This window comes from Diabrotica undecimpunctata, chromosome 1 (genome assembly GCF_040954645.1).
Source record: "Diabrotica undecimpunctata isolate CICGRU chromosome 1, icDiaUnde3, whole genome shotgun sequence".
Taxonomy (NCBI): domain Eukaryota; kingdom Metazoa; phylum Arthropoda; class Insecta; order Coleoptera; family Chrysomelidae; genus Diabrotica; species Diabrotica undecimpunctata.
The window spans coordinates 191,757,102-191,824,942 of NC_092803.1; the positions used below are offsets into that span (position 1 = coordinate 191,757,102).

At 34.7% G+C, this 67,841-nt stretch overlaps 3 protein-coding genes across 4 annotated transcripts; all 3 read right to left on the reverse strand.

Moving 5' to 3' along the window:
• Positions 1-3,109: 3,109 nt before the first annotated feature.
• LOC140441853 (cGMP-dependent protein kinase, isozyme 1-like) lies at positions 3,110-32,721 on the reverse strand. 2 transcript variants are annotated; one of them, XM_072532808.1, is made up of 8 exons: positions 32,516-32,721; positions 29,111-29,452; positions 24,245-24,399; positions 17,656-17,952; positions 16,887-17,108; positions 11,665-11,904; positions 7,812-8,063; positions 3,110-3,349 (listed from the first exon to the last, which is right to left on the reverse strand). In XM_072532808.1, the coding sequence occupies exons 1-8, from the start codon at positions 32,653-32,655 to the stop codon at positions 3,156-3,158; spliced, it is 1,842 nt and encodes a 613-aa protein (XP_072388909.1). In that variant the 5' UTR covers positions 32,656-32,721; the 3' UTR covers positions 3,110-3,155. The 2 variants fall into 2 exon arrangements, with proteins under 2 accessions (XP_072388909.1, XP_072388915.1); XM_072532814.1 differs by lacking the exon at positions 16,887-17,108.
• Positions 32,722-38,693: 5,972 nt separating this feature from the next.
• On the reverse strand, positions 38,694-60,783 carry LOC140432793 (cGMP-dependent protein kinase 1-like). The gene is made up of 7 exons (XM_072520905.1): positions 59,566-60,783; positions 54,325-54,440; positions 49,660-50,159; positions 48,969-49,517; positions 46,046-46,282; positions 43,315-43,553; positions 38,694-39,123 (listed from the first exon to the last, which is right to left on the reverse strand). The coding sequence occupies exons 1-7, from the start codon at positions 60,490-60,492 to the stop codon at positions 38,902-38,904; spliced, it is 2,790 nt and encodes a 929-aa protein (XP_072377006.1). The 5' UTR covers positions 60,493-60,783; the 3' UTR covers positions 38,694-38,901.
• Positions 60,784-62,928: 2,145 nt separating this feature from the next.
• LOC140441867 (uncharacterized) lies at positions 62,929-67,615 on the reverse strand. The gene is made up of 2 exons (XM_072532826.1): positions 67,346-67,615; positions 62,929-63,126 (listed from the first exon to the last, which is right to left on the reverse strand). The coding sequence occupies exons 1-2, from the start codon at positions 67,596-67,598 to the stop codon at positions 62,969-62,971; spliced, it is 411 nt and encodes a 136-aa protein (XP_072388927.1). The 5' UTR covers positions 67,599-67,615; the 3' UTR covers positions 62,929-62,968.
• Between the last annotated feature and the right edge of the window lie 226 nt (positions 67,616-67,841).

Here is a 67,841-nt window from a genome sequence, read left to right on the forward strand (position 1 = left end):
GAACCAATCTGGTCCTGGTAAATTGTTTCTGAATCTGTTTTTTTTTGCTCTGTTAAGAAACTGCTGAACCATATACCGAATGTCAATACTGTGTAGAGGATATCCCCAGCCCGCGCACTCTAGTAGACAGTCAACCAGCTTTTTTTTCTTCCAGTTCAGAAAGAACTGGTGGCGCTCCAATCTTGAGATCTTTTTTCGAATTTTTTCTTATAAGGTGGTATAAGGTACTCCATAATTCTCAGAGGCCTTTCTTATAGACATACTCCCACTATCAACATCTTTCACTGTAAACAAAAAAAATATGTTAAAATCTAACACCAATTTGAAGAGGAGCTAGGTGATCACCAAACCACCGCCACACTCTGTGCTGCCCATAACGTTCATATCCATAAGAATTAGGTAGGTACCATCTATAAAATAACTAGGGAATTGTTGGTCGGTTTTACCCCACAAATTTCAGATTTTACAGAAAAAAATATATCAAAATTAACCCAAAAAGAAAAATCGCATAATTGGCCATGACTAATACTCTCTAAGAATTCCACAACAAAATAACACTTACCAGAAATGTTATATAGTAATCACTTTTTCTGTAGACGGAAATCTTTCCAAGTTTTGTAAAAAACTGCAGCTGTCTACACTGCAGCCACGCGACACTTTCAACCTGTTCCTTTGAGCTCACTATGTGGCGACTCATGGTACAATGAATACACAAGGTATGATATTGCGCATGACATTTGACAGCTGGCCCAGGAGTGTGACGTAGTTAAGATCGCCTGAACCACCTCGAACCCATTATTACAGCTTAACGTACACATTAATTTTGAAATTATGGTTAAAAAGTGATCTAATTTTTTTTGAAATGTTTTGTTTTGGTTATAATTGAATAAAAAATATATTTTCAGTAGCGTAAAACCTTTACTTCTCCTAGAGATTTATAAATATTCATTTTTGTTTTCATACATATACTAATAATATAAGTACTCTTTTTGTATGCAAATCCCTTGAAATTTAAAAATTTTCTGCAGAGGAAATACTGTGAATAGGTAAATAGTAGTAGATTTGCTTATTCTGATTCACTGTCACTCACTTCCAAGCAGTTTTACTAAAATAAAAACAAAATAGAGTACAATAGAGAAAAATCTGTTTTAGAATTCAATATGGTATTTTAGATGAGTTATAATGAAATTTAGTAAAATAAAAAATATACACATTACTATAACCTGCCGATTATTATATGAAAAATTTATTTATCAAACAATATAATAATATGAAAATAAGACACAAATTAGTTCAAACGCAAAACACAATAAATATCGACTTCAGACGACTTTACACCGGCAAGACAGAAAGCTTGTATAAAAACAAAAGTTCAACAATAATATCGGTTATCAATGGTGACTATTGCAAATTGCAAGTTATGAGATAATAAATATAATTTAAAGTATCTCAATACTAACTGAGTCATCTATTTTATAATAGAAAAATAATTTAGATATATGCTTATATATGTGTCTTTATACAAATGGTATTTAGTTACTATTTATTTATACTGTATAGTATTTTTTTGTAAAACTGAAAGTTTTTATTTGCCATTGTATATCTGGTTTTGTACCTTTTTCAAAGTACGCTGTGCAATTGCTTGTTGCAATAGTGACAATGAAGATAAAATCTTTAGGTTTCATACATTTCCTAAAGATAGCGTGACCAGAAAACTGTGGATTATATCTTGTTGTAGATAGGATAATTTTAATTGTAATACTGCAAGAATTTGTTATACACATTTTAAAACTGAAGATTACCAAAGAAATCTACAACAGGAACTTTTAAATTACGTTTCTAAAAAGGGTCTAAAACTCAAACCTGAGGCAGTACCTAGTCTTTATTTGCCTAAATCAACATCGGCTACCCTTTTAACCAACCAAAAGAAACGCGTACAAGGAGGCGAACACAGAGAGTCCAAAAAGTATGTTGAGCAGCTTCTTACTACTTCTAGGTCAACGATGTAAGTCTAAATCTTTATTTTTATTAATTATTAGTCATGAAACCTTAAATGGTTTTTTCATATCGATTTGTTAAGTAAGAAACTAGCTTCAGCCTGCTATGCAATTTGCAATAAGAACTGTTTCGGAGGAAATCAATTTAGCATCTTCCAAAATAACATATTTTTCTTTGTTAAATCATGTTATCATTATTAAAATATACAATGTTAACATTATTTTAAAAAATACCAAGATAATTTTATGTGTGAATATTACAAAAATGTCATTTTAAATGTTGTGCAATATTGTGTGCCCTCACTACACTCATATTCGATGGCCAGCTAGCTCATTCGATATAAATAAAGTTGACTTTGTCATTATTTATTATGATTTTGTGTTTAGTTCAGTAGGTATATATACGTACAAATTTTGTGTACCTCCATTACCACTTTTCTGTATCTTTTTAAACATCTAAAATATCGAACTCTGGAGTATAAGTTAATTAACCTGTACCTACGTGTAATAAAAGATAATTAAAACTTGTCTTATAAAGGATATATAATGTTTTATAAAGGATAAATATTATAATAACATAATTTTATCATCTCTTTATAATTACTATAATTAAATTAGCCAAATTATATAAAAAAACTTAAAATTAAAAGTCTTTCCTATACAACTACATTCAAATGTTGCGGGAATAAGCGATCTTGACTACGTCATGCGTGAAAGCGAACCGATTTTGGAACATTATGTATCATACCTTGTGTATTCATTGTACCATGATGGCGACTGGCATATCCTCGGACAGATACGAACGCTTGTTTGGCGGTAAATTCACATATACTAATAATCCTGAAAATATTAGGCAAAAAACTCTTAGCGATCGGTTTAACTCCATGTGATTGGTTTTACCCCGTTCGACGGTACTTAATAAATTAAAAGATTACATTCTTAACTACACTCCCCTTTCAGACCAAGTATTATTTATGCAAGGGAAACTTAAACACAATACCCTAAATATTATACAAGTCTACGCCCCAAAAGCGGATAAGGACGAATATGCAATTATATTACAACTTATATGGAACAATCTTTAGTTATCTAAAGAAAGAAAACTCATTGAATAGTTTTGTCTATTTTTTATTAATTATAAATATTAATGCTAATAATTTATTGAAATTCTTCATCCCAACCAGATAACTCATCTTCGGGAATATTTTTATCAGGTGTAAACATATCTGGATTTCTATTTTTTTTTGCTCTTGCCATAAAAGGAGACACCATTTCGAGATTTTGAAGCTTGCTCCAGTTAAATCCGTTAAACCATCTATGAGATTTTATCTTGGCTATTCCTTCATCCATACCTTAAATAATAAATACATATTGATGATAATAATGGATATGATGAGTTTATTTATGTATGAGAATTAAGTAAGTTCTCAAAGAGATAGCTGAACAAGCAAACGAATCTAACTTACTGGAATCTTCACTGTGAGTGATCTAATGGATCGATGTTTCAAACTTTGACCGGAAATCAAAAAGGCTAATGTAGAAGTTTAAAATTAAAATTATTATTATACATAAGCAAGGGCAGAGGGACAAGTCACTATTATGCCCAAAAACAAAGAAATTTCATTATTAACCTACTAGTAAATTACAAAATTACAAAAAAAAATAACAAAATTAAAATTTTTGGTTTCAAAGAAAAACAATATTTTAACTATAATATAAAATAGTCAAGTCTGTTTTTGAACGAGTTGGTACAGAGAGCAGACAAAATGTTATCATTAAGGTTATTCCGGCACTCAAAAACTCTATTTGGTAGAAAGTTCTGTCTTGATCTTGTAGAAAAGTTTTCTTTTTTAGTTTAAACTGATTACTTCTGATTTATAGTAAATATGTCATCGAGATTTCCAAAATTGAATTTTAATATTTCCAAAATTGAATTTTAATATTTTAAATGTTGTAATTGTCTCCGCGTTGTCGGCGAAGTTCAAAAGAAGTTAGGTTAGCCATACTAAGTCTTTTTAGATGGGGAGCCAGGGAGGGTTTTTACTGTCTGGGTTATGCGGACGATTTGGTAATTGTAGTCCGAGGACGCTTTACCAAAATACTTTCGGAGAGACTTCAAGTCGATCTGAGGATGGTGGACAGCTGGTGTGAAGAAGAAGGCCTGAAGGTTAACCCTAAAAAAACATCTGTTGTTCCCTTCACCAGAAAAAGAGCACTGCAAGGCTTACAGCCACTAGTGCTCAAGGGAGTAGAAATCCCATTCACAAGTCAGGCCAAGTACTTAGGTGTAATATTCGACCAGAGGCTGACATGGAATGCACACATTCAGAAAGTCACACAGAAGGTCACTATGGCCCTGAACACATGTAGACGAATGTGTGGTAAGAATTGGGGGTTAAATCCTAAAATGAACCTCTGGTTATACATAAGGGTTATAAGGCCCATGATAACTTATGGTTCAGTGGCGTGGTGGAACAAAACGCAACAGTCCGGGGCGATTCGATTGCTCAGTAGCACACAAAGGCTTGCATGCTTGAGTGTTACAGGAGCCATGAGAACAGCCCCAACGGACGCGCTAGAAGTTCTGCTAAACCTACCACCTCTGCATATATACATACAGAGTGAAGCCAGATCAACAGTACATCGGTTGATCCAAGGCCAAGCTCCAATAAGTATGATGCAGGGAGCTGATAACTTAAGGCTATACCAGGACATAAAGGCAGACCCCGTTCTAGGAATGCCTGTAGATCGAATGGTTACGAGGTATAGTTTTAACAAAAATTTTCAAATTACAATACCAAAAAGAGAGGACTGGGAAACTGGTCCGCCGCTAACAGCAAACTCAATATGGTATACGGACGGCTCCAAAACGGAAACAGGTACGGGGGCTGGAATATATGGCATAAAACCAAGGACGGAAGTCCGGGTATGTCTAGGAACATACGCGACCGTATTTCAAGCCGAATTAGCTACTATACACAGGTGCGCTATGGAACTAATCGGCCGAAATGTAGATAACGACTCCATCGTTATCTATTCGGATAGTCAAGCGGCTCTAAAGGCTCTCAGTTCGGTACAGGTCGATTCATGGCTAGTATGGAACTGTTTGGATGTCCTCTCTCAGGTGGGAAGTCAAAACAGGTTGACACTTGCCTGGGTGCCGGGACATAAGGGTCATCGTGGCAACGAGAAGGCCGATGAATTGGCCCGAGAAGGCGCATCTACGCCACTGGTTGGTCCGGAACCCTTCTTTGGAATCGCAAATACGATAAAAAGGGCAGCCATACACAAATGGGTGCAACAGAAGTCTCTTGAGTGGTGGAGCAACTCACCAGGGCAGAGGCAGGCCAAAAGGTTCATCAAAGGACATTCGGCTAAATTTACAGCAGACTTACTTTCGCACAGACGCAGGACTGTCAGAATGATAGTGGGTCTGTTCACTGGGCACTGTAGACTCAATAAACACTTGAGTCTCATAGGCCTGACAGAAGAGGACACCTGTCGTTTCTGTCTGGAAGAAGAGGAAACCGCTCTACACGTTCTGTGCCATTGCGAAGGTCTCGAACGAATGCGGTTTCTAGAACTCGGAGAGGAAAAACCGGAAGCACCAGGCTACATGAAAAGGCCACTATCAAGGCTGTTGAGTCTCATTAAGAGGACCAAGCTGGATGAAGTGCTTTAAAATAAGGGGGAAACACAATAGATCTGCAAAGGTCGCAGTGTATCAGGCTCTATTGGCCGCCCCATTTTCTACATTCTACATTCTCTACTAAGTCTTTCTGCATAAGAAGGTCTTCTCGGCCCAAAAGAAATTCGAGGGGCTTTTCTTTGAACGTTTTTCAATAAAGTTTTGTCTCGTACCAAATCAGGATACCACGTTGGTCCAGCGTATTCAAATATGGGTCTTACGTAAAAAGTGAGTTTACAGAATATGTAATTGCATTGAAACTCTCGAAAAACACCGAATAAGATACAGTCTGGAGTTCGTACGTTTACAAACAGAGGTAATATATGGTCGGACCAAGTTAGGCTGCTGTTTACGATAACACCAAGGTCGTTATACGAAAACACAGAATCTAATGGCTGCCAGTTAAGAAAGTACGATACAACTGTGTTATTTTTCCCAATTCGAAGCACTATACATTTTTTCGCATTTAAGGATAGTAACTACTGGGAGCACCGTTAAAATAGAGTCCAAGTCCTTTTGGAGGGTTAGCTGGTTTGTAATTGGATTGGCATATATTTTTGTGTAATCAGCGTAGAGTGATATTTTACTTAAAACATAATAAGGAACATCGCTGGTATAAACCGTAAAAAGCAGAGGTTGAAAGACAGAACCCTAAGACACTCCACTTTCCAGTAACCTGTCCTGTGAGAAAGATTCACCAATTCTAACTTTGTAATGTCGATCTGTCAGGAAATCATCTATCCAACGAAGTAAAGTACCGCGAACTCCGAAATGTTCTAACTTATGTAGAAGGTACACGGTCAAAGGCTTTAGAGAAATGTAGATAAACAAGGTCGACCGGCTGCGAACTGTTGAGGGATGGCGTCCAGTCGTTAACACAATGTAGGGGATTGGTTAGAGTCGAGCGACCAGAGACAAGAGACAAATCCATGTTGTTATGTTGGAATAACATGTTCCTGGAGAAGTAATTTGGTCATCTCCTCGGAAATAATGGCTTTCATGACTTTGACAACTACTGGCAGCAAGCTAATGGGACGATGATTGTTGGGGTTGAGTTTGTTGCCTTTTTTAAAAATAGGGGTGACGGATGCTAATTTCCTACTAGGGGGTAAGTACTTCTGGATGAAAAAAGTTTGCATAATTAACGTTAAGGGTATTGAAAGCGTGTCTGCGCATGGAAGAGCAGTACGGCAAGAGATGAAACCTTGGTGTTCGATGTTATTCATCATTGGTTAAATCGTCTCTGTAACTTGTGGTGAGAAACTGTACGACCTCATTAAATAATAATATAATTAATTGAGTTTCAGATCAAACCTAAACAAAATAAAATAAATTTAAAGTCCAATATTTAATTTAATATTGGGCGAGGTGATAAAAGAGGATAGAAAAAAAATTATTTCAAGAAAGAAACAAGGCATTTAAATATGAATGTTTTGCAGAGGACACAATTGTAATTGGACAAGTTTGTGGGGTCGCTATCCTGGTCTCCCGGCCCTCATCTTGGAAAAATAAGGGGAAACTGTTTTCGCGTAACAAATCTCGTAACAGCAACAGCAATCCTACAAAGAATTTCACATAAAGAAATTATTTGTAATAAATTAAATTGTTTATACCTTTATTTTTATTAGGCACTGTTAACTGTAAAATGGAAAATTAAAACATTAATGGCCGCTGGTAAAACTCTACGAAACCGCAAGAGATACTGGTGGGGGTTGGACTCAACAAGGTTGGTTGAATGCTTTCTCTTCTCTCTTCTTCTACGTAACGCTTCAGTACAAGAGCAGTCAACAGAGGCGCCAAAAAATAGCGTCTCTTAGGGCAGCATACTTGCGCCGTTTCTACGCAACATATACACTAACGACCATCCCATAAACCAACAAACAAAACAATTTATTTACTTTGATAATACAGTTGTGGCAGTCCAGGGAAGAATCTTTTATGAGGCCGAGGAGGAAATATTAACAAATGCTCTCGAGGATTAAGCCCTATAATTACATGACAACTATTTGAAACCAAATCCAAAAAATGTTTGTTTTCCATCTCAGAAACAAATATATCCGAAGGACATTGGATGTGAAACGCGTGGCCAGTATATCAAAAAAGGTATGAAACGTTCATTGGCTTACCTAATCTATTTTGTGGATTACGGCGACAAAGTTTAAGAACTAAATCTTTGGCTGCCGCTGGTACAAAATTTGGAAAATTAATTTTTTCGATGCCGTCTAAAATTTTTTTGAAGATTGAGCTCTCTCTTGAACCAGCGAATGGTGTTTTTCCACAGAGCATTTCGAAAGTAAAAATTCCAATTGTCCATATGTCTACTGCTCTATCATATGATTTTTTAGATGCCACTTCTGGAGCTACATATTCAATGGTTCCTAAAAGAAGGATTAGAGATTTTTATATAAATTTTAACAGATTTATTTTCTAATATACTTATATACTATTTTTCAAAGTAAAAACGTTGCACGTCACGATTTCTATAAAGTGACGTCACTTGTATTTAAAATTTCCAGAACATCAACCTTAGAGTTCAAACCCATCAAATCATCAGCACCATCAAATTTCCCTAACACAGCTGATAATACGACACCCATAAGGAAGTGCTCGATTTTTCATCGTACTCCACTGATACGGACATATTTCAAATTTCGATGACAGTTCAGTGTTTGGCAAACTTGTTTATAGTGTTGCCTCTTTTTTGGAGGCTTTTATGCTATGGACCAGCAATCCGTACATGGAAAAAGAAAGATACGAATCGAATACTATTGCTTCGGAATAGACATGGAACACGGATTAGACCCAAGCTACGAACTAAGGACATTCTCTTAGGCACAAGGACCGTGTTACGCTGGTTCAGGCCCAGAATTGTAACACATGCCATAAAACAGCTTCAAAAATATAAGATGGACGTAACAACGATTCAGGAAATAAGATGGACAGGATCGGCAAGCCTGCAAATGGAAAATTCCCTGGTTTTCTGGTCAGGAGAAGAAGAAAGGCACGAATTTGGATGTGGGTTTGTAGTTAACGGAAAACTCAAGTCTGTCATAACTGATTTCAAACCAATCAACAAGCGCATGTGCTCTCTAAAACTCAAGGGAAAATGGTTTAATCTAACCCTCCTCTCAATCCACGCACCAACGTAAGAAGCAAATGAAGATGACAAGGAGGAATTTTATGAAATTTTAGAACAACAGTACACAACGGCATCCAGAGGCGACGTCAAAATCATACTGGGAAACTTCAATACCAAACTAGGTAAAGAGGACCATCTTAGAGCGGTGATCGACACACATAGCTTACATGATAACACTAATGATAATGGATGAAGACTGGCAGAATTCGCTGTAGCCAACAATATGGTAGTAAAAACTACACAATTCCAAAGAAAAGATATACATAAGTAACCTGGGTGTCAAATGACGGAATCACACGAAACCAGGTAGACCATGTGCTTATCGATGGAAGACATTCTAGCAATATCATCAGCGCACACAGTCTGAGGGGAGCAAAAAGTGACTCTGACCACTTCCTGGTCAGAACAAAAATGAGAACAAGGCTAAAGACGAGACAGCCAATGTAACGCCAACAAGGAAACAGATGGGACATTTCAAGGCTCGATTTGCCTGATAATGAATGCCAATATCAGGCACCCAAAGTGCCGCAGCGGAAACTATAGGAAAAGAAAGGAATAACAAGAAGAAAAACCAGTGGTTTGACCAGGAGTGCGAACAAAGCTTGCATCAGAAAGCAATCAAGAGGCTAGAGTTACTAACACGCGAAATAGATGAGAACAGGGAAGACTGCAACAGAGTAAGGACTCAAACGAGAAGACTTTTGAGAAGAAAAAAGAAACAGTACCTAGAAGCGTGAATACAGCAACTGGAGAAGGAACATAGAATCGGTCAGTCTAGACAGTTTTATAAGGACCTAAAAAAAGTGAAGGGCAACACGACCAACAGTCCAAGATTTATAAAACACGATGCAGGACAATTGCTCACAGACGACGGACGAGGAGATAAGCCGCCAATGGAGAAAGTATTTTGAGCAACTCCTAAATACAGCGCAACAAAGACAGTACCAGTCAGCTGAACCTGAAATACCAGGGTCTACACTAGCTGAAGTAAAGTCCGCATTTTCGTCTGCGTATATATATATATATATATATATATATATATATGTTGAAATGATATTGTTTAAAAAAATTAATTTATAAGTTATATACTAGATAATTTTAGATATAACAAGTATTTGGTTATTTTAAGAAGTTATATACTAGAGAATTTATAAAAATTATTTATGTGAGGGCATTTTTAAGAAATTAGCATATAATAATTGTAAAAAGTTGTAATTATAATGTGGTAGATATATTTAAGTGAGCCATGTGACTAGGCAACCAACTATACATGTGAATGATAGACAGATATACATACTCTCCAAGTGACATTTTAAATAATTAGGAATATAAAGTGGGGTTGTAATAATAATGTTAGTTTAAAATGTTTAATTTATATATAGTTACTAATTTAAATGTTTATTCTGATCTGAAAAGCCTAAATGTCAACAAAATTATCAATAGAACATTAACGAATTCTCCAGAATGCAGAATTTGACCTTTGTTTATGTTGGAACATTCTGGAATAATGATTATGTCGGTGGATCGAACAGATACTTTTTTCGAGAACATCCATATAGAAGAAATAGAACTAAATCGAACATGATCTCTTACCAGATGGTTCTAGAACATCCAAAAAGATATAAATACCCGTGATTTGGATTCAAGATGACAGTTTTAGTTTTAGTAAGTCAGTCAGAAAGTTATAGTCAGAAAGTTTAGTAAGAAATATGAAAGTTGGTTGGAGTCAGTCAGTTACAAATAGTCCAATTGTTTAATATAGTGAATTAAATGAAGATTAAAAATTATGCATATATTTTAATGCACATTTATAATTATACACAAATAATTATTGAAGATTATAAAAGTATATTAGAAGAATATTGGATGGATATTGGAAGGAATTAAGATTATATTATGATTGGAGATTAGTATAAATCAACTTATAATAATTGGATATTGGTATATTGAAAAGAAGAATAAATATAAATGCTGTTTGCTGGTTTGCTTGGTGGTTTATAAATGCTGGTGAAGAAAAATATATCTTAAATTGGTAGAAGCTGATAATTGGAAAAAGTAATTTCACAAAAACAAGGATAACCGAAGTACGAAGACATTCAGTGGTGATTAGAATCTATATAGTGGAAAACAGTTCATTTAGGCATTCAGTGAAAGAAAGGTACGAAATTTTGTTAATATAATTTAGTTAGTGTCATACCAGTTTCAATTTTGAAGATAGTTTGTTTAAATTTTACATTGTCTATAAAATTTAATTAGTTTTATAAGAATATCAATTTAAAGATAGTTTATTTTAAATTTACATTGGCTAGGTTATATATATATATATATATATATATATATATATATATGTGTGTGTGTTTCATAATAGTTATAATAAAGATAATTTAAAAAATGTACTTACAAACTAATTCTTTGAGAACCGCGATAAAAACCCTATATTATTAAAAATACTTATTGCTCATCATTCAAACAAACAACACATCATAACAATATATATATATATATATATATATATATATATATATATATATATATATATATATACTACATTTTAAAAATCCAATTGAATAGTATTGTATTCTTAAACAGTTGATATTTTAAAATGTCCTCACTTATTAACTATTCTGATGTTTTGGCAACGCTGTGGGGATCTGACGTCGTAAATCTGAAATGGCGTGCACTCATTTTTATATGAAAAAGTGAAACTAAGTAATTTTTCGTTATATTTTAGAAGCTTCTCCTCAATATTCGTGAGTCGCCAACATAACAGTATTGTCGGTGGAGATATGTCTCGAAATAGAAATGTCTGAAATATAAAAACTTATCTGTAGATAACTTACCAGCAAAAGTAAAAGTCTTTTCAAATCTGGGTAATTTTTTGGCATATCCAAAATCTGTCAGTTTAAAATATCCGTTAGACGTTAATAACACGTTTTCTGGCTTCAGATCCCTAAATATAATTTCGTTCGAATGCAAGTATTCGATAGCTTCTAAAACACAGCCGACTATAAATTTGGCTTCTTTTTCTTTGAATCTTTTATCAGGGATTTCTTTATAAAGAATGTGCCATAGATCTCCAGCTAAAACAGAGCAGAATTAGATATATGGAGAATGCAAAAGTGGTACAGTAAACATGGTCTAATTTGCCCAGTGGGTTCAACTTTGCCCACTGTAAAGGTATAAATATATATATATATATATATATATATATATATATATATATATATATTTGTAAAAAAGGCAACATAGCAAAGTACCACATACGTTTACGCGCGCAGTAAAAAACATGCAGAAATTAAGGCCAGTGTGATCTAACCTGCCTGACTGAAGTGTAACGCTGGTACTGGTAAATAGTTTATAATAATTAGTAAGGTAATAAATTTGAACTTAAAAACGTTTTTTGTAGTTTTTTTAGGTTAAAAGCTAAGCACTACTGGGTATACAATAGTAGGAATATTGACTAAATTTTTGTTTGTACGTCTTAGGTATTTAGTATTGTCTTAACTGAATTTGTGTTGGAAAAGAATCACATTTTTTTTTCTTTATAAAACTAAATCCAAGTGGGCAATGCTGTCCTGACATTTGTCTCTAATTTTTGTTTTGTGTTTTTATATAAAATGTTTTTTAGAGGCATTTAAAAGGAAACTGAAGAAAGCTTTTGAGTTTTTAACACCATAAAGTTTTAATTTTTACGTAAAACAGCATGTCAGTATTTACTTAATTATTTTTTTCTTTCAAGGACTAATCAAAATGCCAAGAAAAAGCAAAAAAAAAATTCGGAGCAAGGCAGTGTGTAAACTACTCTGAAACCATGCTTGAACGAGCAGTGAGAGAGGGTTTAAGTTCCCGTCAGGCAGAGAAACGTTTTAAGGTGCCACGCAGAACCATACTGAACAAAATTAAACGAACGGATATTTACTCCATTGGCCATCTCCTTGCACTCACTAAAATAGAAGAACGTCATTTAGTGGATGTTATTATAGCAAGTGCAGAATATGGTGCTCTTTTAACAAGCCCAGACATTAGAATACTTGTCAAACAATATATAGATGTCAGAGGAACTCAAGTTGTTTATTTCTCTCACAACAACCTTCCTAGTTGTGACTGGATCAAGGCTTTTTTGTCACAGCATAAGCACATTTTAACTCATAGACACTGCCAAAACGTTAAACGATCAGGGGCAGCCCACACCGAAGAAATCATAGAGGGATATTTTAGTAATTTAAAAATAACACTTGAAAACATCGAACCTTAAAATATCCTAAATTATGATGAAACAAATTTGTCAGATGACCCTGGTACCCAAAAATGTGTATTTCGACGAGGGACAAAATACCCGGAAAGATACATGAATGCCACTAAAAGCGCAGGGTCTCTAATGTTCGCAGCTACCGCAACAGGAGAACGCCTTCCACTGTATGTCATTTATAAAGCTGAAAGATTATATGATAGATGAATAATGGGTGGCTCCCCTCATACATTGTATAACAGAACAAAATCTGGATGGTTTGATGTACTAACTTTCCAAGACTGATTTTTTAAAGTTGTTTTACCGTGGTCAACACGGGATAACAGCACCAAGGTTTTGATTGGGGACAACTTGTCCTCACATCTGAATATTGAGATAATAGAGGCTTGTCAAAGGGCAAATATAAGGTTTGTATTTCTGCCACCTAGTTCTACAGGGCTTACACAACCACATGATGTGGATTTTTTCGGCCTTTAAAAAGACCTGAAAAAACATCCTTACTGATTTAAAAACTAGTCAACCTAACTTAAATTCAGTTGAAAAAACCATCTTTCCTCAATTGCTAATAAAACTAATCGATGCGATAGAACCAAACTTTCAAAAAAATTTTCAAAGTTCATTTCGCGCAACTGGAATTAACCCACATAAAGTGCTAAAAAAGATGCCGAAGGAGAGATTTGCGAAAAGAGTAAGTTCTGAAATTGATAATGCATTATTAAATTTTTTATAACAAAAAAACAAAGGAGGTACCATTAAAAAAGGAAAAAAAAAGTTGCTTAATACTGAACCCGGTGAATCAGTTCAATTTAAAGAATTTAATTAGACTCAAGAGGGAAGTGGGAACGAGGATTTAGAAGGAGAAATATAGCTGGAGATGAATGACGACGAAAATTTAGCAGAAAAAAATGAAGATAGAGATGAATGACAGTGAAGATGATAAGGGTGAGAAGGCAAATGAATCACATGAAAGAGGGCAGGATGAAGTGGTTGAAAATATAGAATCTGATAGCAACATCGAATGGAAAGTATTTCCATCGTAGATGGAAATAATCTAAAAATTGGTACTTTTGTGGTGGTCCAATTTCCTAGAAAAAAAACCGTTAAACATTTCATCGGGATTATAATAGAAATTTTGAAGACATTAGAAAAATATTAAAGGAACCGTTCAAAACTAGAGGAGGATATTTTTCTTTTAAAGAAAATTTAAGTTGTTTTCAGTTATAACTTTTCTTATGTTTTTTTTTATAAAAGTGTACTAATTTTTCTTGTATTTTTGTAATAAAAGTTTTTTTTATAAAAAACTCAGAAAAATAGAGCTTTTTTGTTCTAGTTTTTATTCAAAAATAAAATTCAAAACGTATTATCAAAGTAGTCATATTATGTTTCAAAGATTGTGATAAAAAATGATAAGTGAATTTTCTGTTAATATCTCGCGAGTTCTCAAAATAATTTTTGTATTTATTTATATGTGCTAAGAAAAGAAATATTGAAATAAAACTGAAATATGCTGGGCAAAGTAGGCCATGTATACGGTAAATAATATTGTTTTCCTAATCATCATACATACCGAACATACCGGTAACACACCGAACAGTATAAATAATTTATTGGGCACTAATTTTTCAGCGAATAATAGTGTGATTCATTTTAAATCTATAGTAATAGTTTATAAAATTTAATTTGAATGGATGAATTAATTTAATTGAATAGCTTAATGTGAAACAATGACAAGCCACACCTGAGTTCAAAAAGAGTTAGTGCTATGATCGGTTAAAGTAATAGTATAACAAGCCACTAAAAATTTATTTGCAAATATTGCACGAGAGCAATATTTTTAACGAATTCTGGAACCTCGGTTCATGGGAGTTACAAAATAGCTACTTATTCGGATGTATAGATATTGTTAAGAAGAAAAGGTCCTACCGAAAGAAGAAAAAACATCAAGAATCGCATAGAAAGAGCAATGCAGTCTACTCCATTAATGTTAATGGTGAAACTACACGTGTCTGTAAAACAGAATTTTTAAATATCCACGGACTTCAAGCTTCTAAGGGCAGAGTAAATAACATTGTTCACAAGAAGATAGAAGAAAATCTAGTGCCAGAAAGAGACAACAGAGGAAAGCATACAAACCGTGTGAACAAAATATCCGATTCTGAAATACTAAGTGTTAAAAACCACATACATTCGATTCCAAAGTATCAAAGTCACTACAGTCGACACAAGAACATGAATAAAGTTTATCTGGATCATAACATGAGTATAGCCAGTCTCTATTTGGATCGATATGTCCCTTGGTGTACAGAAATGGGAATTGAACCAGTGAAGGAGCATACTTACCGTAAAATATTTTGTACCGAGTATAATATTGGATTCAAGCTGCCAAAATCAGATACTTGCAAGACATGCGACGAAATTAATATCCAAATAGAGTCAGCAAAATCAGAAAAAAATGATTATAGCGAATTAACAACAAGACTTAACTTGCACAAGTGTAAGGCTCAGGCAATGCAACAACTACTGAAGAGCGAAACAGCCCAGTCACAAATTGATAACAGGACATGTATTATATCGTTTGACTTGCAGCAAGCGTTACCGATTCCCAAATTAACCACTGGTCCTGCATTTTATTGCAGGAAAATCTGGATGTATAATCTAGGAATCCATGATTGTACGGAAGACGCTGGTCATATGTTTGTCTGGACGGAAAACATTGCAAAAAGAGGAAGTGATAAAATTGCATCAATACTCATAAAATTTCTAAGCTCAAAGATAGGTGAAGTAGAGCATCTCGTTTTCTTCACGGATAATTGTCTCGGGCAAAACAAAAACTGGCTTTTAATGTCTTTATGGTTCCAGCTAGTGAAGGAACAAAAGTTTAAGTCTATTACACACCATTTTTTAGTCAGCGGACACACTCACCTTCCCTCCGACAGGGATTTTGCTCTTATAGAAAAACGACATAGAAAGTATGCTCCGCTTGTGTACTCTCCTGAGGAATGGCAAAAAATTATAAAAGAATCTAATAAAAAGAAGCCCTTCAACTTAACTGTTATGAAGCAGGAAGATTTCCTCAATGTACAACCACTCTTAGAGAACATTAAAAAGAGTACTCGCACTGATGACCAGCAATCTTTGGATTTTTCCAATGTTTTTTCCTTTTTGTTCAGGAGTGATAACAGACAAGCATTTTACGTTAAACATTCTGTGAATGGTACCTACAACCCCGTTAGTGTTGTCAAGAAGGGACGTCCTAATGTGCTTACTGTATCTGCTTTAAAACAGAAGTATATTGAGCCCATTCGGATTGCAAAAAAGAAACTCGAAAATGTAAGATCATTATTACCCTACATACCTTCAGTGTATCATCCATTCTACAAGAGTTTACAAGAGGATGTCAGCCCTGATGTTGCTGATGAGGTCGCCGAGTTGGTTGATTAAATAAGATGTTGGGTACTTATCATTAATGTAATAATGTAACAAGCCACATTTTTTTTTAAATAAAGACTGCTTTTATCTCAACTTTGGAGTAATTTTATTAATATTGTTATAAATATAGTTCCATAGGGCAACATGCACCCACATATCTAAATTAAAACAACAAAAGTTGTTACTGGATTTTATAATATTATTTTTAACATTCAAAGTCAAATATCTCACTTTTGCCTTTTTGAGGCTTGTCATTGTTTCACATTAAGCTCTTCAATTGTATTCTTTCCGTACACTCTGTATCTTATCGATTATTATATAAAATATCTCGTAAGTTTTGCGCCAACCTCCAATAATCTACCCTAATTTGCAACATATATTTACCTAGACAAGCCTCCAGTAAGTAATAAACAAATTTATTATCCCTAAATGTCTTGTACATATCTAAAATAAACGGAGAAGAACATTGGATTTGTTTTCTTTCATTAATGGCATGTTGTTGTCGCATGTCTCGGACGACATCAATCTTACTCATGTATTTTAGGGCGAACAATTTATTAGTTTCATTGTGTTTGACCAATTCGATGCGACCAAATCCACCTATACCTAAAACAAACAACAAATTTTAGCCTTGAAATATCTCAAATTAGCTGTTCTACCCTTGACTGACATGTAGAAGTCAAACAACAGAATTTTGATAAAAGTTAAGTGGCGCCCTTTTTCTATCTTATCTTTGGTAATTTTAACCATCTATCTTTTTGTTTATTTTTGTATCTTTTCTAATATATCTTATCCTGTCCTATCTTTACTTATTTCGTCCGTTGAACCCATTCCCGCTTCCAAAAGCTAGTTTCGAACCCACGACTCGCTATCCACCAACCATCTGGCTGCCGTCCACAGTGTCTCCATTGGTGACCTTTCTAGCACCATCCAAAAAAGGTTTCCGAGGTTACAACACCAGTAACCGACTGGAAACATGCTCATTAATCAAATTGTGCAATTTTAAACCAGTGTCGCTTTGTGAAAATTGTTGTTTTAGACTGGTTGAAGTATCGACCAGTAACCTATAAAGTTAAAGTCTAAAATTCAAAATCAAAGTTTAATTTGTTTAAAAATTTAATATAATATAATTATTTATACAAGCAATACTTACCCAAAGTAAAACAAATTTTTAAATCATCCAGTTTAATATCCTGATAAATATTAGGCTTTGCTACGGACAATTTTGGTGGAATAACTTTAAGATATTCCGTTAGTTCAAAGAAAGATTTTCTGGATAATGTAAGACATTCCACCAATGGGGGATTAGCAGTCACAGTAGCCTGCCTACAGGTTTCTTCCAACAGAGCTCGCTCACCGAAGCAGTAACCTTTCCCGTGAGTTTGGATAAAGTTTTCACCTTTCTTTGTTACCGTCACCGTTCCCGCTCGAACGATATAAAATTTGTCACCTAAAAATATTATTTGTGTATTACACTAGGACCGAATTGGAAACAAAAAATTGACCCTTTAATATCGACGATACCGTTGTAGTTGTAGACAATCTGAAAGTTAGGCTTTCGGACTTAACCTAAATGTAGGAAAAAAAGTGGTTGGCGGTCTCAAAGACTAAAAACATCAGGGGCATATTGGAAGTGAATGACCAACAATTAGAACGGGTTCAATCCTACAAATACTTAAGTTGACAGTTTAATGAAAACTGGGATAACATGCAAGAGATTCGTGCTAGACTCGAACAGGCAAGGACATCATTTATCAAAATGAAACCAGTTTTGGAAAAACTGGAAAAACTGGCAGCCAGCAATGATATGTAGCCAGCTGGAAATAAGGGCATGTTAAAGGAAAGAGGTAAAGCGGTAAAATTCTGATTGAGAGCCATAGCATCGACCAAGTAATAGCTTACAAATATCTAGGGCATGAGATTCCCTTAGGCCCAGATAATCAGACAACTGAAATACAAAGAAGGATAGGTCTCCCATGGACTGCCTTTGATAGATTGAATAACATTTTCAAGTCTATTATTCCAGTTTGTTTAGAAGGAAAGGTTTTTAACCAGTGCATTTTACCGGTTCTTACATATGGTGCAGAAACACCGACTCTGACAAACAGAACAATAGATAAAATAAGAGTTACACAACGCGCTATGGAAAGATCAATATTAGGTATTACCATCAGAGATAAAGTACCAAACCTAGAAATAAGAAGAACTGGAGTCACAGATGCAGTTGAAAAAATAGCCATGGCTAAATGGACTTGGGCCGGACATGTTGCCAGATTAACGGATGATAGATGGACCAGAAAGATTATGGAATGGCGACCAAGACAAGAGGCATATAGAAGCAGAGGACGACCACCGACTAGATGGACGGATGATATCAAGCCCATCACCACAAACTGGATGCAAGAAACTCAAGATAGAAATAGGTGGAAAATTTTACGGGGGGCCTACGTTCAGCAGTGGACAAATATAGGCTAATTGATGATGATGATGAAAGGAAAGAGGGATTATTCAGTTTAGACCTTAGAATCTGTGTACTGGTGGCGACGTACATCTCTCCAAACATCACCGAGGAACTATCAAAACACCGTTGACGATATAGAGAACCGAATATCCGGGAAATATAAGTTATTAATAGCAGGATACCCCAATGCAAAGTTAATACTTTGGGGAGCACAGGCAAACGATAAAAGGGGAGACACATGGGTTGAAGTAATTCAAGCTATGAACTTGGTCGTATTAAATAATGGAAAGCTAACATTCGAATTAAAAGAAAAGTAGAAGAATGGGATACAGGAGAAGAGGAAATATTCACATATCATAAATATATCATGTACAAAATAAAGGAAAACATAAAAAAATCAAGAGACGGAAGACAAATCAAATTCAATGACAAGAAAAAACTAAAAGTAGAATTACAAAGAATGGAGAACACCCAAATAATGTTGAAGCTGGATATGCCAAAATTAAGGAGCTAGCCGAGAAATGTTGGCAAAGAGAAAGAAGAATGAGAACCCGCCCATACTAGTGGACAGATAACATAGAAGTAATAAGAAGAAATTACAACGAATTAAGAAAAAAAGTCACAGAAACACAAAAAAAGAACCGACTAGTAGAAAAGGAGGACGATAGACTACAAAGAAACAACTAACCAGAAAAATAAACAGCTAAAAGGGAAGTTGCTGGAAATAACTATGCGAAAGTCTGGAAAATAACATCTGGAGGGACGCAGATAAGATTGCAGCAAGAGAACTAAAAGGAAACACCTTTTTAAATAAAGGACAGCCGCAGAAGAAAATAGCTAGAGAGGCACCAACAAATGGCTTCACAATAGAAGAGATGATGGAAGCAGGAAAGGCACTAAAGATTGTGAAGGTACCCGTTTGAAAACGGCTGAATGGGTGAAAAACATAATAGACGACCTCCTTAGAAGACATAAATTAACCACGGTATGAAAAGCGGCAAATCTTATCCTCATCCCTAAACCTGGGAAAACAATAAAAGAACCGAGTGCTTTTAAGCCAATATGCTTGCTAAATACACTTGACAAGCTATTCGAAATCCTCATAATGTCAATGCTCGAAAAAGAAATAGAAGAGAAGGAAGGCCTGTCGGTCCGCCAGTATAGGATCAGAAAAGGCTTATCTGCCATAGATGCTATAAACATGGTAAGTTTATAGGTTAGTAAGGTATAAAGAAGCATGCAGGGATAAGTGGTTGGTGATACTCTTCCTAGATATCAAGAATGCATTCAACAATTAGAAGATAATCATCAGAAAGAAGAACTGGAAATATCCCCATATCTGCAGAACTTAGCAAGGGATTATTTCACAGATAGGAGCATTAATATAACTAAAGATGACACAATAAAGACATCTGAGGGAGTATCACAGGGCTCGGTCCTAGGTCCGCTGCTCTGGAATAAACTCCATAATGATACACTGGAGATAAACCTAGGAGAAGAAATTCAGGCAATTGCCTGCGTAGACGACCTGGTCATACAAATGGAGCACTTCGAGTAAGGGTCTATAATGGATAGGGCAAACACAGCCCTTAAACTAGTTTGGATGTGGCTAGAGGGGAGAGAACTGACGCTAGCCCCACAGAAGACGAAGGCCATAATTTTCAAGGATCCAAAAGTGAGAGCTAACAATAGTAATTAACGGAAACAATAGATGTGAAAAAGGGACTACGCCAGGGAGACGCTCTATCATGCATCTTGTTCAACATCGTGCTCGAGAAAATACTGAGGGACACAACAGTCAATACACGAGGAACAATCATTAATAAAAGCATGCAAATACTAGCATTTGCAGATGATGTTGACATAATCGCAAGATCAAGAAGAGAAATGATAGAGGCATACAACCAAATAGAACGAGCTGCACAAAATAGTGGTCTTAAAATCAATCAGACCAAAACAAAATATATGCAGGTAAGAAAAAACGCAGAAATAAGGCAGCCACAAAATATAACAATAGGAGAATACAACATAGAGGAAGTAAAAAACTTTATATACTTGGGATTCCTAGTCACGTCTGATAATAACGTTACGGAGGAAGTGAAGAGGCGAATATTTATTGCAAATAAATGTTACCATGGCTTAATTAGACACCTAAGATCAGATAACGTCGCAAGAAAGACAAAATGCCAAATATATAAAACCCTAATAAGACCGGTACTCACATATGGCTCAGAAACCTGGACACTTACTAAAAGAGAGGAAACGTTGTTAGCCACCTTCGAAATAAAAATCTTGCGACACATATATAAAGGCACAAAAGAAAACGGAATATGGCGAAGACGATACAACTCTGAACTATACAAAATATACCAGGATCCGGATATTATAACATTCATCAAAATAGGACGGCTGCGTTGGATAGGACATGTAGAAAGAATGGAAGAAGGCGAAATACCAAACAAAATATTCAAACAGATGCCAGTAGGAAAAAGAACAAGAGGAAGACCGAAACTGAGACTCTTAGAACAAATAGAAAATGATATAACAACCTTAAAAATAAAAAAACTGGAGAAAAAAAGTACGAAACAGATCGGAATGGAGAAGAATCCTAGAACAGGCCAAGACCCAAAAAGGGTTGTCGAGCCAGTGATGATGATGATGAAAAGTGAGAGCGCATATCTCCTTCATTTTGGCAGGAGAAAATATCCTACCTGTCAAGAAAGTCAAGTGTGTGGGCGTAATATTGGATACCAAACAGAGCATCGGTGAATACATAATATATACTGCGAAAAAAAGCCGATCAAGAAACAACAAAGCTAACAAAGATCATGCCAAACGTAGGAGGTCCGGACCCGCCAAACTCGCAAACTAAATTATGTTATACAACTTTTATTTAAACCATTTTTCTCTAAAATGTGTAAGAAACGATTTGAAGGTAAAAAATGCTTTATTTTTTCACTTTTTATGATAGAGAAAAACAAAACAAAATCAGCTGAACGTCTTTAAGGATTTGTTACCAGCTATTCCTCATATAAACATAAACGTTCTGTGGAAAACTATTAAAGAACAAATGAACAATGTAACGGAAAAACATCTAAAAGTAACACCTAGAAATAACAAACAGGAATGGATGACAGAAGAGATTTTACAATTAATGAACAAACGAAGAGAATCCAAAGGAAAAAATGACAAGGACGGAGAATACAAAAGACTAAATAGAATAATTCGAAAAAAAATAACCGAAGCAAAAGAGAAATGGCTGGAAACAAAATGCGTGGAAATAGAAGAACTACAACAAAGGCACGATTTTTTTAATTTACATAAAAAGGTAAAAGAGTTTACATCGACTACCAAGAGAACGACTTTTCACACCATGCTGAACACGGATGGCAAACTGCTAGAATCAACGGAAGACAAACTGAAAGAATGGGAAAACTATATTAAAATTCTTTTTCACGACATACGAGAAAAACCAAGATTGGAAAATAACAACGAAGGGCCAACAATTCTGAAATCTGAAATCATAAATGCAATTAATCGTCTTAAAACAAATAAAAGCCCAGGTCCAGACGGAATATACCCAGAAACGTTAAAATTAATCAGCGAAGAAAATATCGAAATATTTGTCCTTTTATTCAATCGCATTTATGATACAGGTAAAATACCCCAAGATTGGCTGGAGTCAATATTCATCCCACTACCAAAAAAGCCAAACCCACAACACTGCAATGAGTTCCGTCTGATAAGCCTTATGAGTCATGCAGTAAAAGTCCTACTAAAAATCGTACATAATCGTATCTATAGAAAGTGCGAAACAATCATCGGAGACGATCAGTTTGGATTCAGAGCCGGCATGGGAACGAGAGAAGCCCTGTTCAGTTTACTAGTTCTCGCCCAAAAATGCTACGACCAACAGAAAGATATATTTATATGCTTTATAGACTTCGAAAAAGCATTTGATAGAGTAAGACACGACCTACTATTAGAACGGTTGCAAGAAGTCGGTTTAGATGGAAAAGACATCAATATCTTAAAAAACTTGTACTGGAACCAAAACGCCAGAGTTAGGATCGAAGGTTCCACATCCGCAGAAGTAGAAATTAGGAGGGGAGTTAGACAAGGATGTGTTCTGTCGCCTCTGCTGTTTAATCTTTACTCCGAGTTTCTATTTAAAGAAGCATTGGAGGATTCCAAGGATGGAGTCAAGGTGAATGGCGTAAATATCAACAGTATCAGATACGCCGATGATACAGTGTTAATTGCGGATTCCGACGTAGGTCTACAACGACTCATCGACAAGACCAACTCGACCTGTGAGCAATTTGGTATGAAAATAAACATTAAAAAAACCAAAGAGATGTCAATCCGAAAAAATCAAAACGTACCTCAACCTTGCACAATAAATGGGCACATTTTAGAACAGGTCAATAGATTTAAGTACCTGGGATGTTGGATCGATAGCAGCCTAAATCCTGATCTAGAAATAAGATCGAGAATAGAACAGGCCAGAAAATCTTTCGAAAAAATAAAAAAACTGCTTTGTGATTCTCGAATAAAACTCGAAATTCGACTACGTTTATCAAAATGCTACGTCTGGTCGACTCTTCTATATGCAGTTGAAACGTGGACTCTAAAAACATCAACCGTAAATAAATTGGAGGCCTTTGAAATGTGGATCTACCGGAGAATGGACATCGCATACCTCAAACGAAGAAGTGCTGCATAGAATAGGCAAGGAAAGAGAACTTTTTAACACAGTAAAAGTTAGAAAAACATCATACCTAGGCCACATACTGAGAAATAATAAGTACCAATATGCCCAACTTATAGTGAAAGGAAAAATCGAGGGAAAGAGAGGCCTAGGAAGGAAAAGACTATCGTGGCTCAGAAACATCCGACAATGGACAGGGCTAAATTTTGAACAGCTAATAAGAACAGCTGAAGATAGAGAAGATTTTAAAATTGTAGTAGCCAACCTCCATTGAGGAGAGGGCACTTTAAGAAGAAGATTCCTCATATATCTTTCAGAATCTTTAAAAACCTTTATAAGGTTTTTACGTGAAATTGATGATTTTTTCACAGATAGACTTGGCTATAAACAAAGATTGTGATATTGGAAAGCACTGAGGAGTGCTGTGAAAAGGAAGAGTGTTTCTACTAAGAGATGTTTGTTAACCTTTTTTCAGTGACTATAACTGCAATTTATACTTTAATATCATTTTAAAACCAAACTCAAAATTGCTTTTGTCTTTATTGTCTTACTTTTTTCTTTATGTTTTACCTTTTTCGCCTTCTGTTACGATAGCTGTATCTCCTGCAAAAGATTCAGATTTTAATGAGTTTGCAGCAGATTTGAGCACCTTTTCCCCAGCGTTTTTGAGAATATCATTTTTTATCAAAAAATTAACCCTTTCTTCTTGTTCCTTCACATTGTATCTAAAACAAAAGTGCTTTTTTATAAATTTGATCGCATAATTTAAAGAAACTCGAAACTTAAGTATGCAAATTGCGGCTACAGAATGCATAGAAAAAAAAGAACGAAAAATAAAAGCAGTTCTAGGGAACCTATCATAGAATTAGAACTCAAACAAAAAAGAAACTTAAGAAGAAAGAAATAACAAACATTAAAGCATGAATAAAACGACTTGAGAGTAATCATAAAATCGGGTAATCTAGATAGTTTTATGGGAAACTAGAAAACACTAACCTGTCCAGGAATTATAGAAGATCATCATCGTTAGCCATTTTGAGTTCACTGCTGAACGTATGAATCCAGTTGTATTGCGTGCACTTGATGTCGTCACAGCACCTTGTTGGATTACTATAAGTATCGTGTCTAGGTATCCATTCTAAAATTTTCTTGGTCCATCTTCCATCTCTGACTTTGGCAACATGTTCTGCCCAGTTCCATTTAAGCGTTGTATTTCTTTTAAGTGTTTGTGAAGCTATTTTCTTGTGGCATTTTAAATTAATTACTATTTACATGGGAATAAGCCACAATTAAAGGTTAAAATACGTTTATTGACGTTTCAATTTCCACTTCGGAAATCGTTCTTTAAGTGTTTGATTTGAAACTCTGGCTCTGAGAGATATATTCAACATTAACTTTTTCATTGCTCTCTGTTCCACTTGTATCTTGCTTTTCAAGCACATGAGAATATCTGGTCTAAATACTTCCCTCAGTTATCCGTAAGCTGCGCATGTTAGTACATTTTCTCTATTCAACTCTGTTGTTCGATTGCCTCTTCCTAAATTTATCTCGTGGCCCAGATACTTATAGTATCTGTTTACTTACACTTGTTCAATTTGCGTGCCATTAGTTGAAATGTTTTTGGCCAGTACAAGGTTGGTCCTTTTTTTTCATGTATTGTGTTTTGGAAAAGGTAATTTTGAGGCCAACTCGTGTACAAGAGCTCTGAAAGTCTTGAAGAACTTGGCAGGCATGATCTACCAGGTCTGCAATAAGGACTGTGTCGTCTGCAGACCTCAAGTGGTTCAGAAACTTCCCATTTATAATTATTGTTTCTCATAGCACTCTGTAATAAAGCGGGTAAAAATGATTTAGGGGAGATGGTGTCTTCTTTTTTTTTTTAATTAATTAGATGGCTTTGATGGTGTCTTCTTGACTAATAGCTTTCTCTAAGGGAAATGTTTTTATGTCACCATAATACAGTGGTCACCAAATGGCGGACCACGGTCCACATTCGGTCCGTGAGCTTGTTTTTTGCGGAGCGCCGTTAAATTCAAAATATAGTACCTAATAAAATTATAGTGTCTGGACTATTTTGGCAAGGATAGTTTGGATTTAAAAAAAAAGTTATTTCGATCACTACGGACGGCGCTTGATGTTACCCAGAATTTAAAAAACGATTTGCTGATTTCCACAAAATTGAAAATGTTGTGCAACTGTTAAGTAACAGTTTTTCACTCAAGCCTAATGATGTATGGACCAGCAGACGTTTTTAAGAGAAACAAAGCTTCCCTTCAGATGGAAATGATCGAGTATCAGGAAGATTCTGTTTTACAGGAGGTTTATACTCAAGTTCCAGAAACGCTTGCCTGGGACAAATTTTGGAATAAATATTTGTGTGACAAAAATATCCAGAACTAAAATCTTTGGCAATGAAACTGTGTACTTTGTTTGAGATACATGATGAGAACAATGAGATATTAGTTTGCTTTTTCATACCTATATACTTTTTTTATTCGCCGTAAGATATACATAAAACAAACGCTATTTAAGCTAAGCTGTTGAACACTATAGTTGCAGAAAGAAAACAACCAGAAACAGTGGCATTAAATGATTAAATTAAGTTCTAGGATACAATTATTTCAAATTACACCGCAAAAATTTATTAAACAAAGACGGGAGAAAAAACAATACAATAGCTTTATAATTATCTTTTTCCTTGAGTTTATTTCATACTCCTCCCTAAACGAGATGGCCTAGTTGCCTGGTTTCAACTACGTAACCAGAATGATCTCCTGAGGGGGGGTTACAACTACTGGAGGGTTTGTGGGTAACCCCCTGGTTATGCCACTGCCTGGTTTAGTGCTGAGTGTCCGGACCGCGAAAGTGTAGTAGGTATTCGAAACAGACCCTCAGGGAATATAATTGGTGACTCCTACCATATACATTCTCACTGCAGCTGTTGCACTATTAGATATATTCCGAAAAATAGTTGTGTGTCTATGATCAATACTGTGTAACCGTTTCAAAAGATTTAAAAGAAACTCATTATATATTTTTTTTTAATAAAACTAATAGCCCCATCTATCTGTCAAGTACCTACCTGTAGCCGACTCAAGGATTCTTCTGTAATTCCCAAATATATCCGGTAGATGAGCATATTTTTCAACTTGTCACTCACGCCCAATTTCCAGATTCAGGCGCCATGATAGCGCTTCGCTCTTTTCTGTTAAGACCGTCCAACCGTTAAGACGTGTTTCCAAAGTGGGTCTCAATTCAGAGGTGAGCTAATAAATCCTTTTCTTGTCCATATTTCAGATAGATATTTATTTTTTTAGACCCTTATTGGAGAGGCTATAATGCTGATATTATATTTCTAATACTCGTCGCAAGATAGTATTGCTATGGAGTTATTCCAGATCATGGCCCAGCAGCAGTATCTTTTTATGGAATCCCTAACCCCACTTATCTAGGATGGTGGTGATTTGATATAGTACGTAGCTGAATCAATGGTTTATTTGGTGACTGATTAAATAAGAAGAGAAACAGAGCAGATTAAGGTTGTACCAATTTTTATTATACCTACTTTCAAGACAACAGAAATGATTATGAACTCAAAAAAAAATGAAAATATAGTGAAGTGTTCTAATTTAATTTAAAGGTTTATTTTCTTTATTTTTCCTAGTTGATAAATAACTATATTATTTTCAATGTAAACAAATTTCGAAATTTGGGGTTAATATATATATACATTCATTTTCTTTATAACCAATTCTTAATTTAATACGATACAAAGATTTTTTGTTTATGATAATGTTAACATAAAATAATATTTTGGAATCCCTTTGGGATGACGTAACTTTTAATGTTTTCTTTTTGTTCATTACTAAGAAATAATAAAGAATAGTTTTCTTGTAAACTTTCAATAAATCTTAATTTTTTTTTGCTCTTCCCCTTCGAGGATAAACCAGGGGTGGCGTCCAATAATAAATAATAATTTCATATTATCTAATTGTGCTTGAATTTAAATTACGATATAGTTTCTATAACCCCGCCCTATTCTCTTCGACAACGAGCGATTCTGGCCTTGTATATATTATTGTAGCACGGCAAGTGTTACAACTGTTCTCTGTAAAACCTCTTAACATAGCGGCATGATTATAAAAGATACTGCAGGACAATTGCTTACAGAGGATAGCGAAATACAAGGACAATGGGGAGAATATTTCAAACAATTGTCAGTTACTGATATTCTAACAACGATATACGAATCAGAGCAGTACCAGTCAGCTAAACCTGAAATATCGTTGCCAACGCTAAATGAAGTAACAAAACTATTGTCACTAAAAAATGGCAGAGCCCCGGCTCAGATGGCTTTCTGTGGAAGGTAATATTGGAAATGGGAGTCAAATGGTTATAAAACCCCCTTTAAATTATTTAACTTTGCCTTATTCTTCTTCTTCTTCTTATCCATATGCCATAAAAAGAAAAGCTTTAACCAGTGTGTGTTACCTGTACTCACTTATGAAGCGGAAATATTAACAGTCACAAAAAAGGTAGTGGGCGTAATTTGGGCGTTTATGTTGGTGTTTTTACTAATGATCATTTTTTGTCTTCTTATAATGTAGGTTAAGGGTATCTTTGTAACATGTTTCTACATTATTCATCATTCTTAGGAGCATAAGCTCACTATCTACCAGCAATACGGTATCGTCTGTATATCTAAGATTGTTTATAGGTGAGCCATTTATTGTAATATCATCTTCTAACTATGATATACATAAATTATGTTAAATAGTGCTGGTGACAGTATGCAAAACTGTCGAACTCCTTTTCCCACTGTGAAGATTTCGCACAGTTTATTTTCGAATCGCACTGTTGCTTTTTGTTGGAGATATAAGTTTAAAGTTAATTCTATATCCTTACCATCAAATTCTGATATTTTTAGGATGTCGATTAGTTTCCCATGTAGTACTTTATCAAATTCCTTCTCAAAAGCTATGAAACATGCAATTACATCGCAGTTGGCATCCTTACTTGAACACACATTAAAAAAACCTTCTATGAACAATCGAACCCAAGCTTAGTAAATGTTTTTAAATCATCTCTCTTGTTTATAAATATTAAGAGTTGAAATTTTCGTATATGTCAATGAATACCTATTTCTTATAATGCAATTTATGTACTTTGATATATGTAAGCAGTGAAGGTTCTCGCGCGGACTCTGCCAAGAGTGAATAGTGAGGGAAGAAGCTAAGAGTCGGCCATATTTTGAGACTGGAACTTTAAATTGGACCTTGCTGGAAATTTTGCTGTTCTAGAAAACGTAGAACTTTCATTGTTCTTGAAAACATAGAACTTTCATTGTTCTCAAACTGGAATAACTCTACAGATATGATAGATATAGACTCGTTATTGAAAACCCTCTACAAATCAAGAAATCATTTAAATACTTACCTCCTCAGCACTTGTTGATAGGTGACTGCATCCAAAACCCATATTTCTGCATCCGTTAGCGCTTTTATAGTCGCTAATCTTTTAGCATCATAAATAATAGCCAATTCGCCGAACACTCTTACATCTTCAAAGGTATTTTTGAAATTTTGATTGGATATTTCAAATTTTCCTGTTATGGAGACATACATATGGGAACCTTTGTTGCCTTCTTTTATAATCACATCGCCGGCGTTTATAAATCTTTTATACATGGTTGGAATGACAGCCTTAAGGATGTCTCCAAATAATATTTTGGTCATGAAATCATTGTTTTCTATAGCGGTTCTTATGAGATGTTCTTCTCTAAAAAAATACCATATAATTAAGTATATATTCATATATATATATATATATATATATATATATATATATATATATATATACATATATAGAATATTAATAGTATATTTGTTCAATTTTCTAATTTGAAGTAAAAATGAATATGAGTTTGATCGCTTTTAGTTATATCAAATTCTCAATGCTTAGTTATATATTTTTGACAATAATTCTGTAGTAGATTCTTAATAAAGAAAAGCAATAAATTTTAAACGCCAGTAGTGGTTTTTATACCAAAGTTTAAAATGTACTGCTTTATCCATTTGACATTGAATAAATCTAGAATGACTCGGATAAATCAAGAAGTTATCAATTTCCTTTGCCTTTTATCCAGCCAATTTGGATAATACGCAAAATATGCCGTTAAAACTAGTTTTACCCAATTTCGGGGTTTACTTGTAATATATATATATATATATATATATATATATATATATATATATATACACATGTCCAAAAGTTTGGAATACGTACAAATAATATATCTACGCCTATGGGGGTTTTAAAACTGTTGTTGATATTCATTCTAGAGGGTTTTTAAATGAAAATGATAAAAAATTTGAATCGTTTTTGTATGATTTTGGTCACATTCAACTGATTAGCGTATTTACACATTATTTCAGTCTTCGTTTAAATTTGAATTGAGCCGTTTAAAAATGCCTAAAAACGTGATATCTCATTTTGACAGATCCAGAGTAATTGCTTTGTTACAACAGGACTTTAGTCAAAGTTATATCGTGAATATTGCTGATGTTACTCAGAGTGCTGTATCGAAAATTAAAAAAAATGCCAAGATACAAATAAAGTCAAGGATCGTCTCAGAAGTGGTAGAAATCGATGTACAACAGCAGCACAAGACCGGCAAATAGAATTTATAGCTCGTAGAAATCGTCTGGAATCTACAAGTGGTATATCCAGAGAAATTTCTAGGCTTCAAGGACTGAATATTTCACGGCAAACAATAACACGCAGACTAAATGCGGTAAATTTGTATCAAAAGTCAAAAATTGACTTGGTATCTGATTCGCGAAGAACACTGGTTTGGAGGGCCCCAGGACGACAAGCCCCACTAGAAACAGCTAAACCGCGAGTCCCATTTGAAGGTGGCAGTATTATGGTTAGGGTGGTATTATGAGTGGTACACGGACGTCACTGCTGGTTCTGGAGAGAAGAGTCACTGGTGCTGTATACATCAAGGAAGTTTTAAATCCTGTCGTACGTCTATTCCAAGGGGCAGTAGGTGATGAATTTGTATTTATGCATGAGAACGCACCTCCTCATCGAACATCAGCAGTACAAAATTTTCTTGAAGAAGAAGGAATATCTACATTACAGTGGCCCTCGAATTCCCCCGACATGAACATTATTGAACATGCTTGGGTCATTCTCAAAACGCGCATCAAGAAGCGAAACAATCCCCCTATTACACTTTCAGAACTTAAAGATGCTGCTCGTGAAGAATTGGAGAGAATTCCGCAAGCCCAGCTCGACCAGTTAATCGGCAGCATGCCAAATCGCCTACAGGCTTGCATACAGGCCAATGGAGGAAATACTTATTATTAGTTTTATTAAAAATTATTTTTTTCTATACTAATTTATTTTTAAATGTAAGTTGTACATTGTAAGTTTTTCACTCCAAGAAAATAAATATTTTTTTCGCATATCGTTTATCTGGTTTTGAGATTTATTTAGTATTGTTGATAATTGAAACAAAATGATGTTTAACTATTCAGAAGATTTTATATATAAAAATCAATAAAAAAATGAAATATTCCAATATTCCAAACTTAAATATAAATAAAAACATTTGACTTGAGACACTTTAGGCAAAATTAAATTCAACGTAAAAGTAAATAAAACGGATTATTAATTGCTTATTTATTTTTTAAAATAATAATTGTCTGTTATCTGATATAAATTTTATGTACTTAGAAAAAAATTGAATTGGACGAAATAAAGCGAGAACTCTCGAATCCATTAGGACAAAGGTAATGGAGAATGATCTCATTCCAAAAATGAGCAAGGAGACGTTAAGGATAATAATAAAAGAAGATTTAAAATTTATATATGCCAAATGATTCCGTAAATCTGTCTTAATAGAAAGAGAAGATTTAGTCTCGAATGGTGACGAAGATATCTTCGCCGTATTAGAGAGATTCGTTCTGTCCACAAAAAGATTTATTATCTGGACGTAACGTGGGTGAATGCTGGTCACACAGTATCTAAGATCTGGTAAGATACTACTGTAACGAGTTATCGTCAATCATTTGTGGACGGTTTATCAACAGGTTTACGAGAACCAACGCTCAGCGTTTTGAAAAATAGTTTGAATCCCTTATTTTACGAGTAAAGGCAAATTCAGTAGTAGTGATGGATAACGCTTCTTATCACAGCCAATTAGTAGAACATCTGCCAACCACGGCAGAACCAAGGCCACCAGAAAAGCAGAAAAGCTAAGTTGGTTAGGACAAAAAGGAATTCCATTTTCCAAAGACATGGTTAAAGCTGAGCTTGTAAGTGTGATTAGATAGCATCGTGACAGGTATCGCCAGTATGTTGTAGATACAATGGCTCGTGGCATCATCATTTTGAGACCTCCCCTCACTATTGCGAGTTAAACTCGATAGAATTAATCTGGGCTCAAGTAAAGGGTTACCTACGTAGCTCGTGAAAACGTGACATAAAATGTCTGATGTCCAAAGTTTGTTAGAACTCGCAATGGAACGGGTACGGAAAGAAAATTGGGCTAATACCATAGCCTATGTGATCAAGGAAGAAGAGAAACAGTATATAAAAATGATGCAAAGGAACAGAATACTTTCGAACATGAAGGACAAACAGAATTCCAAAAGCACTGATGTTGTTCATGAATTCAACATTATTAAGTTAAACAGTTTTACTAAGTTAGTTGTTTTGACCAACTTGACAGTTGTTGCAGTGTTACCAACAACTTAAATTTTATTAGTGTCAAAGTGTCATATATTAGTGTGTCTAGTTTTTTGTAATATGTTAAATAAAGATACAACTTACTCTTGTGTCTTAGGATCCAACTGTATTCGATCAGATATGTCAATTCCACTTTGAAATACAGCATTACGTCTTTGCTTATCGTATTCAACTTCATATTTTCTTGGGGAAAACGACGAATGTTTACGCAAACACAAACACATTTTGATTATATTGATGATTTTGATTATAGTATCTCATCAACAAATTGGACTAACTCTTTTCTTCAATTTTTTTGTGATTAAAAATGATAAGATTGCTCCACAATCGATAGAATACATATCTAATTTAAGATAACATTATTAAACTATCTATTAAGTGTAGCACATGTTTCAAAACAATTTTTTTGTAAAAGGGATATTTAAAACCACAATTTAGAAAAAAACTATAAGAATGTGATCTTCTTCTTCTTCTTCTTGTAGCATTACAACCCGGAGTGGGTTTTGACTGACTGCAGAACTTGCTTCCATCTTGAACGGTCGTCCATAATAGTTGGGTCAGTGGGTAGCCCCATTGTTCTTAGATCTGACCATATATTGTCTCTCCATTGCATTCGTGGACGTCCTAAGGGTTTTCTTCCTGTGGCGGCTTCTTCCCATATTAACTTGGCAAGGCGGTTATTAGGGAGTCAATGGACATGGCCAGCCCATCTTAGACGTTGGGATTTAATCTCTTGGACTATATCGCTCGCTCTATACATCTGCTTAACCTCAGCATTTGTTCTCATTCGGTATTGGTTGCTATTAATGTCGTGATAAGGCCAAAAATTCTTCTGAGGATTTTCCTTTCAAAACATCTAAGTTTTCTTTCAGTTTCTTTGGTCAGGGTCTACGTCTTACACCCATATATGAGCACCGGTCTAATCACCGTTTTATATATTCTAATCTTTGATGTTCGTGTTAGGCTTTTAGATTTAATAGCATTGTGGAGGCTATACATACATCTGTTTGCTACCTGAATTCTTCCTTTAATCTCTTCTGCGATATCGTTATCTGCAGTGATTGTTGCTCCGAGATATTTAAAACTCTCCATTCTTTAAAAGTTATATGGGTCTATTGTAACATTTTGCCCTATTCTATCTCGTGCCTTTTGTCTGTTGATGCACATGTATTTGGTTTTCTCTTCGTTTACCATTAAACCAGTTTTCTTTGCCTCTACCTCCAATTTATTAAAAGTCTCCTTCATATCGATGACTGTGTTTCCCACAATATCAATGTCATCTGCGTATGCTAGTAGTAATTTTGGTCCATTTACTGTCAGTAATTGGGTTTTAAGTTGATCTGCTCTTACTACTTTCTCCAGGATGATATTAAAGAGGGGAGATGACAGCGCATCTCCTTGTTTCAGGTCACTGCTTATTTTGGAAGATTCTGAGAGTTTGTTACCTATCCGTACTCTGGATCTACAGCTATTCACACAAAACTTAACAAGCTGGATAAGTTTTTTTGGAACTGAAAGTTCTGCCATTGCATTCCACATCTGATTTCTTTTAATGCTGTCGTACGCTTGCCGGAAATCTATGAAAAGATTTTGGATAGTTCTATTGAATTCCCATCCTTTTTCAAGCAGCTGTCTTAGAGTAAAGATCTGATCTATGGTCGATCTATGTTTTCTGAAGCCGGCTTGGTATTCCCCCATGAAATTTTCTACAAACGGTGTCAGCCTACTTAATAGGATGTTCGGTAAGATTTGATATGCCGTATTAAGTAGGGAGATGCCTCTATAATTAGAGCACTTGTTTTGTCTCCCTTTTTATGGATGGGGCTTATTACACTTTCGTGCCATTTCGTTGGTATTTTCTCTTCGTTCCATATAAGTGTTATTAGTTTGTGTATTTGTCTATGTAGAGTTTCTCCTCCGTACTTTCTCTTAATGTATGTTTAGTAAAGTCTTGAAGTATTCTTGCCATGTTTGGAGCAGTTCTTTTTCATTTATTATTAATTCATCATTTTTTCTGAGTACAGACACGCATCTAGGTCTGAAGCCTTTCTTTTCGTTTGATACTGATTTGTAAAATGCTTGACTATTTGACTGTTGCCTACTTCTTTCCATTTCTTCATATTTCTGTTGTTCGTACTTTCTTTTCTTTTCTCTAATTAATTTTCTTGTTTCTCGGCGTGAAGTTGCATAGTTTTCTTTACTTTCTGCTGTTCCTTGTTGAAGCCTAATGTTTCGCTTTATCTGTCTGTCGTGTAGTTTTTCTTGATATTCTCTATCAAACCATTTCCTTGTTCTCTTCCTGCTTTTTTCTATTATTAGTTCTGCTGACTCCGTAATTGATTTTTCCATTTGTTGCCACAGCCTTTCGACATCATTGCTCTGGTCTACTGTATTAGGTTTCTCTGAAGATATTCTCAACCTGATTTTTGCTCTCGCTAGGTGATGGTCTGTATCTCCATTTGCTCCCCTAAGGCTTCTTACATCCAGCACATTACTTCCATGTCTAGCATCGATAATTACGTGGTCAATTTGGTACCGCGTGGAGTGGTCATTAGAGATCCAAGTCTGTTTATGAATGTTTTTATGTTGGAACATAGTAGACTTTACAAGCATATTGTTAGCCGATGCTGGCTCTACGAGCCTTTATCCATTGTCGTTTGAGATATCGTGGAGGCTGTGTTGTCCTATTGTCGGTCTTAGGTTAGGTTCCTTGCCAATTTTTACGTTGACGTCTCCACAGATTATTTGCATGTCTTGTTTGGGGTTTTTCTCAAGTGTTCTTTCGAGTTGTAGTAGTAGTAGTAGTAGTAGTAGTAGTAGTTCTTCTCATAGAAGTAATCTTTAATATGTTCGTCTTTATCTTCTGTCGGAGCATGTGCGGATATAATTGAGATATTGTACCATTTTCCTTTTAGTCTAATATAACAAAGTCTTTCACTAATGTGCGTGAAACTTATAATACTGTTCAGGTATTCTTCTCGTACTACGAAACCTGTGCTAAATTCGTGTTTTCCTGTCTGGTTTCCACTATAGAAAATGACCGCCTTGTCTATTTTTATGTTTCCCGTGTCTAGCCACCTTAGTTTTTGTATTGCCGTAATGTCCATTCCTACTTTTTCTAACTGTTTTATTGCATGTATAGATACTATCGTCCGGTACCAACTTAGAACATTCCATGTTCCAACATTCAAAGTCCTTTTCCATTGCGATTGCCGCTTTCCATATGTATCTGTTCGATTCCGAGGCAAACTTGCAGTTTTCATAACAGACTGTTTTTTATAAGGGCAGGTTGTTGGCCTTTCGTTAGACCCTCCTCCTTTATCCGGGTTTGGGACCGGCAAGAAAGACTGTTAAGCTACTCGATCCACCCAACAGTCATTCCAGGCGGAGTTATGAAGAATGTGATCATATGTATTAAAATGATTGTTTGTTAATATTAAACCAATTATATTACGTTTGAAAATTATTGATTGCACAGTTTTTATGACACAGCTGGTAGTCCCTAACATGTCACAAATGTTGCAGTAATTGTAATAAACCAATGATGTGGGTGACTACATAATCTGCCAAGTATTAAATATTATTATTAAGAAGAAGTTTCTTAGAAAGGATTACCATTTCTAATCGAAATCAAACTTGTCATTGTAAATTATTGGTACGAGTTACAGCAAAACTCTGAAAAATGCCCATTGCTATTAAAAGCAAACAAGTACATCCTACTTTTAGGTATATGTCGTGACCTCTAGGCAATGCATGGAGTACAAGAGTCATGTAGCTAAAAAGTAGGCAAGACGAGTCTCTGGCGCCATAAAACTGGAACAAATCGCAAAGGGAATAAACTCCGGCAAAAAAATCTAGTCCTCCAGGTTGAGGTTTGGGTTTAGGACTAACAAACCCGATGCTATAAAAATAAAATGTTATGAGTGTTCAATGTGAAACAGGGCCGATCAAAGGACGACCATTACGCTAGAAAAGGATACATAATTTAAGAATTGCCACATGGAACATCCGATCTCTATACAGAACAGGAGCTATGCAAAATATACTCAACGAGTTAGATAATAATAAACTTAATAATAAACAGCTCGTGTAGAAATGTTTGTCACTTCTTTTATCAGGCGCGGGCTCCTGCGAATGAGGGATGCTCTCTGGGTGTTCATAGCAACGATACCCAGAGGGTAGCGGGAATACCTGCCGTGAAACAAAAACTGACACCTGGAAGGTATAAAATGCACACCCATGAAAATTGAGAATAATAATTTATGTTTAGTGACAGGGTGTTAAGGAGACGGGCCCTTGTCATACAATCAGCTAGAGCCCAAAAACAACAGCAACTGAGCCAAACAAAAACAAGAGCTCAACTTGCTGAAGGTGCTGCGCTGGAACATCAGCCGGCGCTCACTTAAGCGGAACGACCAAGGCGGCGCATGAAATGGACAATTATCCTGAACGAAAATATTTTGAGCTTCTATTACAAGGTGACAAACCTCGGTCAAGAAACGATTGGCTACCGACAACAAGTTGATGCTGAGTTTTGTAGATACTACCCAGATATTCAAGTATCTGAACAAAGAGTAGCAGATCAATACCGGGTAATCATAAGAAAAATGATTCCAGAGACTAGACGCGATACCACCCAAAGCGAAGTGAAACGGGAGATTTATAACCAAGAGTCAGTTGTAGATTAAGTCCCTAACAAAATACATGAGCAGATTCCTGAGCTTGCCATACAAGAAACTCGACCTGAAAATACATAGCAGGACAATAACGAGTTACCACATAGTATGGTAAACGAAATTGTTCGTGTTGTACAAGAGTTTCATGAAACATATCCATTTATCAGACTACAGTTACCAAAAATAAACTCTTCCAAGAAACTACGTGCGGTTAAGAAAAACGGCTTCTAAGACAAATTAAATTATTTCGTAGGGATATTGGTTTAATCACGGAATATATTCGAGGAACAACAAGCAGAAAAGTAATCAGAAGAGCTAAAGAAATAATGTTAAGTACCACAAGACACTTACAACATGATCCAGAAAACAATAGAGCACAATAGGGCCTGGGTACATTAAAACAAAAACTCTCCGTTTACTCAGGCCGACTAAGGGGTTACAAAGTTAGTAATAACCGGAAATCATGCATTTGCGAAGAACAACGAAGAACCGCCTAAACAACATAAAAAAAGCTGTGTTTGAATGAACATATCTATAAGACCATGCAGAAAGCTGTACTACTCTCGACGACTAGATGTGTACGAAAATTTTTGGGAGATATTCCAGCATATCAAGTCAACTAGTGCTCAATAACACGGAAAAAGTCGCACCAAAGCTTAATCCTTTTGATACCGTAGGTAAAGTAGGTTATATAATATTATCTTCTTCTTAACGTGCCCATCCCTAAGGACATTAGCGATCATAATGGCCCATTGGACTCTATCTGCAGCCGTTCTGAAAAGTTCTATTGACGTTTTCCCACTCCATTGTCTCAGATTCTTCAGCCAGGACGTGCGTTTTCTCCCCTGTCCACTTTTGCCTTCCACCTTCCCTTGTATGACCAGCCGCATCAATTCGTATTTCTTGTTTTTTAGTATGTGACCAAAGTAGCTCATTTTTCTTTTCTTTATAGTGTTGAGTATTACTTTATCTTTTTTCATTCTTCGTAGCGTTTCCGCATTTGTTATGTGTTGTGTCCAAGATATTTTCCACATTCTTCGATAACACCACATTTCAATTCTAATCTCGATGTTGAGTTTTCCATTGCATAATATTGCTTTCATCTTATTAAAAGCACTTCTAGCTATTTCAATACGCCGTTCTATTTCCGTACTTCTATTACATTCTTCATTTAGTTCTCAATCTTGTTCTTGCTTACCACCATGATTTTTGTTTTATTCGTATTCAGTGCCATTCAATACCTTTCGCAGTATTGCGTAATGCGATCAACCAAGATCTGGAGTCCTTCTCTGCTGTCCGCAAGGAGTATTGTATCATCTGCATATCTAAGATTATCTAAGATCATACGCCATCAATAAATATGCCTTCATTTACGTCTTCTAATGCCTCTTTAAACAATTCTTCTGAATACATATTAAAAAGTAAAGGGAAAAGCACACATCCTTGTCTTACTCCACGATTTATAGGTATTTCTTTCGATTTTTGTTGGTCTATTGGTATTATGGCTTTCTGATATCGGTATAGATTAGTATAGGTATAGCCATAATATTATATAGTTGTGATACTTAAAACCAAAATGATTTGGATTAAGAACAAATGAAGAATTTATATTTTATTAATATTTTAACAATGATTTGTGAATTTGTTATCGATGAATAACAATTTTATTTTATTAATAACAAAAAGAAATTAAAAAAGAAAAAAACTGATAGTATAAACACTGTTATATATTTAATAATAACAATATATGATAGCATCACAATAATTAGGTAGTTAATTAATTAATTAGTTCTTCTAAAATCCTTCATCCCAACCAGATAGCTCTTCAGGAGTCTTGTCAGAATCTTTTTTAAAGTTATCAAAATATTTAGTATCTGTAGGCCCTTCCAATTTTGGTTTGAATGGTGCTGGAATCTCCATCTTTTGCATCTTTTGCCAATCCACGCCGAGAAACCATTTGTGGTTTTTTATATCTTGAATTCCATTTTTCTGCATTCCTAAACGTTCGGAAGCTACCTACAAATAAATGCGTATCTAGAGGTTGATTCTTCGGTTAAAATGAACATTTACTTAAACTAAGGGATAAAAGGTAAGCAAATATAGGTAAGGGAATCAGGAAAAGATAGGAAAAAAATAGAAATTAAAATGGATAGTTTGAAATCATTTTAAAAACGACAGGAAGTGCTTAAAAGATTATGTGTTCTGTAATAGGAATCGTTTAAATAATTTTACTAGTGCTATTTTACTACTCGCATTGTAAAATTTACTTTAAGCATTAATGTTAGTAATAAAATGACTCCTGGCCTAATGGGAATTGTCAGAAAAGCATAATTAATTATAAAAATATATGAAAATGATGAATCGGTTGCACATGTGAGTCCATTTCAATAAGGTTAAAGAAATAAATACTAGAGTTACTTATAATCAGTTTATTGTTCCTTAGTCGACTGATTTCGAACCCTAAACTTTGATGTTCATCGTCAGGTCTCCGGACAGGTTACTTAAATGCTAAAATTACAAATTGTAATTATTAGGATTCTATAAGGTGTACTATATCTCTCTCTTGTCGTTTCCACATTACGGAGAATCGTACTTACTTCCAATATTTCTAACAATTTTTCTTCATTGGTCTCTGTCTTCAGCTGCTCTGAGAGCTGCGCAGAATGAGTTTCCAGCTGAATTCTTAATTTGGTCGGATCATCTAGTTGGTGATCATCCCCTTGATCTTCTCCTCTCTCCAAAATATCGTCACCTCGGCGAACCACGTGACTGAAAAATTGCAGAATACGTTGCAGACGTATTGTGGACAGCCTTTTTTTAATCTTAAGTTGGTTTAGAATGGAAACGTTTGTCCTATGAGCTGTCCAAGCTATGCGCAGCATTCTTCTTCAGCACTATATCTCAAAGGCATCAATTTTTGGCGCTCGCGTCCGCCAAGAAGAGTCCAAGTCTCTGCCCCGTATAGAAATATTGAGAATACAAGGGCATTCACCAGTCTCATCTTAATATTTTGAGAGATAGATTTGTCTTTCCAAACTTTAGTTAGGCGACTCATCGCATTTTTTGCAATACTAATACGTCTCCAAACTTCTGCTTCACGGTTACCATAGTTAGTTATACTAGAGCCGAGATAGACAAAACTGTCTACTACATGATATTTCTGTAACATGTTAGTCAGTTGAATAGTGTGGAATCTGTCGACCACCATTATTTTTGTATTAGCTTTATTGATTTTCAGACCAACTTTATTGCTTTCGTACTCAACTCTTCACAGGTGATTAAACATTTATTGCTGATTTGCTGCTATAAGTGTAGTGCCATCAGCAAATTTTAAATTTGAGGTTTTCGTACCAGCTACTGTTACTTCACCGGCCCATCCATCTAAAGCCATCCTCATGACATGTTCAGCATAAATGTTGAATAAGTCAGGTGACAATACGCATCCTTGTCTAACACCTTTCTCGGTCTTGAATTGGTTTAAGAACTTCTGATCTAGTCGTACTGTTGCTGTAGTGGACTGATACAGATTTTTAATAAGTGTCAGCAGGTGCAATGGTGTGCGCATTTCTATAAAAATGGACCACAGATTTATCCAGCTTACACAATCAAATGCCTTTTGGTAGTCAACGAAGCATATAATCATAGGTACTTGAAATTCTCTAGACTTTTCAATGAGTTGTTTCAGGTTCAGGATTTGTTCTCGTTTACCTTTACCCGTTACAAACATCGCTCGTTCTTGAGGTATTTGGTAATGTAGACTGGTTTTTAATCTGATTTTGAATATACGCAACAAGATTTTACTAGCATGTGTTATTAGTGACAGTGTGCAGTAGTTTTCACATTTGGTAGTAATTCCTTTTTTTGGGTAGCATGATAAAAATTCAGGTACACCAATCAGATGGCCATTTTCCTAAATTCTATACAACGACACAGATAGAATGGATGATATGTAATCCTTTGTTACTTAGTTATTCTAGTATTTTATCTAGTATTGAATTAATGCCTGGGGATTTATTTCTCTTTAGCGATTTAATTCCATCTTTGACTTCAGCAAGTAAGACAGTAGGTTCTCTAGGGTGGTCAGGGGGCCACTGATTTTCTGCTGGTACCTCGTTATTTTTATATAGCTCAACACAATAGTTTCGCCATGTTTCCAATATTTCGTCAGTATCCGTTTTTAGATTACCTTCCCTATCTGTTACAGACCACGTTTGAGATTTAAATTCTTTGGTAAGGAGTTTGATCTTCTAAAATAAATCCCTCGGTTCATTTCGACAGCCATGTTCCTCATTCTCTCTGCATATTTGTCTTTTCGGTACTGTTTTCTGATTTCTTTCGATAACGCTCTGTACTCATTGTTTGTTCCGTATCTAGTTTTATGTTCTTTCCTCTCTACGTATTATCGGATATCCACGGCTTACGGCCATTGGAAACCGCTGCCTCACAGTATTTTGCAGCCTCGATTACCTTTTCTTTGAGATAGATCCAAGTGCTCTCAGGGTCACTATCTACTTGGTCTAAAGAAAGAGCTTCTTCTAGATTTTGTTGGAAATCATTGATTTTTGATGGTTTAGAGGCATGACCTTTTTTAAGAGTTCTTCTTTTGGGGACTTTAAAACAAAGGTGAACATTCAATACCAGGAGTTAATAATCGCATGCTTTTATATAACTGGATTTCTTGCATCGACATGTAAGTACAATTTATATACTCTGTGAGGTTTGTCCCTCTTACTGGAACTAGAGTAAAGAAAAAACGGGTGTGGCAGTCTAGTAGGACTGCCGGTGGAAGTTACACTTCTATACACGCATTCGCCGTTACAAATTTATTTGGGAGTCAATCTGCACAATAATTACATATGTAATGCTATAGGTAAGACATAGCAGGAAGAGAAACAGAATTAATAACAACTTACTAACAATTAATAAACAACTTTTGGCCTGTAATAAGTAAATGAAGGATTGAATCAATATTTTGATGAAAATATATTTTTATTTTCATATATGTATGGAAGGAGTTGAATGCAAAAATATTTTTACACATACTCTACAGTAAAATTCATTGTTTATTTTGTTATTAATATAATAATACAATACAAATTAAAATGCAATATTCATAAGTATTTAAAAATGACAATAATATACATAACTTTTCTACTGACGCATATATGTTTTACCATTATACATTTACCATGTAATAATATTAATAAAAAAGTCCTCCCCGACTGGGAATCGAACCCCGGTCTCCCGCGTGACAGGCGGGGATACTGACTACTATACTACCGAGGACATAACACAAATGTATTTCAAAATTGACAGTTCTGGATCATACAGTGATTTATTGGCATTATTATTTTGAAATACAAAAGACTAATATAATTATGAATATTTAATAAATAATACAAAACATATCACCTAAATAATAATATTAATAAATATTTTATATGTATAATATTATATGTATATATATCTTTATATAATATATATAATATTAAATTATATATACAAAAGGAATATTTTTATATTCGAGAGAGGAAGAGAGAGAAAATATATCTTCTGTCTCTCTCCTACTCATTATCTTACATATGTAATGATTTCACAGATTCACTCCCATACAAATTTCCAACGTTGAGCGCGCATATAGAAGTATAACTTCAAAAACAGAGCTATTACTCTTTTATTGCTCAATGCATTGACATTATGATAGGTCGCGATTCGTTTGATAACATTATCCCAGTCAGCATTAGTTCTTACTACATTTTTTCTTCCATTTGAAAAGCGATATGCTTTTTAAATCATTCAAGCCGGTCAGTTTAGAAATATTTTCTATAGCATTATATGCGTGAGTGTGTCATCTTTAAAATTTATTATAAAATTACGAATGTAAACTAGCGTGTGTCATACTGGCCCACTTACAACTAAAGTAAACATCTAAATGAAAACTATATTCTGAGTTACTAATTAATTTAAGGTTTTTGTTCCCCTGACACTACAACTCTTTATAACTATGCATAGCATAATATTGGCATACTTTATAACATAGGTACCTAAAAGAATCATAATAGTTGAAATTAGTAATTTTAGCATTTAAGTAACCTGTCCGAGGACCTGATGATGAACAGAAAAGTGTAGTGTTCAAAACCGGTCGTCCAAAGTCTAATTTTCTAATATTTATTTCTTTAACCTTGATAAAAATATATATCTACTTACTGGTCTACACAACTTCTCAACAAGGTGTCTAGCCTTCAAATTTATATAAGTGGGAAATGGAATATTGTCTATTCCGCCTAGAATTTTGTTGTACGTTTTCATGTGGCTTACATCGTCCGTTCTAAATGGGGTTTTGCCTGACAACATTTCAAACACGAAAGCTCCGAAAGCCCAATAATCCACTGCTCTATCGTGGCCCCTGTTTAACACTATTTCAGGAGCTACGTATTCAGGAGTACCTAGAAAAATAATGATTTGTTATTTATGTTATTTGTTTTGTAGTAGTATAAATTTAGTAGTGGACACCCGTTCCATCGTATATATATATATATATATATATATATATATATATATATATACATATATATACATCTTTGTTATCAATTATTGGAGCACTATTATTGCAATTGTCTCCACTGCACGTTATACATGCGGAGGTCAAAGGTCAAAGTGCACTCAAGTGGCTTACCTTCTACTTTATTTTTTATAGACGCAGAAAATACACAAGATTATAAAAGCTACTACAACTACTTAGGTTGATTATGTTCTGGTTATGTAATGTCCTGGTTGAGAAATTTAAGACGGTTATATGATTGCAGCTCACTGGATTTTCAGCTGGTAGCTTGTTGTTTCAGATATTGATTAAGGCATCTTTGGTAAACATTTCTTACTCTCTCTTCATGTACATACATTTTTCTTGTCTGAGTGGTACTAAATTCTTCTATTGACTTAGTATTTAAATTGATCCAACTACTAAATAGTAGTCAGAATATATTTCACTTTTGCGGTATATTCAAGTATCTTGTACTTACATATGCAGTTTTTTATTTAATATCATATAGTTTATTATCGATCTCCATCTTCGAGCACTCTAGGTGTATTTATAAATACCTTTGTGTCTAAAGAACGAGTGTTCTCGATAACGAAGTCTTTCTAATCATGTACGTTGTTCTTTTAACTGTGCTGTTCTACGTTTGTTTAGAATACTTTTGTAAAAGGCATGTTCCTTTTTCTTCGTACAGACTACACAGAAGACCACCACGGCAATCAGCTAGGATAATGAATATTGGTACTTGGCACATATTGTGGGATGATGAGACACACGTCTGTATTCGAGAGGGCACAAAACCTGCTGGACAAAATTGATAAGTGGTGCAACACATGGAGAGTTACACTTAATCCTACAAAAACACAAATGATCCTTTTCAGATCTTCTCACAGTCACAATGCTGAGATAACCAGGTAAACCAAATAGTCCTCCTCGGAGAGAATTTCAAATTAAGAAACTCGGTGCCCTATCTGGTAGCTCATTTTAGTAGGACTCTCAATTGGGACATCGACAGCAATAACACCCTATACAGGGTAAGAAAAAGAGTTAATCTCTTATAAGCACTATCTGGAAAATTTGGCAACACATCCAATAAAACTCTCTTGTAAACCGACAAGACTTTTACTAGGCCCATTATTGAGTACAGGGCGTGTGTATACACGTCACTAAACAAACTTCAAATCAACACCATTCTGGCAACAGAAAGGAAAATCCTAAGAAAGTGCATGAGGAAACATGCGCAATATCCATCAGCATTAATTCATCAAGTTGCGAACATTCCAACAATAAAGGACATAATCCGCATTCTCAGCAGAAGATACGTCCTCCGCTTAATAGAGCCAACAACAGAGCCGAACAAACTCTTAAGACTCCTTGCCATCGCCTAGAGCACATATTTATTAGGATTTCTTAAACAAAAGTTCCATTCCATCAAGCCAAGCTTCTACATTTCGCTGGTAATGAACTTCCTGATTAGTATTACAACGCCCTAGAAACAACCCCCCTCAAATATCGCAGATAAAATAACTGCACGCCGAAAACGCTGATTCAATAGCCGTTCCCTTTGTATGGCTGGTGACACCTTCTGCTCATGGCTTATTTGGCTAACCCAAAAACTCTTCTTCCTAATGCTTCTTTTTCACGATCACTACCATATTCAAAGCCCCTGCTCCACTAGCAGTATGCTACCCAAAATTGCTGATTCAATAGCCGTTCACTTTGTATGGCTGGTGACACCTTCTGCTCATGGCTTATTTGGCTAACCCAAAAACTCTTCTTCATGATGCTTCTTTTTCACGAACACTACCATATTCAAAGCCCCTGCTTCACTAGCAGTATGCTACCCAAAACTACCTACTTGCAACTGAAATTGCTATCCCCCTCAAAAGCTCCCGCAACAAGAAAACGGAGCAGCCCGTTCTTGAAGAAGCGTAAGCTTAAAGAAGGTACTAACGTTCAAACCTAACCTGCCTAGAAATCAGGTCTCTACGAACACCAGGAAGAAGCAGAAATAATTTGACTTGACAATTTTTTTTAAAATCCAAAATTATTCAACTCGAAGTCAAATCTTAATAACTTATTATTTTCTAATTATTTCGTATTCCCTCCTAGTCTACAAAACGGGATCTCTTTATACAATTTTTACTTTGGTTGTATTATCCACATATGATAATATTGGTGTGGTATTTTTTATCATTACTGCCACAAATAACATATTGACTTATTTTTGGGCATTATAAATCATGGGTAGGAATAAGTTCTTCCTGATGTTTAGTCTGCTACTGTTGCAAACATTAAAGGAGATCTGGTAATGATTGGAATCGTCGACTAAACTTTGATCTTTGACTTAATTAACTAACTAAATTTTAATTTTACAATAAATATGTACCTACAAAAACGTACCTGCAAATGTGTAAGTTTTTCCTCGATCTGGTACTTTCTTGGCAAATCCAAAGTCGGTTAATTTGATGTAGCCATTCACAGCTAACAGTAAGTTTTCTGGCTTAAGATCACGATAAATGATTCCTCTAGAATGAAGATATTCGAATGCCAATAGCACACATGAACATATGAATCGCGCTTCCTTTTCTTCAAACCTTTTATTTTTCTGTCTTTGAAGCAAACTCCATAAATCACCACCTGAAATATAAATATAGTTTTAAATCATATCTTTACCAAATAAGAGATTGTCCAACAGTAGTTTCAGCAAAATCTAACGTATAGATGCTCATTAAAGGTTGGCGCTTATGAAGAATACTCCGTTTTAAAAAACACGCTATCATTATGCTTATATGGATCAGAGATCGAACCAGATCAATTTTTGTTTATTTCGGTTATACCGTTTAAGTTTTATACTACAATGTTTTTATACTGTACTACAAAAAATAAATATAAAAAATTTAGAGGTACAAATAATATACTATTGGTTTTTTTGAACATTTGATAGTAAAATTTGTCATGCGCGCAGAAAAATCGTGTCATACATGTATATGTTTATAATAGCAGTCGATATTCATGGCTTTATTAATCATGGTTTAATTTGTGATCAAGTTAAACCGTGATAAAAGGATAGATCAAGACGAAAATTATACAAAAAAGGAAACATAAATACTTGAAACAGATAGTAAGAGATAACTGATACTGGATACTGCAGTTTTTTTTTGGACATATTCTCTATTCTTCCATTGTTGGATGTAGGTCTCCCCTAGTTCTCTCCATCTTTCCCTATCTTGAGCTGTTCTCTGCCATCTGGGACCTCCTTGTTTCCTGATGTCATCTTTCCACCTCATCTGTGGTCTGCCTCTTGATCTCTTTGCATTGTATGGACGCCACTTTCCGATGGCATTGTTCCATCGTCCTTCTTGGAGACGTTCATTGTGTCCAGCCCATTTCCATTTCAGTTTTGCTGCTTGTTCTATCGCGTCTACTGTCTTTGTTCTGGTTCTGATCCACTGGTTACGTTTTCTATCTTTAAGTGATATACCCAACATTTGTCTCTCCATCGCTCTTTGTGCCTTCCTTATCCTATCCAAATTGGCCTGTGTAAATGAGCACCGGTATTATACAGGAGTTATATACCTTGCTTCGTAAGTATAGAGGAATTGTTTGATTTTTTAGAACGTAAGAAAGTTTGCCGAACGCTGCCCATCCCATTCTTACTCGTCTCGATATTTCGGATGTTTGATTTTCTCTGTTAGCTCTGATTACTTGTCCTAGATAGATATACTCATTTACCTGTTGTATTTTTTCTGTTTGTATTTTTATTGCCTCTTGGTCTTCCGTGTTTGTCATTACTTTTGTAATGTTCAAGTTAATTTTTAGGCCTTCTTGCAGTGATATTTCATGAAGTTCATTCAGCATTAATTCTAGTTCTTGTCGTTCCGAGGAGATCAGGAGTATATCATCCGCATATCTAAGGTGATTTAGGTACTTTCCGTTAATACATATTCCTCTGTTTTCCCAATCTGTTGATTTTATTATATCTTCGAGGGTCAAAGTAAACAGTTTAGGTGGAATTATATCGCCTTGTCGGACTCCTCGTTTAACTTTTATATTATCCGTTATTAATTTGTCGTCCAGAATTACGGTCATGGTTGCGTTTTGGTAAATATCATGTATCAATTGTCGGTATCTTGAATCTATGCTACTATTGACCAGAGCTTCTTCCACCGCCCAGTGTTCAATGCTGTCGAAAGCCTTTTCATAATCTACGAATGTAAGTACAGCGGAAGGTTGTATTCATTGGTTTTCTTAATTAAGATTTTAAGCGCATGTAGATGGTCGATTGTGCTGTATCCTTTCCTGAATCCGGCCTGTTCCACTGTTTGGTAGTTATCAAGTTTATAGGTTAGTCGGTTGTTTATTATTCTTGTGAAGGTTTTATATAGTTGTGACAAAAGGGAAATAGGACGGTAGTTGTTTAGGTCTGTTCGGTCTCCTTTCTTATGTATTAAGATTGTGTTGGCATTTCTCCATTGTTTAGGTATTTTACCTTCAAAAAGACATTTGTGGAACAGTATTTTTAGCATTTTTTTTATCGTGTCTCCTCCTTATTTTAGCAGTTCCGCCAGTATTTTGTTCTCACCGGCCGCTTTATTTCTTTTCATGTCGTTTATGGATTTTTCGATTTCATCTTCAGTTATTTCTGGTAATATCTCTGAGCCAACATTTGGATTTTCCTCGAGAGATTCTGTTTAGATGATCGTGGTGGGTCATTTTTAGAACTGTATAGGTCTGTGTAATATCTTTCTGTGATTTTTACTATTTCTCCTAGATCTCTTTCTTCATTGTTCTCAGCTTTAAGCATGATTAGTTTTTTTTTCCTATATTTGTCTTCATTGTTTTTAAACTTTTGTTCTTCTCTATGATTTTCTTAATGCGATCTTCTTGGTATTTCTTTAAATCTTCCTTTATCTGTTTTCTTATGGTTTTGTTCAGTTCGGTAAACTCCACTGTTCTTTTGTTCAGGACTTGTCGTCATTTTTTTAGCATATCTTGTGATTTAGTGCTAATTTTTTGTTGTTTTCGCTTTTGTTTATTAGCAATCTTTAGGCCTGCTTCTAGTAGTTCTACTGCAGTTAATACTCAATAAATAGAGATAGAGGGAAATAAAGGAATTGGTGAAAAGAAATAATCATGGCTCCGAAACTTTTGTCAATAGAGACTGTTTTATCAGCAGATCAGTTGTTAAGTCCCGCACAAGATTGAGAAAAATATCCACAAATCGTCATGGAGGCTATAAGCGCATATGTTTGGGCACTGCGTTGTGAGTTATTAAATAAAATAATCAGTTCTCAAAGTTATAATTAAAATATTTTATACTTACCCAAACAAGATTCCATCAAGAAATAAATATACTTGCTATCTCTGTAAGTCCTGTACAATCTCACAATAAACGGCGACTTTGAACCCATCTGAATCCTTTTCTCGTTAAAAACATGTTCTTGTTGATTCTGCTCAACAATCTCAATTTTTTTAAGGTACTTTAGTGCAAATACTATCTTTTCGTTTTTAGTGTGCTGTACCAACTCCACTCGTCCGAACCCACCAACTCCAAGAGTTTTGATAATTTTTAAATCAAACAAGTTAATATCGTCATACTCGCCGTGCACAGACCGTATGGAATCCTTGGGTTTGTCTTTTACTTTGATATACTTGAAGTTTTTGATGTCCCCTAAGTGATCTACAAATTCTTTTCTAGTCAACGTTAAACATTCGACGCCAGGACTATTGGCAGTTACGGTTGCTTGTCTACAATCTTCTTCTAATAGAGCCAGTTCGCCAAAACAGTCTCCTTTTTTGTATACTCCAACGGTTCCTTCTCCTTCTTTGCTTATCGTGACAGTTCCAGCTCTAATAATATAAAATTTGTCACCTGAAAAAAAGGAAAAAAATTTATACGTGTCATGTATCATTAACCTCTATTTACTGAAGAAAAAGGAAAAATAAATGAATCTTAAAAAATCATCTTTTTCTTCTTCTTCAAAATAAATATATAACTGAATCTAAGTACTTACCTCTATCGCCCTGTTTAACAATAGCTTTGCCAGTGGGAAAGAATTCAGTCTTCAATAACGTCGAAACAATGTGCAACGCATCGCTTCCAACAACATTCAAAATCTCATTATTAGACAAAAATTCATTGATTTCTTCTTCTTTTTTCAGGTTACTCCTAAGCATAATTTGTTGGTACACGGTACTATCTAAAACCCACACCCTTCCAGAAGAGAGAGCTTTAATGGTCGCAAGTCTCTTGGCATTGTACAAAATAGCTAGTTCCCCAAACACTCTGACATCACTAAATTGACTGACCGTCTTTCCATTTACAACAACTTGGTAATTTCCTTTAGCAGAAACGTACATATGCTGTCCTTTATCTCCTTGTTTGATGATCACTTCTTTTGCTGAAATTTCTTTGTTGTACATCGCTGCTATTACGTCGTTTAGCTGTTCCCCTGATATTATTTTATGGAGGAAATCGTTACTCTTAATGGCATTGCGTATGAGCTCTTCATCACTAGAATAGTAAAAATAATAAATATATAACCTACTGTTCTATAGAAATAAGTACATAATTGGTTTTTCGGTATCGTTTATGCGCAACATAAAGCTTCTTTAAGCTTAACTAAAGACTTATAGTCTTCCCCTATAGACCATGGATCATCATCTTCACACAATTTTAATGAAAAAGTATAGAAAATCCTTTAAAATCAGACTTTGTAAAGTTATTTTTTTATTGTTTGCTTAATTATTAGCGATTATAAGTGGATCATTAGGCTTACATAATGTTGGGCCGGTTGTCCTTGCATAATTTCGCACCTGGTGTTTTGGGTATGGCGATAAATATAGAGGGAAGCCAATCTTTTGGAATCTGGCCCATATTGTTGATATCGTTAAATAGTTTCACAATAATGTCTAGATTCTCATCATCAAGTTTCTGCATAAATATCATCTGGTCATGGAGCTTTGTTACTTTTAATAGTTTGATAGTCTGTACAACCTTAGCTTTCAAAATACTTAAGTAATTACGTAAAACGTATTCGTTTATGGAATACTATAAATATAAAACATAATTCATTACTAAAAGGGACTTTTAAGTTTAAGGGTATTTTAAACACTCATACGTATTGAAAAGAGTATTAAAATAAATAGCATATTAGGTTTGCCGATGACACAGCGATAGTGACAGATAACATCGAAGATTCTCAATGTCTTTTAAGTGAAAATTACTATTTAAATGGGAATGATCTAACTCTTGCAAGTGAAGTTTTGGGTTTGAAACTAATTATCAAGAAGGCAAAAATAAAAACAATGAGTATAGATAGAAATAATTACTTAAATATATATAAGATATATGTTGCTAGAGAAGAAATCGAGTCAGTCAAGCAGTTTAAATACTTGAGTTGTCTGTTAAACTATAATTGTGACCCTGAGACTGAAATAAAGATCAGAGTAGAACAAGCCAAAAATTCTTTTTTAAAACTTCATAAATTTCTGACTGAAAGATGCCAAAGTGTTACGTTTGGCCTTTTCTTTTGAACGGAATGGAAGCATCGACCTTAAAGGTCAGATCCATTAACAACTTTAAATTTCTGAAGTGGTGTGCCTGCCCCTAATGTTTAGAATATCATGGAAGAACAGATTCAGAAATGATGAAGTATTCAGAAAGCCTCCAGGATGGAAAAGTTTTTTGATTATGTAAAAAGTAAAAGGGCTGCATATTCAGGGTACATATTACGACGAGAACGATACACTTTTTAGCAACTAGTACTAATGCTTCGTAATTCTGCTAAAAATAGAATAATTCAATGCAGACTATTTATTATCTGATCTAAAAAAAATGTACGGTGTACGCCTACGCAGAAATCCATGGCACCTTTAAGAAGAAGAAGAAATTGTTTTTTTCCCGCAATCATTCAATTCATAACCAAAATTCTGTTACGCCCTGTATATATACTGTATATGTAACAATAAATTTGGAATGCACCAAAGTAAAAATGATCTTTTCTAGATCGACGGATTTTCTAACGACAATATAATAATAAACTCTGATAACATTGAGTATTTTATTCCATTGTAAATTATCTCCAATGATAAACATTCTATGAAATTGAAAATGAATTTACTTAATTGAAACTGCCACTAAAATAATGAGTTTATTTTTTTTATTTTTTTTTTATACAATATTAAAATGATAAATAATGAGTAATAGTTACTAATAAATAAGATATGTAGCCAAAAATAATTGTTTTCGCCATCATTTTTGTCATCAAGGTTTAGCAAATAGATAAATTATTATTCTTAATGCAATTCAAGGTGCCCACAGTTAGTATAACAATTATAAATTGTAAAGCGATTATTACGAAATTAAAACTTATTTGTCATCATCATCATTATCACGGTGCTATATCCCTTAAACGGCTTCGACCTTCCCAAATTTTCTGCGTTATTCTACTCTGTCCCTTACTTGGATTTTCCATTTGGCAACACAAATCTCAGCATCCTGTGTTGCCCCGTCTATCCACCTCAGTTTTGGTCTTTTTTATCATCCACAAGGAAATTGAATTTCCTGTAGTTTACTGTATACCATAAATTACAAAAACTTTAGATTAAAGCAGAAGTCTGAATTGGTTTTGAAAAATTAGTTTACGGATTTATTATCAGATGTCGCTATTTGCGTTTATACGAAGCCATGTTAGAGTTGCTTCTACCAAGACAGGAACTATTGTTATTTTCACGTTCAGAGCGTATGTGAAAAGTCGTTCTGAAGATCCCTTTTAGGGTGAAATACGTATAAGCGGATATACAGACGCATTATACGTGAAATCAAATCTAAACTATCTTTTTCCTTTTATTCCGGTATACTCTTTATGAGTACTAGAAACTAATTTGCTAAGGATTTTTGCTTAGTTGAGGAGATATGTTGTGGAATGCAATTTAAGATTTCCCATGTCTATAATAACATATTTATCAACGTCTGTTTTGCCTTGCAATTCTTAGAAGGCACAGATTAAAACAGAATCTGAATTGGTTTCGAAAAATTAGTTTACGGCAAATTTTATTTAACAAATTCTTTATAAAATTTATATATATTTAAAAAAGACCCTTTGGGGCTATATCATAGAACATTTTCGGCCTAACAAGTCCATCATCAGTGAAGTTACTAGGTATACATACGTGAAGCCATTAAATATGTGGGTAAAAACCCTTTCAATGATATTAAATTAGTTTTTAACATAGTTTTAACATAGTATTATGTTAAAGTTTTAAACAAAGTTACTACTTAGCAACGCATGACTCTCAATTGAGGTTGATGAAACAACGATGTTGTTTTTATATGGACCCCAGATAGCAACTGAGGTAACTGACTGTTATTTTTACCTTTTAGAAACAATAAATACTACTTTTATTTTAAACAAAAAGTTTTTTTCTAACTTAAGTCAATCAGAAATTACATACTATTTGTAGGCGTGAGCTTCAAATCAGTTCAAAGGATAATGGAAAAGCCGGGAAATGGAAAATAGCTCAACTAATAATAAGTTTTCTCTTCCGTCTAAAAACAAACTATTACGTCGGTCTATTATAAGTTTCCATCTTGAAGAAAAAATGCTTCCGATAGTTAATAGATTACATACAAAACATTTGTAGAAGAAATGGGTTACACTAAAAGCAGAGTAACTTTCAGAAAAAATATGTATACTATAGGATAAGCTAAAATAATGCAGACGACGCAAAATACGGAGGACTCGATCTGACCAAACAACTATTAAAACTAATCCAAAAAATAATAGAAGAAAACAGAATTCTTCAAGAATCAAGAAGATCAAGCATCCTAATACCTCTCTTCAAAAAGGGAGACAAATCGGACCCGGAAAATTACAGAGGAATGAATTTATTAAACACAACACTAAAATTAACAACCAAAGTGATAACAAATAAACTGAATGAAATTATAACACTAGCAGAAGAACAACAAGGTCGGGGATATTTCGTGGAAGACAGTTTCGTGGACCTTAAGAATGCATTTGACCGGGTCAAATTAAAAGACGTTATCCACTTACAAAACAACACAATAAAATTAAAAGTAGAAGAAGAACTAACTGACCCAATTAAAGCTGGAAATGGAATAAGACAGGAAGATTCTCTAAACTGAAGTAGTTGCCCTTAACTTTTTTTTCTATTTAGGCGCAGATGACCAGTAGCTGTAGTAGCTAGGAATATCACATTTATAAAGAAAATTTGAATATAACCCCTTTGATAAGATAGTAAAATCCACCAATAAGTCATAAATTTTAGTAATACATATAATGAAAGTGGGCATGAAATCAAATTAGATAGGACTGTTAAAGGTCTTGTACGGCATACAATTGAGAAAATATATATAGACGAAAGGGCGTCCATATTAGACAAATTACGTAGCTTATTAAATATGATGTAGATATAAAAAGTGGTAGAGGTAGTGGATTTTCTAAACGGCTATTAGTCACGCATGCGCAAAGTACAAATCTACGCTTCCAACATGTTTTTGGGATAGTCTAAAAGTATGCATTTTGCATTATGCAGTTATGCATTATGGTTTGATTTTTTTCTAAAATGATTTATCAAAATAGCAATAATTAACCAATACAGGCTTAATAGACCAACTTCATATAACAGATTAAGTTATTTAATATATCGTTTACCTTTGAAGTTTATTATAAACTGGGAGTTTATCTTGTAGATTTTGGTCGATACGTACTGGAATGGGAGCTACACCTTCTCTTCTTTCTTGTGATTCAATTATACTGCCGATACTTGGCTAAAAAACGGAATTTTAGTTTTTTAGCAAATTTTTATAACTTATATAAGAATAAAATAGTTATTTTTTAAAAATAGTTTTATATGGTATAAAATCTAAAGTTCAACTGACAAATACTAAATTTTTAGTTGTATAGGAGCAGAAGAACGCTCACATTACTATCATACAAGAAGTACGATCGACAGGCCATAGCATAATCCAAAAGTTCACTTTAGTTCACAGTACTTTATAGTCAGTAACAAAGTCAAGCACTTGGTTTTAGCACAAGTTTTAGCGCAAATTTTGGCACAAGATTTTAAGTTAATAAGTCCACTAATGAGCTGCTTAAAGATCAATGCCAAGTTCTTCAATATTAGTCTTATTAACGTACGTGCCGCAACAGAGGACAAGTAAGAAAAAGAGAAAGTCTATTTCTACGATTAATTATAAGACACGTATGACACTTGTCACAGAAATGACATTAAGATAGTAGTCGGAGATCTGAATGCAAAAATCTAGAAGGAAATATATCTACCCCATATTGGTAAGTATAGTCTCCATCATAAAACCAATTAGAATAGGAACCGAGTAGTCAGTTTTGCAGCCGCTAACAACATGATCGTGGGAAGTACATATTTTCCACACAAAAAATATATATGATGACTTGGATTTCAACCGATGACTTAACAAATAACCAAATCTATCATGTGCTTAAAGATGCCATACGCTTCTAAGTTAAAAAATTATATGGATAATGAAAGAAAAGAATTTAAACCTAGGCTGAGAATATGTAAAATTATTATGGCACATATACTCAATACAAAAAGGACGTATTAGATAGATACGTGAAACATTATTAAGATCTACTTTCCACCGAAGGTGAAGATAAAAATCCTCCACCCCCAGTATCAAGAAACAATACATTATTAGAACCTCCTTTAATTCAAGAAGTACGGAATACAATAAAATATATAAAAAGTAACAAAACTCCAGGAAGTGGCGGTATACCTTCAAAACTTATTAAATGTGAGAGTGATGGTCTGTTCAATCAGATACTTAAAAAATAGTTTGAGTATTGAGTTATCAATTGGAATGCAGAAACTATAGGGACGTAAAAGCTTCTTGGCGAAGATCAAAGTGGATTTAGATCTGGTCGATCAACAATGGACCAAATTTTTGGGCTGAGACAGATACTGGGCAAAATTGACGAATTCAATATCCATACCTACTAGCTCTTCATAGATTTTTAATTATCCTATAATAGTCTGCTATAAAGTAAAAATTGTATGAAGTTATGGACGAATTCAAGATTTCCGATAAAAGTTTTTGCAAAGTAGGAATACAGTGGGAGAAACACTGGTAAATACACAGTTTCCTGCCGGAAATTTTTTTACTGTTTCTTAGTAATTTGGGTCTGCTAAATCCAAGAATGCCATCAGATTTCCTCCATGAAATCGTTTTCAGGAAATACGACAACAGATCACATTTCTAACATATAGGGTAATTTAATTCGGCACTACCTACGTATATGTAGTGCTGCTACCCATCAAATAAACAAAACACGAATAAAAAATAAGATATTTATTGTGCAACAATATACTTAAAAAAACCATCACACATATCTGCCAAAAAATCTTAACTTTTCATCTAACCTAACTAGCATCGCAGCACAAATCTGTTATTAGGCGTCACCTAGAAACTTCCTTTTATAGTTTTTTTTACAAAGGCTTTAAAAGGACGGTCTCTTTGAAGACTACAGCAGTAATCCGCCATCATGTGATTGTCCCATCTCCCCTGATACCCCCGTTATATTTTTTTGATATCTTGGTGAAAGCGTTCCCCTTGTTCCTCACTAAGGTCACCACGATTTTCTAGGAAACGGAAAAGTGGCTGTGAAGGTAATGAATTTTAATACTCATATGACAACCGTCTTTGTTAAAATTGTTGAGCATTTGTTCCACTATATCCCGGTAATTTTTCGATTTATTGTTTCCAAGAAAACTTTCCACAACTTTCACAAAAGAGCACCATGCATTCCATTCAATTTCAGTAATCGATTCTCTAAAATGCGAATCTTTTATAAGTTGTCGTATCTGAGGCCCATCAAATATTCGGGCTTTCATTTTTTCTTTACTAAGTGCAGGGAATTAGCTGGACAAGTATTCAAAACCATGATGATTCTGGTCTAGGGCCTTTACAAATTGTTTCATTAGTCCTAGTTTAATATATGTAACGAGGGTAATATTATTTTCTCTCGGTCGACCAATGCTTCGTTAATCTCCTTGAACTAAAGCATCTCTAAAACTCCATTTTCTTCTACTCCAGTGTTGGTCCATAGCCCTGCTATCCCAAAGACACAGGAAATAAGGATATTTTGTATAGCCACCTTGTTGTCCCAGGAGAAAGTTCACCATCTTAAAATCAACACAGATCGCCCATTGATGTTAGTTATACTTGATGTTTTTCAGCACCAGCGATATTATTTTATATTCTTCTTTCATTTTTATAGAATGCCCAATTGGTATACTTCCATATTCGTTGCCATTATGTAGAAGGACACACTTTAAACTTCGTTTGGAACTGTCGATAAAAAGACGCCAGTGATCTGGTGTATACTCCGATACACCCATTTTTTCCACAACAGTCCTTTAATATTGTTACAAAAAATCATATCATCTTGCTGAGAAAAAAAGGCAGAAAATCTTTTTTTCTATTACGGTAGTATGTAATTTTGGTGTCTGGGTGAAGAAGATTCTTTTCCTTTAGTCTAGAGGCAAGTAACTCGGAAGAATCCTTTGGAATGTTCAAATACCTGATAAAATCGCTTAACTCTTCCTAAGTAAAGTGCTCAGAACATGTGTAATCAAAATCAATTCAAAATCACTGCCGTTTTCCTCAAATCTATTAGTCTGTAGTTCGTTAGATAACTTTTCGACATTATAGTCTGGTAACGTAGGTAACGACATAAAGATAAAAAGAGGTGTGCGACAGGGATGTATATTGTCCCCATTATTGTTCAATACATATTCAGAGCACATTATGAACCTAGCGCTAACGGACATAGACTAGGGAATACTTATAAACGGAGAACGATTGAACAACATAAGATACGCTGATGATACTGTCATTTTTGCAGACAGTCTTAAAGGTCTGCAGACACTTGTCTCCAGGGTGGCACAAGTAAGTAGCAGGTTTGGGCTTGATTTTAACATCAAAAAAACCAAATACATGGTTATAAGCAAAAATAGGATACCACCAGGTCAATATCTAGTTAACCAACAACCTATAACACAAATCACCAACTTTTGTTATCTGGGTGCAAACTTAAATGAACAGTGGGACCAATCGACGGAAATTAAGATAAGGATCGAGAAGGCAAGATTAGCTTTTGTCAAAATGAAAAAAATCTTTAACAGCCACGATATAAAACTGACAATAAAAGTTAGTTTACTAAAATGCTACGTATTCTCCGTTATTTTATATGGCGTGGGGTCATGGACCTTATCTGAAGCATCACTGAAGAGACTCGAAGCATTTGAGCTGTGGTGCTATAGACGCATGTTGAGGATTTCCTGGATAGACAGAGTTACCAACGAAGAAGTACTACATAGAATGGGTAAAGAGCGCGAACCATAAAACGTCGCAAACTAGAATACCTGAGCCATATAATGCGCAATGAACAACGATACAATCTACTTCGGACCATACTTCAAGGTAAAGTGCATGGGAAAAGAGGTCCAGGACGAAGAAGAATATCCTGGCTGCATAACCTGCGAAAATGGTTTAACTTAACCACTACCGGACTTTTCAGGGCATCAGTCAACAAGGTCAGAATAGCCATGTTAGTGTCCAACATCCGTAACGGATAGGCACCATAAGAAGAAGAACGTAGGTAGACTGCTAAATATTGGAATGGGTATCTGCTCAAGCATATGTGGAATTGGTCTTATTGCTGAATCCAGGTTAGGATATGTCAACGTATGTCGATTGTTACGATTAATATCCTTTATATTTACAAGGCAGAAGTAGCAATCGTCAAAATAATTTTTTTGGTTCCCTCCATATCATTAGAACACCAAACTTTAAACATTTCCGTTGTCCTTTCGTCCACTGTCGCAAGTTATCAAGACAAGTTTTGCACACTACATGTGAAGCCTAGGATTTATCTTGATCTTGAATCTTTATGTCATAGCGAGTGAGAAGGATACGAAGAGGTAGACCAAAACTTAGATGGAAAGAATGTGTAGATGATGATGCTAGAAAAATAGGTACACCAAACCAGCAACGGTTCGTACTGTATAGGGCCGACTATAGAAACAGACTTAAGAAGTTTGAGCCTGTATTAAAGGATTGTAGCACCAATGATAATGATGATAGGAGGAGAAGAATTGGAAGAAGAAAGCCTAAAAAATATATACAGTAATAAACTAGAGAGAAGACTAAAAATAACATCAATGGAAAATAGTATAGAGGATTAATGGTTAAAAATAAACGTGGCAGTAGTAAAAACAGCAGAAGAAATAAAGGGACAAAGAAAGAAAATAAAAAATTCCTGAGTCCTGAGTTCTATTTTTTAATCACATAGAAGTTAAAAAAATTTAAAAAATGGATTCAGGTTGTATAGATCCCAAAAATATGATTAACCCTGCAAAAATCCTTTAAAACTTTGAAAAAATATATTTTTTGGGGATTTGAACGTGTTTCGCCCCATTTTTGAATGTCCAATAAACTCAGGTACTTCAAACTATATCCAACCTATAAAAAACCTGGGGTAGCGGGTAAAAAAATGAAAAAAATTGAATTCTGAGACTGAAGGCATTTTGCATATCTTAACGGGGGTACCCTTTATTTATTTCAAAGACAGCATCTTGTTGCCAGACTTTTTCGCACTATAGTGCCATACGAGTGTGACACAAAAAATTAAACTATAAGAATTTATTCTATTTCCAAGTAACAAAACCAAATATTGTTTTTAAATTGAATGTTGAGGAGGATTTCCGAAACGGTAGCCAAAACGTCAAATGTAAAATATTTTAAATTAAAATTGTGGTTGATCCTTGTTAAATATTGTAGTTAAGAGCAAAACTTTTGCACCAAAATACGACAAGTTGAAGAACAATAAATTAATTTTAAAATTTATACTTACTTTTGGAGTTTCCAAGTCAAGACTTGACGAAACAGAAAGAGTTTCATCATAACTTAAATAAATTTTACCATCATCATCTTGCTCCTCATTTTGATCGGTACTAGTTGCGGTACTGGTTGCGGGACTAGGGCTCACAGGCCTATTAGAAACAGGTACAGGGGGGGCTTTATCTTTCTTTAAAGCTGACTTGGTTTTGGTTTTTTCTTGATTAATCACTACAGCTGCATTACCGGTACTATGTTCACTAGTTTTTCCTTTTTCAATAATTCTTGCTTTTTCTGTACTGAAGTTTTGATCTCCTGACGAGTAGATCTCTTCCTGAGGCTGAGTTATTGTTACGATTTCAGCGTGTTGTAGCCTCGATGCATATATATCCTCCTCGGATTTAGTCTTGGTCAAAATTTCCACATTTTGAGCTTTTGATGGGTGTATTTGGTCTTCCTGGTGCTGTGTTGTTGTTGAAATAACTGATTGTGCAGATTTTTCATTCGCATATTCTGCGTTTTGAGTTTTTGATGGAGATATTTGCTCTTCGTGGTGCTGTGTTTTCGTTGAAATAACTGAGTGTGCAGTTTCATTCTCTTGCGAACTATTTATATTATTTGTGTCCTTTTGTGTTAAACTGTATCTTCTTGTAGCAGCTGTTTGTTGATTGGTATCCTGAATTCCTGCGACAGTAGAAACTTGAGATCTTGTACGCTCATCTTGATGGGTAGAGGATATTTCATTATCATTCGATCCAGAACGTTGTCGAGGTACAGCTCCCGCAGAACCATTTTCTTCATAATCTTTTCTCAGTTTTATTTCCGGAAGAGTAACTATTCTGTCTCTTGTTTTATCGACGTTTGTATTAAACTCTTTGGTATTAGAATTTATCACTAATGTTTTGCTGAAGCAGCCTCGTCGCATACAAAAACAAAATACCATTTTGCCACAAAATGACGGTAAACGTCACAGTTGGGGTAAGAATCACTTTGTTACGTACCACAAGATAAGATAATCATTCTGAAAACACTTCACTATTACAGAAAATATAAAGAGTGTCTATCAAACATATAAAAGTAAGCATTAAACTATATTCTTAAAAACTGAAACTATATTCTCTTATTAATACACTAAACTGTGCCTCTTACATTAAAAGAATAAATTAAAAATTTAGGTGAGAATTTAAAATCACAATTGAATATTACGAGTAGACATCTGATAAAGAAATCTTAGATATTGTGAAACTTGAGATAATTTTAAAATGATGATGAATTATTGCTGTTGATAACGTGTGTGGAATTATGTATTTTCTATAAAAATAAAAGATTCTTATCGTATAAACTCTTAGAAGTATTTACAGATTGTCTCATTTGTATTTCTTTGTCATATTATACTGGATGTTATAAATTCGAACAAAAACTATCAAATATATTTAAAATTTCTTAAGCAATATGCAAAATAATTGAAGTATAGGGACCAAAGGTGAGAAATAAAAAAACCATTCGACAAAGTACCAAAAAACGAATAAAAGTCTCCAAATAGGGTAAAACATCCAATAGTCTACCTCGCACCAGTAGTCGGCCTTTACAGTCTTTATTATAATGTAAATAGTGTTGAAATTAGTTTAAACCAGTTAAATAACTGTTGACAAAATCTATGTCCCTTTATTGGTCAATACGCACACCCTTGAACCAATAGCACCACAGGTTGATGAGCTGTACTCAATCATTTTCACTGCCACCATAGACAAGTCTGGACGAGTCGTTGTTGTAATTTTTTTCCTATAAAAACGTGTTCGAGATTTCGGTAAGTTTTTCTATGAATTTGATGTAATCTCTGATGGATTTTATGTAATGATGTTGTGAAATGTTTATTTTATGCTAAAATTAATCTAGTAAGCATTTCGCTTCTTTGGATTATAAAGCCAGACTTTGTCGTTCTTCTTAAAACATTTTTTTTCGGCATGGATATCATACCGTTTCTTCATTAAGTCACTAGCGATCTGAAGATGTGAACGGACCAACTCGTGTATATCGTTCATTCTTCTTCGCAATTCGTTCACATAATCTTCACCAGCTACATCTTCTCCAGGTCGACATCCAAACTCTAGATCTTTGGCTGGTGTTTGGGTCGTTGATTCATTAACAACGGATCTGTAGGCCATTGCGAAGAACAGAAGGTACTGGTCCCAGTCTTGGTGATGATTGGGCACAATTTTTGTCAAATGCTTGCCAACTGTCTTATTCATTCGCTCTACCATTCCATCCGATTGCAGGTGACAGGCTGTAGTTCTTGTTTTCTTCATGCCTAGTATATTACAGATTCCCTGAAACATATTGCTTTCGAAGTTTCTTCCTTGGTCAGTATGGATCTCCAAAGGCACTCCAAATCAACTGATGTACTCTTTGATCAACACATCTGCAATAGTGGCGGCCTTGTGGTCTGGAATTGCGTAGATCTCTACCCACTTCTTGAAGTAATCCATTACAATCAATATGTACTTGCCCTCATTTTCACTTTCTGGAAATGGCCCAGCAATGTTCAAAGCTATTCCTTCAATCGGTCCAACATTATTCTCTGATAGGAGCTTTTCTTTTTCGGTAAGGTTTATTACTCGTAACACAGATAGTACATTTCCTACACCAGTTCTTTACACAGCAGAATTCTCTAAAGGGTTTTATTTACATCGAAAAATCTTCCTGATGGACTGTCGTATAAGTAAAGAAATACTTCGGCTGTTATGCCCTTTGAAAAAACCAACTGTGTTCTCTTCTCTAAACCATCATTATTTTTCAGTACTCGTTTAAGCAAGCTGTCTTTCATTGAGCCCAATATGTCATAACTACTGAGCACAGGCTTAATATGTCTTGTCAAGACGGCTGACGGTTTTCTTCTGTCCATTTTCGAATCTTCTATAAAACTGGATTTTTATCTTTTTCTTCTCTGATCTTAGTAGGTGTCTACTCGTCGTTGACCATCGTTGTTCTTAGCACTGCTGTCTCCTTGGATTCTGTTTAGTTGCAGTGGGAATACTCTGCTAGGCACGTCCTTCTAGAAAGAGAATCAGCGTTTCTGTGACTAATTCCAGCCCGATGCTCAATCTTGAAATCGTATTCTTGGAGTTATTCAATCCATTTGGCTATCTGGCCCTCTGGATTCTTAAACTGTATTTACCACAACCAGCAGCATGATCGGTTCGGATTAAGAACTTCCTTCTATAGAGAATTTCGCTCAGTTATTGAAAGCACTTTACTAAAATATCCAAGAACTTGTTCCTGTCCTGAATAAAATTTGATAACTGATAAGTCAAATGAAAAAATTATTTACAATTTCTGGGTTTTTGTTGAATAAATAAAATGACTTGTTATTTAAAGAAACATATCATTTAATTTTTGCAAAATTATACTTTATATAAAACTTATTCCATCTCGTTGTCCCTTCCTAATCTCGGGAAAAACGCTGATCTGCCTAGCCGGGGTGCAAACATGGACCTTTGGACTATTTCCGTTATTTCGTCTTCACTGAGTCCCTCCAAGCTGCTATCTTTTGGGTTAAAATTCAAAAGACGACCCTTTCCTAAAAATTGAAAACATAATTAATTCAATTTATAAAAAATGATTTTTAGTAAATTTGAATAGTTCTGATTTTATATGGCAAATATGAAAAAAACATAGCGACTGCTCAAGAACTGCTGTTATCAATATTTTTTGGATAAAATTATCTGGTTAATTGAAAGATTTTTTGTAATTTCTTCTAGTCATGTGACCATCGCACCTTTACTTAAACGAGATATCATTTACATTCTAGGTCTAAACGCCACATAGAAAAACAAAACAAGACTACACATTAAAAAAACATGTTTTTTCAGAAAATTCTTTTACGGTATTTGATATAGTCTTCTAAATACAGAACTTTTTCTCTTTGTTATAGTCTAATGTTATTAACATAAACCAAAACTATAAACGATACGAAATATGATTAAATTAAGATATTATTTCAAAAGAGAGACCAACTCAATGATATTTTGTTAAAGAAAAATTTTAAGTAAAAAAAAACTTTGACGAATATTTCAGTAAACAATGTAAATACAGCACGAGAGAAATGAGGCTTATGCTCTCTTTGGATCTAACCTTTAAAACATAGAAAATAAAGATCTAGTGAACTATAGTAGAACTAAAGTTACTAGATGGCGCCTGTAAATTATTATAGATTTTACCAAAAATTTATAAATATTCCCGTTCGTATATTCTTTGCAAATTATTTAATATTATTGTTTAAAGTAGAAAGTTACAAATTGTTTTTACATGACAGGCATTTTTAGATATTACTTGAAAATATCCTGCGCCATTTAGTGTCCTTTAAAGTTTAGAAGCAACTGTTCTAACAATTGAACTGAAACAATACCTTCTTTAAGGTTTTTAGTCAATATATGGTTATCAATATATTATACTCTTATCAATATCGATGAGATGATATTGATAAGAATACAATTTCAAAATTTTTAAGCAACTACTAATGGTTTGTGTTATCTTAGATTAAGAGGAAAATACAGGAAATGAGTATTATTAACGGACACGTCCCTACAGAAGAAAAAGATGGATAGAAATAAAAAGTGAGTTTTACGGATCAATTAGAGGTACAAATAAATAAAAGACGGCAAAACACCCACAGATATTGGGTGTAGTAACTTAAGAAATACTTCGTCTAAACTTAGCTTTAAGAAATATGACAGAAGTAGAAGTAGAAGGAATGGTTTCCGTCAAGTGGGAGAATTGGAGATTAGCTTAGCTTCTTATGTAGAAGCTTAGATCGTAGACAGTTTTGTATTTTACAATTTGATAATAAAGTGCTAAACGCTAATTTAGAGCCTATTTGTTTTCAGCTCCTCGGTCACAACATTGGAAAACCAAAATTAAGAAGAGAAAAGATTAATGTGTTGAAGACTGCAAGCAAGACCACAGAAACAAAGCAAGAATGGAAACTATAAAAATAGCCATTATGATGGCCAACCTCCGTAGAGAGACAGCACTCTAAGAAGAAAATAAGAAGAGAAAACAACTATAAATAATAAAAGAACATTATAGAAACAAAGAAGCTAAAAATGCTTATTAGAATGATGAAAAACCAAGAGTTACATCAAAGAGATTATATGTATAAATAAACAGGATTACTTAGACATAATAAAGATAGGGTAGATATAACAGATTGCTTGGATTTTCACTTGGCACTAGATTTGTCAAGCGAAAATCTAAAAATCGACTGTAAAAAAATATTAGTTCACAAATATAAATACTTCTCTTGTGTGCCTCCAGCAAGTTGTCGTTCCATCGTTAACGTGGTCTTCCTACTGATCGTCTTCCTATTGGGGCACCGTGTCTTGCCGTCTTTACTACTCTATTTGTTGTCATTCGGCTTATATGATCGTTCCATTCTACTCTTCTATTTCTTACCCAGTTCTTGATGTTCCCCACCTTGCATCTACGTTGTATATCTGTACTTCTAGCTCTGTCCCATAGTGTCTTGCCATCAATTTTTCTAAATGTTTTCATTTCTGCTGTTTCTAACATCCTTTTTGTCCTCTCTGTGTCATGTCGAGTTTCTACCGCATATGTCATTATTGGTCTGATGACTGTTTTGTAAATTTTGCCTTTCTTTCTTTCCCGATATTTTTATTTCTCCATATTGTTTCGTTCAGGCAACCTGCGGCTCTGTTTGCTCTATTCACTTAATCTTCCACTTTTGTTTCGAGCTTTCCGTAGCTAGATAATGTGATGCTTAGATATTTAAACTCCATTATCTGACCTTCCAGTTCCAATTCATATCTTAGTAAATTTACTGTTAAAACCATGCATTGTGTCAGCAACCAAATTCAGAGTGGCCCAAAGAAGCATTAAACGGTCGTTACTTGGACTGAGTCTCAGAGACAGGGTTAGAAACGAAGAAGCAGAAAGACAGGCGTCACGATGTCATAGAGCGCAAAGCATAGCTCAAGTGGAACTATACGGACCATGTATCCAGAATAAATGATGGGTGGTATACCCAAAAAATTACAGTGTGGAGACCACAAGCAGAGAGAAGAAACAGAGTTAGACCACCTACACGATGGACAGACGACGTCAAAAGAATCACTGGGAATTGGTTGCAGGAAGCTTTAAGACCAACAGAACTGGGAGAAATTAGGGGAGGCCTATGTTCAACTTTGGACGCAGAAGGCTGGATGATATAACATATGAAATAACCAGATGGACGGAGTATTTCGAAAACTTAACGGAAAGACAGAATTAAACGGAAAGGACCAAACGACAACTATAAAAGCACAACAACGAATAAAAGAAATTGACCAAGAATAAATAAAAGTCCCGACAATAGAGGAATTTAAAGAAATAATAAAATAACTAAAACATAAAAAAGAAAAAAGGAGAAGTTGCACGATGCCGTGAGAAACCAGTTTCCTATCAACAAAGGATCAAAAAAAGACACTAATCAAACTAATGCCACTATTTTATATAAGCATATGTTTCGCTATACACAGAAGAAATGTAGATAAAGAAAGGTGTAAGACAGGGTTGTATTCTCTCCCCACTACTGTTCAATATTTATGTAGAAAAGATATTTCAGCTTGCACAATAGAACGAAAATGGCATCAAAATAAATGGTCTCCCTATTTAAAATCTAAGACATGCTGACGACACACTTAACATCAAGTGGAACTGTGACCTGGAAGTGAAGATAAGAGTAGCAATGGCTAGAAACGTCTTCGTTAAATTTAATAAATATCCTCTTCGTCTTGAAGTTTCTTAACCCTTAGAATCCAGGTTTTAAAATGCTACATCTAGCCCATCCTGACGTACGGAAGTGTAACCACCATGTAACAAATTATGCGTTCCTAAGAAGAGTTAATGTTTAAATGGAATAATTGTTAGATCTGGTTAAGCAGCAAAAGGTTTCATACTTTGATTAAATTCTACGAAATAAAAATTATAATCTCCTAAATGGCATCTTAATGAGTAAAGTTGAAGGTTCATAGTCATAAGATACTGGTGTAGTTTACCTGATATCCGTACGATAATAATAAGAGCAGAAGAAGGATCTCTGTACATTCGACAACCAGCATGAATGCGTACACGCTACATAGCGTACAATAGAAAAAGAAGATATGTTTCACCGAGGATTAGGTATTTTTAACAAGATCAAGCAAAGAGCCTAATAAAATGTTCGCAAAATTCCAAAAATAAACTGGGACGTGTGGTCTGATTGTAAACCAAGTAAAAACCAAACATATGGACATGAGGGCAGAATAACAGAAGAAATGGATAATATTAAGAAATAATGAAAGAGAATGTAAATTTAAAAACGTAGCAGAATTAGAGTACTTAGGGGTAACAGTTAAAATAAAGAAGATAAAAGAGATATAGATAAATGTCTTATAAAGGGTAATAGAGCAGTGGGATAGGATATATGACAGAATAAATAATTCGATCAGTACCGAACAGTATTATACCCATTCAGAGTTTGGATCATAAATCAAAAAGATGAAAGAAAAAGAAAGAGATTTGGGACAGAAAAACCCTAGAGAAAATCTGCTAACTTATGAAAGAGAAAGGTGAAAATAAACTACTAACCGGAAATAATGGATATAAATGCCAGGACCCTCAATGGTCAATTAAGTATTTTGAACAACTAAGAATTTGACAATGCAGCATTTAGTAAATACTGTATATATACTAATAAATACGGCATTCTAGTAAAATTAGCTCAATATTCAAACAAACAGTTAAAAATATGAGTAACTTACCATTACTAAACAACATAATGGTCCAGGGATTCTTCTTAATCAGTTCCAATAAAGCTTCCAATTCTTGTTTATCAATATTCTTGTATTCTTCATCGAGAAATCCCCGTTTCTTTCTGCCCACCCTAGGTCCGAACCAAACTGGTGCTGAGTATTTGCTTTCATCCTCTTTGCTTTTCTCTAATTCGTGAGTGGAGATGTTCCTGAAGTATAATGTCAAAAGGAAAAGCACAGAGACACCTACCGAGATATTCATCGTTGGATCGGTTAGTGTGGAATAACTGGAGAATGGAACGCTTCTTGAGTATATATATGATTTCATGAAATTTTGATAAATGAGGGTTCGATCTGGATGTGTAAGGAAAATCAGCGGCGGGTATTTTAAGGATAAGAAATAAATATATTTAAATTTTACTTAAGAAGGTGACTTCATAAAATCAATTAAATTACTACTTTATAAGTAATACAATTAACAGCCAAGAAATAGAAATAATATATC

Coding starts and splice junctions, on each gene's coding strand:
- LOC140441853 (XM_072532808.1), bottom strand. CDS start 32,655: ATGTGTTTGTGTTTGCGTAAACATTCGTCGTTTTCCCCAAGAAAATAT. Junction 29,453..32,515: donor TTGGATCCTAAGACACAAGA/GTAAGTTGTATC, acceptor GTATTTTTTTAG/AGAAGAACATCTCATAAGAA. Junction 17,109..17,655: donor AAAAATTTGTTTTACTTTGG/GTAAGTATTGCT, acceptor TGTTTGTTTTAG/GTATAGGTGGATTTGGTCGC.
- LOC140432793 (XM_072520905.1), bottom strand. CDS start 60,492: ATGGTATTTTGTTTTTGTATGCGACGAGGCTGCTTCAGCAAAACATTA. Junction 50,160..54,324: donor GTTTATAATAAACTTCAAAG/GTAAACGATATA, acceptor TTACTATTCTAG/TGATGAAGAGCTCATACGCA. Junction 49,518..49,659: donor TGTTAAACAGGGCGATAGAG/GTAAGTACTTAG, acceptor CCTTTTTTTCAG/GTGACAAATTTTATATTATT.
- LOC140441867 (XM_072532826.1), bottom strand. CDS start 67,598: ATGAATATCTCGGTAGGTGTCTCTGTGCTTTTCCTTTTGACATTATAC. Junction 63,127..67,345: donor CATTATGTTGTTTAGTAATG/GTAAGTTACTCA, acceptor TTCAATTTTTAG/GAAAGGGTCGTCTTTTGAAT.